Source organism: Aphelocoma coerulescens, chromosome 22 (assembly GCF_041296385.1).
Source record: "Aphelocoma coerulescens isolate FSJ_1873_10779 chromosome 22, UR_Acoe_1.0, whole genome shotgun sequence".
Classification (NCBI taxonomy): Eukaryota; Metazoa; Chordata; class Aves; order Passeriformes; family Corvidae; genus Aphelocoma; species Aphelocoma coerulescens.
The window spans coordinates 4,777,410-4,838,357 of NC_091035.1; the positions used below are offsets into that span (position 1 = coordinate 4,777,410).

The window sequence follows — 60,948 nt, forward strand, 5'->3', positions numbered from 1 at the left end:
TCCTTGAGCCTTTCCAAGCTACCCTTGCTCTTCCTGGGAGTACCTTGGGCTCTTGCAGCCAGGAGCGACCTGGGTGCTGCCTGGGGCAAGGGCAGCTCGGAGCGGTGCTTCCCAGCCCATCCGAGCGCTTTGCCTGCAGCGGGACAGGGATGCCTCAGCCTTTGGAGCAGAGCTGCAGATGTAAGCACAGGGCCTGGTGCTGGCCAGGTTTGCAGGTGGCTTTCTGGGTCAGATCTTGTGCCAGGCCTTCCAAAAACAGATCCTCTATTTTAATCCATTTGTTATTTCTTCATGGCTTTCACAAAGCACTTGTTGTTCCTATGTACCACATCTATTTATCTTCTCCTCCCAAACCCTCCTGCTCCAGACCAGCAACCCCAGCAGCTGGATGGTCCATCCCTGCTGCAGACAGTGCTGGGGGCTCTCAAGAACAGGGCTGGGACCTTGTGCTGGAACCTTACTGGTCTAGAGCCTGCCAGGGTAGTGGCACTGGCTGCTATTTAGATGCTTCTCTGCCCCAGCTGGGCATTTTGAGGAGGCTCCTGCCTCTTTTTCCTTCTTCTACAGTTGCAGGATGGTACCCAGACATGCTTTGGGAGATGGATGAGGTGAGAGTGGGATGAGAAGGAGCTCACTGCTGCCAGGAGTGTGGCCTGGGATGGTTATCCCCTTCTGCAGGGGGAAACGCAATTGCTGCTGCCTGCACTGGATGGAGGCAGGAGCAGAGGTGCCCTCGAATAATCCCCCTTCCTCCCCCGGCAGCTGCCAGCACGGGCTTGCAGCTCTTCTCAAGGTTTTATTAGTGCCTGATACAGACCCAGGCCTCCTGCCTTTGCCGAATTGTCAGGTTGCTCATAAACCAGAATGATTTTGGAATAACTAATGCTGAAACTATTCCATATCATAAAGGAACAAGGGCTCCTTCCCTGCCAGAAATGCTCTGCAGTGATGGTGCTCCTGAGCCCTGGTGAGCTACAGGAAACACAGGGCACTCAGTTAAATAGAAAAGCACCTCCTTCCCAGCACCAGGGGGTTGGCACAGAGGAAACCAGCACAGCGCGGGGTTCTCTGGGCTGGCAGGGTGTTTACAAACGTGTGCACAGCTGTGCTGGGCTCACAGAGCCTCCTGGGCACCATGGGGAGATCAATGAATCCTGAAATGGTTTGGGATGGACCTTAAAGACCATCCAGTGTCCCACCTGCCATGGGCAGGGACATCTCCCTCTTTCCCAGGTTGTTCCAAGCCCTGTCCAACCTGGCCCTGAACACTTCCAGAGATGGGGCAGCCACAGCTTCTCTGGGCATCTGTGGTACTGAAATGGGCTCTGAGATCTCCCTGCAACCTTCTCTTCTCCAGGCTGAAAAACCCCAACTCTCAGCCTGTCTCCAAAATAGAGAGCTGAGTCCCTCCGGAGCTTCCCCACCCAGTGTCCCTCCTGCTCCAGCACAGAGCTGGGGGTGTCTCCAGCCGGGGCTGGCAGCTCACCGTGGGGCTCAGCCCCATCCCTCTTCCCAGTGACACGCTGGTGCCGGGTGTTGCCCTTCCTGGGAGGGGTTCAGGATCAGGCAGGATCCAGCTCGTGGCGAGATGCTGGTTCTCTGCTCATCTGTTGGGCTGAGGGCGGGAGGAGCTGCTGGGGCGAGGGATCGGGTTCTCCTCTCTGCGGTGCAGTATCTCCTTGAAGCGTGACAGCCACGATTGCTTCCAGATGTTCGCCTCCTCGCCTCCAGCCGGCTGGGGGGGATGTGGTAAACTCCACGATGGAAACCAAAACCCAGAGCAGATGTACCGTGTCAGCCTCAGCGAGGCGCGCATCTGGCCCCAGTGCGCGGGCAGCGGTGCTCCCCCAGCGCAGCTGACCGGGCTCGCGGTGCTGCCCGCAGGATCCTCCGTGCTGTAGGTACCAGCGGGAGCGGCGGCTTGTGGGGCTGACAGGAAGCGTTTTGGGAGGCTGTGCAGCAGCTGCCCCAGGTCTGCCAATCCCTCCTAAGTGCCACGGAGACCGGGACCTTGAGGTGCGCTGTGGGGCAGGGTACGGCTGGTGCCGCGTGTCCTCCCCTGCCCAGCCCCGCTGCCACACCAGGGATGTGGGGAAGGACTCATGATGTCACTGCTGATGTCAGGATGGACTGGGATTGGTGACATCATAGGATAAATTGGGATGGAGGAGGGACCTCTGCCTGTAGAGGCTCTTGGCAGGCAGCAACGATTAGGGAGGAGCAGTGGGGAGCCTGAGGACATGCTCAGCTCTGGCCAGAGGGAAAATATTCAGAGGTGGGAGATGCCAGGACCTCGGGTCTCAGCTCTGCAGTGGCACCACACTGCCCACCTGGGCTTTGCCTTCCCCCGAGGAGCTGCAGGAATATCCATCTAAGGTGGAGCCCAGCCACAGTCCTGGGGGCCTCCCCTGCAGCCTGCACAGCCCATCCTCTCCAGCCAAGCTGTGACACCTTGGAACTCCGCTTTTACCTTGGACCTTGCTTCCCCTCTCACACCCAGCACTCATAACAACTATCCCCATGTTCCTCCTTCACAGAGGACTCGAGAGAAGCAATTAATCTCAGTAACAGGCTTTGAAGAGCAGAAGTGCTGCCTAAGCACTGTGCTGTCTCCTTTTGATGGGGTTAGCCGTGCTGGAATATGAGCGAAGACATTTGGAGTAAATTAATAAAGAGTTTAATGACATCCAAAAGTAAGGGGGATGGAGCATTTGAAAGAGGTTTATGGCTTTATGGGCAATGGAGAGCAATGCAAAGGGCATGTTTTCTACATCAAGTCTGTGCCTTGGGCTCCCTGAACATGATGAAGCCTTTGTGGTTTTTACCAGGGCACGTCTGTCACCCAGTCAGGCCACACTCCCACATCCCAATGCCTGGTGCTCCCCTGGCAGTGCTGCTGGTACAGCAGGATTTGTGTGACTTCACTGGCTGGCACTGCTGATCCTCATGCTGCCAATGCCGGCATGGCCGGCGCTGAGTTTGCCAGAGCTGTGGTGGGAAGGTCAGGGCACTGCAGGACAGTTATTTAAATCTCAGATTCCCTACAGGTGATGAAGAAGAATCATTAAAATTCAGCAGGTGCCATGGCCTGTTTTGCTCTGAGATCTCACTGCTCCAAGAGCACTGCAGAGATAATGCATTTTCCTGGCGGTGTATTTATGAGAGTCGAGATATGAGCACTTGGCCGAGCTCCCGGAGCGAGTGTCTGATGCCGCACACCCCGTAGATGGTGTTTTTCATGTTGTTTTTATATTTTTAGCCTGATTAATACCCTTGTGGTGGCTGGAGCATGGAGACTGCTTTATGTTTTGCCAGCAGGTTCTGAAGCCAACGTGATTTACACAGCAGCTGGTGGAGCGGGAGACACTGATGCAGCAAATGTTCTTCACCCACTTTCTCAGCACCTTCCTGATAGGTTGTCCCTGCCTGTCTGCTGGGATCAGCTGGCCATGGCATCTCCTGGGACATGAGGCTTTCCCTATACCAAATTTCATGGCACAGCCTTTCCAAAAAATGCCTTTTTACTGATAATCCCCAAGGGTCCCAAAGCAGGGCCCGGGGCTGCATGGGGAGATGGTTCTTCCCTGCAGATCTGCTTGGGAAAGCAAAGGAGGAGTGCAGGGTGCCCTCCCTCTGCTCAATGCCTACAGCTCTGCATGAGTACCCGGGGAGACTCTAACACCCAGGCTGGGGGGGAGAGAAGAGCCCCCAGGGTGCACCCCAGCTCTGGGGCTGCTCCAGAGGTGCTTCAGATGTCAGTCGGACCACTCCAACACTGGCAGTTCTTCTCTAGTCCTGACACTGGGCAAAATCTGTCTCATAGTTAGGAACACATATGTAGGGGGTGACCAGATTAGTTTTTGAATGCTGTTAATTAATTGGCTGGTTAATTAGCAGTCAGGTCCCTCCGGGCTGTAAAAGCTCTTAGTGACTATAACAGCCCAGCTCAAGGCTCTGAGGGCTGGACTGGGGCTTTGAGCATTTATTTCCACAGGCCTGTGACACCACCAGCCCCGAGCTGCTGGCACCACACTCTGCAGAGCTGCCAGTGGGACACAGATGGGGAGGAGGCCACTTGCAGGGACAGATGCACCTTGCAGGTGTCCGATAAAGCACATTGGTGCAGCAAAAACACATTAGCGAGATCCTTCAAGCCATGCAGGAACACACAAAAGGCACATGTACATCTGTATAAACTTACAGATGTGTGCTTGCACATGGACACAGGCATCTCTCAGAGTCCTGCCACTGTTTTCCCAGCAAACGCATCTGTCTTCGCTTGGGCTGGATCGTTCCACGTTCCACGTTCCATGTTACTGCTGCCCTGGCTTTGGCAGCACATCCTTCCCACCTCCCAGCCTGGCCCTGGCTCTTGAGCTGCTCTGAGAGGCTTCCTTGGGCTCAGGGACCCTGCGCTGTCACTTTGGTGCCTCTTCCTGGTCTGATGGGTTTTGCTGGCTTAATCCCAAGGGAGATCTGTGATGGGATACGTGCAGGGCCAGGGCAGACCCCACTGGAACCTCTTCTCAGGCTTCAACACGTGTAGGGCAGCGGTTGGAGAACAGGGACAGAACTGGGCAGCCAGAACACACCATCCTGCCCTTTGCATGGGGCTGATGCCCTGCCCTACAGATCTGCAGTTATTCCTTAATTCCAGGCTGTAACTATGCAATCAAGCTCTCCAGTGCAATAATTCCAAACCCTTTCTTGATTCCTGTATTAAATAAAGTACATTTACAGAGTATATGAATTCCAGATTCAGTCCAGGACTCCAGGGATGCATATTCCTCTCCTGGAACTCGTATATCCGGCCTGAGGATGAAAACCCCCCGAAGTCCTGAGCATAACAAGCATTTCTTGTATTTCTTCTGTCTCCGTCACATCGGGCATGTAGGGAATGCTCGGCTGATAAACAGCATCTGGTTGGAGTCAGGTAAGGACCTCTCTGGGGATTTGGTTCGTGGTCAGCTGCCAACCTTTCTCTCCCTCCTTAATGTGCTTTTGCAGATGGATGAGAACTGCAGCCAGTCAAGGCTGTGGTTTCAGATAACGCTGGGGAAGAGGAGGGGGGAGAAGGTCGGGCTCAGGCTCGGTCCTGTCCTGCTGCCAGGGCTCTTGCTTAATGCACGGCACATGCACCACGAGCCCCCCTCCCCTCCTTGCAGGGGGCTATAAGGGACCTCGGCTGGATGAGCTGAGCATGTGAAAAGACCCCGCAGCCCATGTCCCCTTCTGCAGCCCGTGGTCCAGGAGGAAGGTGCCGGGTGCCTCCCTGTGCTTGCCTTGCTGGCGCTTTCAAGGAAGAGAGGAGTGATGGTCCACTTGGTTTTTGCTGGAAACCTGGAAGTCCTGCAGGCACCTCCTGGGATGCCTTGGAGCCACTGCCAGGTTCTGGAGAACTGTCTGAATCCGTGTTTCTTACACAACTTTTTTCTGCAGGAGGCGGAGGAAATTCTTGTACAGAAATGGAAACGCACGCTTTCTGCCAAGCTATTAATTCTGCTTCCTATGGAAACCGAGGGGTCCCTGCCTTTGTGCTGTGATTCTGCACTGAACTTCCAAGTTTATTTTTATGCCCAGATTTGGCAAAGCACTGAGGGCTGAACGCAGTGTTACGTGTGAGCTGAGGTCTCTCCCGGTGTGAGGGGCTATCCAAAACACCTAACAGCGCCCACAGGCACGTGCTCCAGCAGACGCCCCCGCGCTGGGTTTGTTCCTTACTATGAGACTTTCTTTTTTTGTCCTTGCCAAGTTATCGTCTGCTTTAATTAATTTTGCACAGTGAGCCTGGGAGCTGCTGGTGGTTTCGAGCCTCTGAAATAGTCAGGGAAGCAATTTAATCAGCATGAGTGAGCCAAAGTTACTTAAGCGATTTGTAATAAGTTCCAGGCTCTTCCACACCAAAGGGGTTTCAGCTGAGGACAGAAACTTCCTGAGCCTGTTCTGCAGGACGGGCTCTTCATCTGCATCTGAGCGACACTTGTGCAGGGATGTGGAGCAGCCCTGAATGAGCATTCACAGAATCACAGGGTATTTTGGGCTGGAAATTACCTTTAAACTCATTTAGTCCAACCCCCTGCCATGGGCAGGGACATCTTCAACTCCAGCAGGGTGCTCAGAGCCCTGTATATGTACAAAAGGCCAGAGCACTGTCAAAAAGTTATGAGTGGAATTTCACCTCCAACCACAAACATAAAATACTGGTAAGTCTTAGTCTGAATTTGCCAGCCACACACTGACCAAGCCAATGGTGGTTCTGTTTTTTCAGAAAACATAAAATCCAAGAAATTCCCCAGTGACTAAGCAGGCACTGTAAATCGGTTGCTATTGTAAAGCTGTGGGTAACGTTTCCTCAGCCTTGAAGAGATCAAATATACAAGAGGAGAGTGAAAAAAAGACAACTAGTGAGGAATGAACACAAAAGGCTGTAACTTTAATTAATGCTGCTGTTTTCTTCACCATTTCCAAGGAAAGTCATTCCTTATATAAATATAAATTTAATTATAAATTAAATTTAGTATTGTGACTTGTATAACAAGATGGGGGATTTTAAGATGTCTGAATTCTTATCATGCACTTAGGATAAGAGAAAGAAAGGGTTCAGCAGGTGTTGCTGTGGGTTTTGCCTCCCCAGTGATGGGGCTGGGTTTGGGTGCAGGGGGTGCTGCTCCCCCTCTGCAGCCCGGGAGCGCAGAGCAAACACAGCAGGTTCTCATTTGGGCTTGGCTTGGCTTTCCTCTCCTCTGCCATCTGCCCTGCAGGGAGGGAGGGCCAGGAGGTTGTATGGCAGCGAGGGGACCCCTCGTGTCCTCCCACAGCCGCTTGGGGCCATCCCCCGCAGCAGCAGCCACTTTTGGCTTAACGTATTTATGTACTGGAAGTCTGTGATGAAAACACTGTTTCCCTCTTTCTCTGCTTGCTGGGAATTTCATGTGGGTGTGTATATCTCTGTGTGTTGCTCGCTTTTGCAGTCTGGCTGTGCCCTGGCTCTGCTGGTGTGGGGCTGAGGATGCTCCTGTGCCCCGATCCCCGCCGCGGAGGCAGGAGCTGCTGCGTTGCATCCGCGGCTGCTCCCGGGAGCCTTGGTGCCCCACCAGCGCAGCCCAGCTCCTCCGAGGCTGTGCCAGGTGGGCTGAGCGTGTCCCACACGTGCTGCGCTGCGATGTGGCTGCGACATCCGGCACAGGCAAAACCGCCCTGAGACCAGACGCTGTTCCTGGGCTCTGCTTCATCTCCCTGTCCTGCTCCCGGGGAAGCTGCTCCTCATGTGGGGCTGAAGGGATGAGATCCAGCTCATCCCCGGGGCTCTCTGCTGGGGCTGCAAGGCTTTGAATGCGTTTGCCCAGGAAAGCATCCGGCCTGGTGCAGGGAAGAGCCGGGACACGTTTCCCCAGCCCTGTTGGCTGGGCTGAGGCTGCAGCAGCAGTGCCAAAGGCAGCGGCACGGAGCAGGTGCCCGGGGGGCTGGCAGACCTCAGAGAAGTGGTGGGGAGAGCTCTCGTCCACGGAATTGGGATACTGGCATGAAGAGGATCCCCACCACTGGTGCTGAGCCCCCAGCTCCTGCACCTAGGGATGCCCTGACAAGCACCTGGTCCTGGTGCCTTGTCGTGCTGATATTCCCTGCCCACCCACAGCCACATTCCCGCTTTGCAGGGGAGGCTGGAAGGGAGTGTAAATTAAACCCACACAAAAATCAACTTAATTACTGGGAAATAAAGATCCCATTATTCTCTGTGCCCTGAAGCAAGAAAAAGAAATTTCCCTCATTTCCTTCCTAAATTCAAATGAGAGTTTATGGGGAAGGTGCGCCTGGCACGGGAGCAAGAGCAACAGGAGCTGGTGGTGCGTGGTCCCGGCGGGGATCTCGGTGGCTGGTGGCCACCTTGGCTCCTGTGCCTTGGCACCACGACGTGACTCCCCTGCACACCTTGGGAGAAGGAGGAGGAGGAGGGTGCTCCCAGGACAAAGCTCCTTTGGCTCTAAGGGCTTTCCATGATGGATCTCAATTGCACCAGAGCCTGTCTGATGATCTGCACCAGGTTTGCACCAGCCTGGAGCCCGGCCAGGGAGAGGTCCCGCTCCAGTTCCCGAAAATGCAGCCTTGTTCAGTGGGAGTAGATCTGTCCCCACCAGTCAGGCAGCTCCGGAGCTCCCTGTGACCTGACTTTGCGGTGATGCTGGGAACTAAGTGCTGTTTTTTCCATGGAAGTGGAAGCTCCCAGTCTAAGCCAGTCCAGCCTGCACCCCTCGATCACCAAGCCCTGGAACAGGCACACACCTGGGTTGACAATAACCATCAATTGGGCAAAACTGGTGCTTTGGGGAAGAAAGCAGCTGAAAACGCATTTTTCTGGCAGCTTGACAGTTGTGTCTTAAACAAGACATTTTAAGCTTACACTGCGAGCCAAAAGAAGTTGTAATTTGAATATACAGCATGGCACATTCCTCCAAAATTGATCATAAAGTTCTGCTAAAACACAGGCACGGCCTGAGTAAAATAAATATTTTTGCTTCCAGAGAAGTGAAAGGTCTGGCCAGCGACTCAATTTATAATATTTTTAGCAGGTGATTCATCGAAGAGGGAAAAAAATACCCAGGGCAGCTGAATTCAGCAATGGCTCTTTGTCTCAGCAGGGCCAACGAGTCCAGGCGCGTCAGTAGCTGCTGCGGTGAAGCTCCTTGGCCGGGGCCCTGCACAGACATGGGCTCTTTTCTGGGGTCTCTGAGCCCTCCAGGACCTGTTGCCTTCAGCAGAGCTGGAGGATCTGTGGCTTCAGCTCCTCCAGGCGCTCCTGGCTGCTTTGGGGACAGGGTTGTCACCGCAGTGAGTGCTGGGGCTGCGCATCAGTCCTGCTATGGCACGGCTGAGGGTCCCCAGTCCTGCAGCCCTGGCATGGGGTTACTTCTCCCTTCCAGAGCGGGAATGGGATGGGCAAGGACAGAGGGCCCTTTGAGGTGGTGTTTGCCCAGAGCAGCTTCGTGAGCTGTGGATTTGGATAGGGTTTCTTGACTGAGCTCCACTTGCTGCATTGCTGAGGTCTGAGGATGGAAAACAAACCCTTTGGCCTTTCCTATCTCTGGCTCCAACACTGGATGTTTTTTCTTTTCCTCCCCACAGGTACTGGCTCCTCCCAGAGCTCGCAGTCTCTGGACGTGTGGGCACATCCTTGTTTGAGCAGTGAAGGTGAGCACAGGAACTGGGAGAAAGTACAAGCAAAAAGGAATTTCTTCATTTTATGCACACGCAGGTCAGTCCATGAGGCCCTGGGGGGACTGCACAACCCCAGGACTGGTCACTGTGGCTCTGAAGCCCAGGAGTGAGGTGCAGGCATGGCCTTAGTCCTGTGACCCTGGCTGGGAGTGCCAACAGGCACCCAGAGCCCTCCCTGCTCTCATGGGTGAGACTGTGGTGGTGCAGCAGGACAGTGGCCCCACAGGGCGTTTCTGGGGCTGGAAGGCACCAAGTGGCCGATGCCTTCGCATCCCTCCAGTGCTTGTGGCCAAATAAAAAGAGTGGTCTTTAAGAGAGCTGCTCGTGATGCACGAGACACCTGCTCCCAGCTATAAAAATGGATTAGTTGCATTGCATCTGGAGCCCATCCAGGCAGCAGCGCCTTCCCCAGCATCCCATTTGGCACGCAGAGCCCACTGCCTGAAAGAGCAGTAAAGGGGAGTGAGGGGACAAGCTGCAGAGTTAAAAGGAGGGTCTGGAAGCTGTGATCCTCTCTTGGTGGAGAATCAGAGAGCTGGGAGCAGCCCCAGATGCAGTGCTGTCACCAAGGGGGGGTCTTGGCCCCAGAGACCCTTGCTGAGCCTTCCCATTGTTCTTTGTACTGGAGCCTGGTCCCAGCGTGCTCCCAGCTGGCTGGGCTCTCCGCCGGGACACAAACTCCAGAGCAGCAGATACTAACGCATTGTATTCCAAGTGTTGGAAGGACTCCATGGTCCAACACAAATTGAGTGGTGAGATATTCAATTGGAGGAAACCCTCCTCTTTAGTAGAGCATCCCAGGCGTGCAGCGTCCGAAGTGCTGCCCTAGCCCTACCCTGGGAACCTGCACCCAAACGCAGGGAACTCCACAGGGGCCTGCAGGGACATCTGCTGGGACCTGCTGCTGCTGGTGTGGCCCTGCTGTCCCCTGGAGCCCGGTGGGGTGAGGAGGGTCCCACCGGCTGCGTGCCAGAGCGGCAGCTGGGCACAGCCTTGGGGGCAGCGCTCTCCTGCTCTCACATGACAGAGGAGCAGTGAACAGCCTCTCCTCCTCAGCAGCACTCAGGAATATCCCAAAACAATGGTTATATGCATTTCCCCCATTCACCTGGAAAATCTTATTCCCCTGCTAGACATCTGCCATAATGCAGTCCTGCCTGGATTGTCAACCACAACGAGGAGTTTTATGACGCTCTGAATACCAATTATTTCAGGTTCTCCTGCAGCAATCTCTGCCCCAAAGGATGCAATAAGAGAATTGGAGCTGAGCTGAGACCACGTTTAGGTGACTGCTACAGGTCTGGTTTAATCATAAGCTTTTTGGTTAGTGTGCCACTTGGTCCTCACTGCTCTGGTTTGGACTGACACACTCTGCAATGCCTGGGACCAGCTTCTGGAAAACAACTGTCAAGGTCAGGGCTGCAACCAGCGGCTCAGGTTTCCTACTGATTTGCAATGCTTGGGGAAGCTCCCAGAGCTGCAGCATGGCCCTGCCACATGCCTCATCAAAGGTGGGATGTTGGGATGTGCAGGGTTTGGAGCAACCTGCTGACCAGCTGGGGAAGGCATGAGGATGAGGGAGGAAAGGAGGGTGGAGAACTGCAGAAAGCCAGATTTCCCTGGGTGGGGACCCACGAGGGCCTCCCGCAGCTCTCTGGGAAGCCTGGGCCACCCCTGCTCCTCTACGACCCTCACCTGGAGCCAAACACCAGCAGGAAATGGCAGGAAAACAAAGAGGGGACAGGAAATAAATGTGGCCCAAGGCTGAGCTCTCTGACTGAGCTGTGGCCAGGGTGATGCAACCAGGGTCAATTCAGCTGGTACCACACAGCCTCACAGGGCACGCTAAGTGCCAATTTTCTGCACTGCTGAAGAGGTAAAGAATGAAAATTAAGGCCAACAGGAAGTTTCAGCTGAAAAGAAAGAGCCACTTGGGAGATGGGAGCTGAGATGAGCAGGCGAGTGCCGCTGCCCCACTACTGCAGTGACCTCCGAGGCTCCAGCAGCTGGGAATGCTCTCCTGCCCCAAACATGGGGCCTGGGGCGTTGGCACAGGCTGTGTGCAGAGCCAAGCCTGGCCGAGTGTGGGTGCTGGCACAGGCAGGACACGACAGCCACCCCAGCAAGATGGATCCTCTACCGCCTGCTCGAGGCATCGGCCCTTGGCCCTTCTGGATAGAGAAAGCCACGGGTGGATGGGAAGGGTGAGCAGACAGGGAGCACCCCAGACAAGGCAGAAGTAACGGGGGGTCCTGGGCTGTCACTCTCCACCCTGCTTGTCCATGGAAGGTGCAGCAGTGTCCTTTCCAATCACTGTCCTCCTGCCTCTTGCGGGAGGTGGGAATGAAGAGAGCTGGTTTGATCCCCCTGCACAGAGGCCGTGGGTCCTGGGTGTCTGGGAAGGTAATTCCGGGCGGGGCACGGGGCAGGGACCAGGCTCTGGCTGGAGACTGCGGGAACAGACGGCACATTTGGTCTGCGAGGCCAAGTTCCCCGCCTAAGCAGAGTTTTCTCTTCTCTTTGGAAAGCAACACCCCTGCTGACGCTTCCCGAGGACGAAATGGCTGCGCGGAGCCCGTGGCTCATTCCCGCTCCTTGCGCTCCCTCTGCAGGAGCGGGCGGGTGCGGGGGGCACCGGGGGGACCGGGGGGGCCGGGGTCGCTGCCAGCCCCCGCTCGCAGCCCTCACCAGGCCGGCACTTCTGGCACGAACCCTTCGGGGCGAGGCCGGGGGAATTTAACTGGGTGGCTTGACCCTGATTTCCGTGTGCGTGTCGTGGGCTGAGTCCTGGCCGGAGGGACGTTCGGGGACCAGGCTGAAGTTTGGGCTCAGGCAGACTGCGGGGTGATGGCCTCAGGGCTCCGGGGAAAGCGGAATCCCCGGGCATCAGTCCGTGGCCACATCCACCGCTCCTGGACCTCCTTCCCCAGCCTCGCACAGCTCACGAACAGCTCCCCGTCACCTCTCCCTGCAGCCCCAGGGCCGCAGCTCCCACTGCCTCTGTAAGCGGAGAGGTTCCCTCCCCGTCAGGGACTAGGCTGCCAAATTCCAGCCAAGAGCACATTTTTACGGCATGACACCAGTGGGGCCCCGGCAGGAGCCGGCATGAGATCCCGGCGTTCACCCGAGAGGCGCCGGTACCGGCGCAGCAGCGGCGTGTGGACGGGACGGGTCACGCAGCGCCCGCTGCTTTCCTCTCTCTGCCCGTGGAAGCGCTCGCCAAATATTACAAAACATCCTCCTTCCTTCCCTCCCGGCTACGGGGTGCAGAGACACCCGCCGCCGCCTGGCCCTCCCCACCCCGTCCGTCCCCTTCCTTCCTCCCTGCTCCTTTCCAGGCAGCTCTTTACGCAAGTGCCTTTCGAAGGAGCCCCGGGACAGGTAGCAGAGAGTGACAGAGCTCGGGACAAGTCTGCGGCTGCAAAGGTAGGAAGGAGAAGGGAGCTGAGGGCTGGGACACTCACCCAGCACTTGGCTACATCAGGCTGGAGGGAGGAGGAGAGCAGAGACCGAGGTCTCCTCGACTGCCCAAGGTGCAGAGCTGTCCCCAGCTCCCCCAGCCCCCTGCGATGGCAGACCCTGGAAGACACCTTTGAACAGCACAACCTGCCGTGCCAGAGAGCTCGATCTCATGGCGCTTTCCCAGGCAGGGCAGGGAACCGGCACCTGCCGGGCGGGCAGACGGGCCGTGTGGTCACTCCGGGCTCTCCTCCAGAGCCTCGTGCTGGCCGGGATAGGATCTGCCGCCAGGCCCCTGTTGTGGCTCTGTTTGGGTTGCTAAGGAGGAGCTGCCAGAGGCAGACGGGATGATGTGTGCCGACACGCTGCTCCACGCCGCCTGCCCTCCCTGGGGACCCTCGGGAAGGGGAGATGCCACCAGAGCTCTGAGCAAGAGCAGGTGGAGAAGGGCTCGGGCACAGCGCTCTCCCTCCGAGGCGCTGCGCTGCTGCTCTGCCAGCACCCGTGGGCAGAGCTGAGGCGCTCCAGGTGCTCCCGGGCACACCGGGCAGCCCGGTGGTGCCGGCTCCGGGCAGCTTTGGAGCTGCTGGCATTTAGATGGGCGGCTCCAAGGACCATGTGATAGACTGGGCTCCCAGTCACGGTCCCTGGAAACAACAGCAAAGCTCTGCCCCGGGCAGCAGAAGGGCTTGGCTGCCTCTTTCCCAGGCACATGGAAATTTCCATGGAATTAGCACAAGGGTAATTATTACCATCTGCCCCCTTGCAGACCACAGTCGTCCCGCCGGCCAGCTCTGGTTCTGCTCGGGGTGCTGGACGAGCCGGGCATGCAGGAGCCCCACCTGAGCTGAGTTCTGCCGGCAAAGAGTAGGATCTCACAGCTGGGGCACATCTGGCTGCTTTGCAGCTTGGCTGCTGTGAGACTGGCACCCAGCCCTGTGGGCGCTGCCAGCCCTGCCTGCAGGGGACAGCTCCCCGGGCACGGTTCTGTGGCACTGGCTGCATGTGGCTGTTTCAGGTCTTGTGACACTTGGCACAGCCGGAAAGCAAAGCCTCTCATGAGGCTCTGCTCACCTCCAGACCCCGAAGTGGGACTGGGGGCTGCTCTAGGACTCCTGGGGGTATGAACAAGACCTGTCACTTCTCTAAGGTCGAGGCTGTGGCTCACAGATGACACTGACCCTTCCAGTTGCTCTGAGGGGCTGGGAAAAGCTTAATCAGTTTTTTTTGCCGGTTTGTCAGGTCGAGGGAGCTCTGGGGAGTGTGGTGAAGGACGTCACCGTGGACCCTCAGGGTTCCTGAGTTTGGAAACTGGTTTTCTCTCCTGGTGTGCTACATAATTGTAGTTTACTTTTGGTGCCCTCCCCCTCCTGACTTTCCCTCAGTGTCTGCCCAGAACGCCAGCAGTTTCCCAGCGATCTGTGGGTGTTTACTCCTCACAGGGTGGGGGCCCTGCCAAGGAGGGTGGGGGCTGTGGCCAAAATCGCCGAGCATGGAGCCACAGTGCTGGCACATCACCCGCTGCCTGCCCCTGGCTTGCTTGGCATCCGACACTGCATCCGTGGGCCCCGCCCAGATTTTAAATGCTGGTTTCTAATGTGTGTGTGTGCTGGAGCCTTGGCTCCTGGTCAGATTCACCCCTCCAGTTTAGATCCCTGCTCCGACCAGATGGACTTCGTAGGAAATGCTGAATTCCTGCCGCTTGGGAGCAGTCCTCAGCTCAGCAAAGCCTCACGGAAGCAGATTTCTGGGATAAGCCGCTGAAGCCTGGATACCGCATCCCAGCCTCGAGTGCGGGCAGGTCCTGGCAGCTCCTGTCCAACACAGGGAGATGTGTGTATCCCAGCTTTGCCCAGCAATTTCCAATGCACCACTCAGAAATGGCTGGAGGAAATTCCTTTGAAACCAAAGGCACAGGAATGAAAGGGCCAAGCCCTGGGAACTGTGCCCAGGCCAGAGCCTGGCCCCTGGGCATGCTGCTCCACAGAAGGATGCTACACAGGGCCTGCACGGCCGTCCCCACAGCTCACTCCTGCGCCATTCCACAAGCAGGGATGTGCAGAGGCAGAGCTTGTCCTCGGCTGCAAGGTGGAGGAGACAGACAGGGACACCTGGCACAGCACAAAACCTGCAGTGTTTGGCCTTTGTAACACGTGCAGGGAGTCAGAGCAGTCCCAAACCCACTCCAAGCTCTGCATCATGGGCCTGGGAGCCCAAAAGCCATCTCCTCACCTTCCTCACTTGCTGCCACAATCCATCAGGGCCTGGGGCTTCCTGCTCCAGCCTGAGATCCCCCCAGAACTCCCCTCTGGCATGGCCAGATTTTCCAGCAGTGCTCAGCAGGGCAAAGCAGAGGAGCTGGAGCAGGACCCAGCAGGAGCTGCCAGGCTGTGGCATGGATTTGGAGCAGACCTCTCCCTGGGCCATGCTCAGAGCCATTTCCTGATGGGTTTTCGTTCTCCCACGTGGCTGTGGTGCAGTGCCAGGAGGCTGCAGCACCCCAGGACAGGTGTCACCAGTGGTGCAGCACCTCCTGTGGGGCCAGCAGTGCCCGGGCTGCACAGTGGGGTGTAGGGTGCTGCCCAGCCCCTGCCTGCCTCACTGCCAGGGATTATCTGGCCTCATGCAGCAGGCAGGGCCCCACGCCACGTCCCACATGGCTGTCACCTGACTCAGCCCTGGTGACTGGCCACGGTGACCAACCGCAGCCTCCGACTTCTCCCCTGGCACGCCGGCAGCAGAGGTAACGCTCCCTCTACCAGGGGCATTTTGGGTTTCTGGGGTGGTCGGGGCCATTGTGGGAGCCCCCGTGCAGGCAGAGGGGGTCCCCATGGCTGTCCATGGCTGGGGGCATGCCGGGCACGGTCAGCAGTTGAGTCTGGCAGGACATTTCTTCATCCATGGAAAGTTTGGTTGGTTTTTCTGTGTGGGTTTTTTTTTTTTTTTTTTTAGGAAGGTGAAGAGCTTTCAAGGGCATTGACGCTTTTCTTGCCAAAAAATACTGCAACCCCAGCCAGAACACCCTGACTGACAGAAAAAAAAAAAAAAGAGATTAATATTCTGGTTTTCAGTTTCTCAAAAGTAAAAAGCCCCAAATGTTGTCAAAAATGGATACATTCTCAGGCACTTTAATTAAAAGAACTCCAACGAGGACGTTTCCTTTGCAGGGTCACCTCTGAGCCTTTTAAAGTGCAGCATTAAATCTTCCTCCCGTGAAGGGGTCTGGCTGCTGCCTGACATCGGGGCTGGCTGTTTGGCTTCCCCTGCAAGGCACGATTTGGGAAGAGGCTGTTCTCAGGGGAGAAATTACACCAGCACTTTATCAGGGCTCCTTGACAGAGATCAGGTGCCCTAGACGAGGGCTCAGCCCCCAGTTTCTCGTTGCATGTGCAGTATGAGAGGGGCTGGTGATTCCTGGTAGATGAGCAGGTTTAGCTCGGGTAACAGGGAAAATTTCTTCATGGAGAGACTTGTCCAGCCCTGGCAGGACAGGGGCAGCGGCTGTCCGGGGCAGTGGTGAAGTCACTGCGTTTGGAGGGATTTAACAGACGTGTGGCTGTGGCGCCTGGGGACATGGGCCAGTGGTAGCCTTGGCAGTGCTGGGTTAACGTTGGACCGGGTGGTTTCAGAGGACTTTTCCAACCTAAGCGATCCCGTGGATCTCTTATTCCCATTGTCACCAGAGCAGTCGCCTGTCCCATGCCAGCCCCCACCCCAGCGCCGCATCTGCCTGGGCTCTGCCTGGAGCCGCGGTTCTGCCCCGCCAAGAGGGGCCGGGGGGCTCCCCCGACGGGCGCACCCGGCACCCACCGCCCCCCGCCCCCCGAGCCCGGCCGAGCCCCCGCCCTCCCTCCCGCCCGCGGAGGAGGGACGCGCCGGGACCGGCGGAGCGGCGGCGGCGAGCCCGGCCATGGGGGCGGCCCAGAGCCGGGAGCCGCGGGACCTCCGGGACCCCCGGGCCCCGCCGCGCCGGTGAGTGCAGGGGGGGGCGGGTCGCGGTCCCGGGTGGGTCCGGTTCCCCCCGCAGCCCCCGCGTCGGCCCCTTCCCACGCGCGGGACTGGTCTGGGCTCGCTGCTGTGGAGGGGACAAACCAGAGAGTGAAATTTAATTTGCGGGAAGAAAGTTCCCTTCCCCTTTCCCTTTTCCCTTTTCCCCTTTCCCCTTTCCCCTTTCCCCTTTCCCCTTTCCCCTTTCCCCTTTCCCCTTCAGCCCCACTTAGCTCCCCACCCATGGGTGCCTGAACACCCCATCCCTGGTCTCAGCAGACCAGAGCTTCCAGCTGCAGCTCAGCCCAGGAGGAAAGCTGGGGTGCCTCTGTACCCCCAGTCTTGGGGTGTGGGGTGGGGGCTAGCACTGCCGTTCCTGGGCTGGGGTAAGGTGGGAGCTGGTGGGGGTCTGGAGGCTGGGGACAGCTGGGGCTGGGCTGGGGGAGCTGGTCCCCACCAGCTGCTCGGGCCCTGGGAACTGAAGGGATCAAAAGGAAAAGTGGAAACATCTTATCTGTAAATCAACCAAAACACTGTAGAGAATAGAAATATTTTCTTTAAGTGGGGACCCTGTAAGTCTGTTTGCAAAGGGTGGGCTCAGACAAGTGCGTTCTGCCCTTGTAACTGCTCGGTCCTGCCTTTATTTCCCTGCAGTCACCTCCTACATAGACATTAGAGGTGTTCTCAGGTGGTAAACACATCCTGCGTGTGCTGGAGCTGCTTCTTTCTGCCCCGTTGGACTCAGTTGTTTGTCCTTCCCGCCTGTTTGCTCCACCTTGAGCAAACTTTGTTTTGTTCCTCCCACCCTTTATCATCTTCCTGGTCCCTATCCCTGTGCTGGCTGTTGTCCTCATTTTGCTGCCCCCATTGCTGCTGGGCCCCCAGGTTATGGGTTAAGGTGCTGCCTGCATTTCCCAAAATGATTGAGTCTGGAGTAAACTCAGGGATCTAAGGCCTGACAAACACCTGATAAAAGCATTCCTGCCACATAGCACAGATATTTTTAGCAAACGGAGCAAAGGAATTGAAGGGGGAGTCAATAAGCTGCATGATGAAGGCAGCTGCTTGTGTTCATCCAGCATCAATGTGGAAATGGGGCTGGAGCCTGCTCCTATTGAAATGAGCTCGCACCCACACGAGTGCATCAGCAAGATTAAGCTGTGGTTGGCATTTTTAAAATGCAGGAATAGCAGAGCATTCATTATCCCATCGGTCCTTTTCAGTGCAACCACAAATGTCTGTATTTATCCATTTGCTGGCAGTCTGGTGGGGAAAGGCAGCTGGAGCCCGGGGCTGGCTGCTGGTGTCCAGGCTCGTGTGTGACAGTTGTGTCCTTTATTTCTATTTCTGTAGAGCTGTTTTGATGGAATGTGTAGCGATGGGAACTGTCACATCCCAGGCCGTGAAGGGTCCCGGGGGAGCTGAGCTGCTCGGCAGCACTGTCCCACGCTGGGCATTGCTCTGGAGCCCCGGAGCGCTGCCGCAGCGGGTGACACCCTGGTTCCTGCTGTGCTCTGGCGAGCAGATGGCAGAGCCGGAGATGGGAGGAGGTTGGTTTTGTCTGCCTTGAATTCCAGGGCGTTCGGTGTCGTTCTCCTCGGTCCGGGCTGTGCCCAGGAGTGTCCAGGCTGAGGCTCTGCCAAGGTCAGGAGAAGCAAAAGGAGCCCTGCGCTCCGGGGCGCTGCCAGCCCGCGGGCAGCCGCGGAGCCCCTGCCCTGCGCTGCCCAGGCCGGAGAGCTCGGCAGCCCTCGGAAACCCATCCTGGGGAGCCCTCTAGCGAGAGCAGCGTCCGCCCCAGCCCGCCGGGCTCCCGGGGCTGCCGCCGGGATGCTGCTGCGCCCGGGAGATGCTCCGTGGGGCTGTCACACCTAGGGATACTCCGGGGTGCTCCCGCACCTGGGGAATGCCCGGGATGGTCCAGATACTGCCGCACGGAGAGGGGATGCTGATCCCTGATCAATAGAATAGGTTGGAATAAAACGCAGCAACAGAAAAATGCTCCTGAAACACCTTGGACCTCCTTTCCTGGAGGAGATAAATGCTATGTGGATAAAGTGCTTATTACAAGCTGTGGGGGAAATTTACACAGCAGTGAAATATGGATTAATGTTTTATCCGTGTGCTGATCTCAGGGTTGTCCTCACCATCCCCTGCTGTCCTTGTGCCCCATCCTGGCATTGTGTACAGGGAGCTGGACCCTGCTCCTGGGTGGGGAGCGAAAGGCCCCGCTGCAGAGGAGCAGAGAGGCAGGAGTGGAGAAGAGAAATTAAACCCCACAAAAGATCTGTTTCTAAGCTAGAAATGTCAGCGCTGGGTCCTGTGCTGTGCCCAGAAAAGCTTCACAGCCAGAAATAGATATTCTCCTGCTTAATGAAAGGGCTGAGAAGGGAAATTCCAGGTGCACGCCTTCCTCTGGCCTGGGGCACTGCAGCTCCAAACGCCACAGGTGTGGCTGTGTGATTCCTGTTCCGCAGCATTATTCCCTGCACCCCTCCTGAGGACCAAGGTGTGGTGACACTGAGAAGAATCGGGCATGCTGTGTTTTTGGGGCCAGGCAGAAGCACTGCTGCCAGATGGCCAGAAGGAAATTCATCCCCAGTGTGAAGGGAAGGTCTCATCTGGATGAGAGCTGTTATCCCTGGATGCAGCTGGCTTCCTGCAAGGATGAACATGAAAACCTAAGCAAGGTTTTGCCTCTTTCTGAAGCTTCTGTGGTGCCAGGGCTCTTCTAGCTCCAAAATATTTGGGTCTGCACCTGTCCTCTGTGCAGCAGGGGCCGCTGCTCTCCCCTCCTGGAAAACCCAGGCAGTGTGTGAACCGTGGGTGGTTTCTAGGCAGTTCAGCGCAGCCGCTGCCAGAGACATCCATGGGCTGTACATCCCCTGTCCCTGAGCCACTGCGTGTGTGCAGGGCTTAGCACAGTGAGTCCTGTGACAGCAGCGAGGGAGGTGACAGCAGTGCCAAGGACAGCCCGTCCAGCTGCTGCCTGTGTGGGCTGCATCTCACTGTGTGGATGGAAACTGCTGGCAGGTGTTTTAAACAGGTCAGCATCCTCCCTGCTCTGCAGAGATGTGTTTGCTGACTGTGCCAAGCAGCGTTTGGCAGGCAGAGCCTCCGGTGTGACTGACAAAGTCAGGTTATCTCCTCGGTGGTGATTTGCAGCCGGTGGTGCTGCCAGGCTGGGTCAGGTGCCAAGCTGGAAAATGCCACTCGAGGCATTTTCTTAATTGCTCATCGGGAACAGCAAGTGGAAGCAGGCTCTGCCCCTGCACTGCTCTGGTATCTTCCTGCCCCAGGGCCCTGCAAGTCAGAAGCTCTGCAGCCAGCATGGTTCAGTCCTGCTGATCCTGTTCCTGTTGGCTCCTTCCCCGGGTGGTGGGTGGGAGTGGGGGGGTCCTCGCTGGGCGCAGTGTGTGTGTGCAGCCTGCACAAGGACAGATCCTGCTGATTTCCTGCACTCGAGTGCCCCAGTTCCCCCATCCAACAAGTGGGGGGCTGTAGGAGTCAGCCTGTCACACACAGCTCCTTCCCCTCTGCAGGGAGGTGGCTCATTCCTGCTGCTGTGCCAGTGCTGCTGCTGCTCCTGCTGCACTTGGGTCCTGCAAGGTCCCTGGCAGAACTCAGCTGCTCACAACGTCATCACTCCTGCTGGTCCTTGGGTTCAGTGGGAGGTGGGAAGGGGAAGCGGGAGCAGGAGGAGGATGAGGTCAGGCTGCAGCGCGTTGCTGCAGCGCGGCTCACACTGAAGATCTTATGTAAAATTCATCTGCAGAAATCAGTTCTGCCGCTTTGGAGCAGGGAAGTGGGCTGTGCTCTGCTCACGGCAGCCATGGGCAACAGGATGTTGAGCTTCTGCTTCTGCTTCAGCCTCATGGTTTTTGGCGAAACTGCAATAACTGTCATGTAGTCCCCTCTTCATGGCAGCAGGGGAGTGTGCAGGGCCCCTTGTCCCCCAGGCCCTGGGGATGTGGGGGGGCCACACGGTGCAGTAGCCGAGGTGTTCCCTGGGGCCCATGTGCTTCTCCTGCCACTGACCTATGGTGGGAACCAGCAGCACCTCAGCTTTGGTTCACCCAGAGAAATCTCTGGGGAAGTTTAGAAGTATTGTGGAAGGGGATTGGAGATTTTCTTTTATAGGGGATGGGCAGTAAAAGCACGCAGGAGTGACGCCTATATCTAATAAGGACACCAAGAGGTGGAAGCTTGGGAGAAAGGATCCCTGCAGGGAGGTTATTTGAGATGCTCAACGGTGAGGAATGAGCCCTTTGAAGCATCCGACAGAGGCTGGTGTCAGAGGCAGCCAGACCAGATGGACGGGTCTGCTCTGCCCCAGAGGGGCCTCTCTGTCCATGCAGAGGCATTTCCAGCTCTCAGAGCTGGCTGATGATTCACAGGGGAGCACCGGCTGTGGGCTCAGCCTGCCATGTGAGCTCTTGGTGTGGTCAGCAAGGGCCAGCAGCTCTTCTCTGCAACGGGCCAGGCTTGTTTCATGGCACTACAGTTGTCTGCCATTTCCAAGGTCATCCCTGGGACCAGTTGCTGGGACCAGGGTAAACCAGTCAGGGTTCCAGGGAGCTGCCAACTGTCCGGAGCCAGCAATGCTACTGCCCGTGACAGATCTGCTGCCAGAGCCCTGGACATTCCTCACAGTGCTGCGGCCGCTGCACGGTGTCAGTAATTTTATCCTCCTCTCTCTAGCAAGCGTGTGGGAGGTGATGAATTTGGGAGTGGGAGCCCTGTTAGGGGGAAAGTTCCTGAGGGAAAGTTCCCGAGGGAGGCCAGCAAGGTTGATTTCTGTGGGAACTGCTGGCTGTTATTTTTAAACAACAATAGTTTACTAAATAAATAAATAAACTTGCTGCCACGGAAGGATATAGCATCCGCCAGGGCTGCTGAGGCCGGTATTTCCTTGGAAAATGGAAAGGACAGGTGTTTCCCTCTCCTCTGCCCCTGCCCCCTGTGTTTGGCTCCTCAGCTCTGGGAAAGCCTCTTCCTTGGGCAAGGCTTCCCGGAGGGATGAGCCTTCCCGGTGGGACCGAGTCTTCCTGGGCGAAGTGAGGATTCCTGGGAGCTGCTTGCCCCCCAGGGCAGTTCCCCGCCAGCGTGGGGTCTTCTCTGGCACGTCCAGAGTGGAAAGAATCTGTGTCCTGCCGGCTCTGTGACAGCGCAGGTGCAACCAAATAAATGTGGGATAAACTGGCGGGGATCTGGTTTCACAGTCCCCTTCCCTCTCACGTGGGGGTTTCCCGTGGCGAGGGAGGGGAAAGGCAGGGCGTCGCGGAGGGTGACAGCGACGAGCCCCAGCCCCGCCTTTGGGCAGAAATAGGTGAATTTGGGAGTTCGCGTAGGAAAGAAGAGCGGCGGCTGCCACCTCCGGCCGGGAGGGACGGGGAACCGGGGACGCTGCCCCGCATCCCCCCGCATCCATCCCCGCGCCGGGGGCTCCAGCGGAGGCAGCGGGGGGCGCCGGGGCCGGCCCCTCCCGGCGGGCGGTGCCGGGGGCGGGCGCTCCCCTCGCCAGTGGCGCGGTGCGGGGGCGGGCGGCCCGAGCGGAGCGGAGCCGAGCGGAGCGGAGCCGAGCGGAGCGGAGCCGAGCGGAGCGGAGCCGAGCGGAGCGGAGCGGGCGCGATGGGGGCGGCGGCGCGGCCGCAGTGAGCCCGGCGGGGAGCGGAGCGGGGCCGGGCCGATGGCGTTCAGCGCCTGGCAGATCCTCTCGCCGGTGCAGTGGGCCCGCTGGACCTGGTCGGCGGTGCGGGGCGGGGGCAGCCCCGAGGAGGGCGACGGCGGGGCCGGTGCTGCCGAGGAGGAGGATGAGGAGGAGGACCAGGACCCGCCGGCGGGGGGCTCGGCCCTCGGCTTCAGGCAAGTCACCCGCGGCCCCTTCCCCTGCCCGCCCTCCCGCGGCGCCCGCACCCACGCGGGACGCCCACGCGGGGCTGCGGGCGCGTCCTCCCCGGCCCTCTCCCCATCCGCCCCTCGCTCCCCGCTCGCTGCCTGGCTGCCGGGGATCCCGCACCGCGCCGGGGGCTGGGGGTGCCGGGGCCGCAGCCGGAGCCGGGCGCTGCTTCCTGGAGGATGCTGGGGAGCACAGGGCCGGAGCAGCCGGGCTCGCTCCCCGCGGCAGCCTCCGGAGCGGCGTGGGAGCTGCTGCGGGGCTTCATGTCCTTGGAGGCCCGTGCTGTGTGCTCAGCTCGGGAATGACCTGGCAAAAGCCCTCCCGCAGGGCTGGCGATGCACAGGGGGCTGCTCACGATGATGTTTCACCTGCTGTCCCTTTTCCGTTTGCTAGCATGTCCCGCTGGACAGGAGCGAGTGGCCGCCCCGGATGCCCACGACCAGCCTCTGGCCTGGCTGGACGTGTAGGCGTTGTGGAGGATTTCAGAGGTAGCTTTGAAAGCAGTAATTCCTCACTCTTTTCCCCCCCTCGGCAGCTCGGACTCCACTGATAATTTTGAGACCCCTGAAGCAGAAACACCAACCTGCTCGCCACTCAAGGAGTTCTGCGAGCCACCAGGATCACCAGAGTCTGAGGCCGGGACCCAAGGTAAATTGTGCACCTTCTGCTCTTGGTGCTCTGCTCCATTGGCAGAAAGGCAGGGTGGGGTCAAGGAGTAAAATTCGCTGACTTTGAGTAATGCCTGGCACACTTTTGGTGGTTAATGGCCTGGACAGTTCAAATGCCAGGGCTGGGCTGGGCACTCCACAAAGAGCTGTGATGGGTTGATTGAGAGGAATCTGAGGATGCTGTTGAATTATTTGATCAGGTAAACGTCCCTTTGACACTTCCTCTGCAGCCCGGGGGCTGCCCTGACTGCTGCTGGCTGGTGGGACCTTTCTCATGTGTACCCCATTTGTCACTCACCCCTGGCTCTTGCACAGGAGCGGCAAGATGCCAGGTTTGTGCCCCTCAGGCTGGTCAGTGGTCAGGGGTTTCATTGCACAGGCTGTTTCCCCTGGAGTTAGGTGCCAGGCGTCCTCACTCTGCAGCTGCTGTTAAAGATGCAAAAGATCAGTGCTGCTAAATCCCATTTTTTGAGAAATTGTGGGGGATCTGCTCTAACTGCGTGAGGCTTCCTTTGCTGGTGAGTCCTGAGCTGTTTTGTAGGTTTATCCTTGCATCCCACACTGCTGCTGCTTCCCTGAGTGTGGCTCCCCATTAGCCCGTGGCCTTCTGAGAACCACCTCCCTGGTGTCTCCATATCCTCCTCTTCAGGGGTTTGGGCTGGTGTCCATGGCTGATCTTGTTGTTTATCGCTGTTTTTGTGCTGCTGGGAGGAAGCTTTGAAGCCCTGGCACTGCTGCTACAACCCACTGGAGGTTATTGGGGCAGGGCAGGGAGGAGACCTCCCCTTCCATCTGCTCCAGTGGCTGGGCAGTGTCAGGGTGTTTGTGAGCCCCCGGGGTGGTGGGCAGGAGAACAGCCTCTCCAAGGCACAGGGCGGTATGTGGTGAGCCAGGAAGTCCTGGCCAGGCCGCCCTGAGCATTTCCTGCCCTCTCTTGCCCCTCGCTGCTGCAGACCCTGGTACGTGATGTGCAGTGTTGTGCTTTCCTTGAATGCTCACAGCAGCGGCTGGGAACTTTTTTGCAGGGCTGGTTTCAGAGCACATGGGCCCGATCCAGACCATGGGTCCTTCTATGCAGGAGCCTGGGCACTGCTGACTGTGTCAGTAACAGGAAGCCATGGCCCTCCATCTCCTGTGGTGGTGTTGTGCTGTTGGGGTGGATCTGGGTGCTCATCCATCCCTGTGCAAAACTTGTGTTTGTTTGCTGTGATGGGGAGAGCGCTTGGTTCACGCTTTCAATAATCACAGCTCTTGGAATAATCCTTTTAAGAAGGGATGATAGAGACATCTTTACTTTGGGGATAATATCTGGGGAGGGGGAGAGAGAAATAAAGGCTTTCCTAGCAGGTAGGAGGATCATTTCCAGCAAAGCTTAGGGAAGCACATTGCTTCAGACTCCAGGGTGTCACTGTTCCCGTGTGTGCCTGTGCCCCTTGTCCTGGGATGAGCAGCTCCTGCTCAGCAGCGAGGGAGTAGCTGCTCCTGCACACAAAGCTCCCAGTGTTCTGGAGACGAGGGCATGATCTCCAGCAAAAGCTGTTTGTCTGTGCTGGCTGGCAGAGAGTGGGATGTTGGGGCCGGCAGAGCCAAACCGCGGTGCCACCACACTTTGCTCCAGCCCTTCTCTGCCCACGTCTCTGGCTGTGTCTTTTCAGTTTGTCTGGAATGGTGGAGGGGAAGGATTGTCCAGGTGCAGATGGGTTTGCAGTGTGCAGAGGCACCCTGGGGTGTTACCCCACTGCACCAATGTAATCCATGTGTTCCAGCCTCATCTTGGCGGTGCTGCTCGTGCCCGGGAGCAGCAGTGGGAGCAAATGCCGGCATGGAGACGATCCGGTGTAATGGCTGCTTGTCAGCACCGGGAGAGCTGCTGCCCTGCACGCCCTGGGGAATGGCTGCTGGCTGTGCTGGGGTGTGTGGGGGCAGCGCCAGAGCTGGACCTGAGGGCAGGCACGGCACCCCTGGCCTGGAGGGACAGCAAGGAGCAGGCGCTGTCTGCTCTATAGTTGCAGTCTCACCCTGCCTTGGGAAGAAATAGGGTGAGGAACGTGTAAGACAGAGGCTGTGACTCCAGGGCTGGCTACTCCATGCACTGCCAAGAGGTGACCTGGGTATGTTAAACCCTGTCCTTGGGGACAAAAATTCAGCCCTGGAGGGGGCTGCAGTGAGGGTTTCTGCCCACTCAGGATCACTCAGTTTCCTCTTGCTGTCTTGGATAGTGGGACTAATTCTGTCCCATTCTTGGTCAAGTTATCTCCAGTCATCTGCCAGTAGATATTTTGCACAAGGAAATGAGCAGAAGCAGCAAATCTAGAGCCATCAGTGCTGGGAGCAGGCTCTCGCTGCCGTTACCCTGATGCAGGGCACGTGTTTTCCGGTGCGTTAGCAGCATCGTTTGCCGGTATGCTAATTCTTAACAGAATAGATTTAAAAATAGATCAACGGCTGTTAAACACAAGCGGAAAGCCAAAAGAGGAAAAAAGCCGTTGGCGATGTAGGACTGAGCCTGGTGTACGGGGCAGATATCCTGTGCTGAGATGGGGAAGTGCATGACTCACACCCAGCCCTGCCCTGAGCTGAGTCCAAGGCCCAGAGAGTGGAGGGGTTGTTCTGGCCCGCGCTTGGCACAGGGGCCACGCAGGGATCGCCGCTGCTTCGCTTGGCGGCTGCCTGTGGGATGGAAAGGGCGCTGAGCCTTTGCCTTCCAGCGCTGCCGCTGCCAAGTGTTCCTGATTCATTTGAGGGATGGCACGCTGGAAAGCTGTTTAAGTCAGTGTTTGTGTTTAATTTCAGCCCGAGGAAGACAAGCGAAGCAATTATAATGCAGAGGCACAAAGTGTCTATTACTGCGGTGCCAGACTGTCCTGTCTGTTTTTCTTTAGAAAGTAAAAAATCTCTGTTTTCACTTTGTAGCGTCCCCTCCAGGTACTCATCTGGATCCGGAGCAGGTTTGCAGCCTGCACACAGCCGGGACAAGGGGTGTTCACGGGATTCAGCACGCCCTGTGCTGGGTCTGCGTTTAGGATGGATCCTGGAGTCACTGTGTGTGCCATGCTCCTGACAGGGTCCTTTTAGTCATGCTTGGTTTAATTTAGTCATGCTGGGACTAAACTGTCCTCCCTGCAGGGCACAGTGCCAGAGGTGGAATGGGAGACCTCAGGGTCACCTTTTCGGGATGCTGCTGTGAGGCATCTGCTGGGATGCCTGCAGGAAGGGCTGGTCTGAGGGGCAGAGCTGTGTGTGGTCAGTGGCTGCCAGCCTGCCTTCTTCTGGGGTCCCATGGGGTGTTCAGCACAGCTTTGGCCCAAAAGGAGAATCTGAGCAGTGAGAGGGCTGGGGGAAGCTGCAGGACTGGGGGACAAGCTGGTTTCCCTGGCAGGAGCCATGAGCGAAGGGAGTACGTGCAGAGCCAACACGGCTGCTCACAACGTGACTGCCTGGGGCTGGCGGGAGCTGGGGATGTTGGAGCATTCACAGGAGGAGCAGGGAGAGCTGCAGGCTGCGTGCCGGGGTTGGGGAGGGCTCTGTGGGGGACAGCCAGTGCTGCACTGAGGTATCGCCGTGCTCATACCCAGCAGTGCTGGGCAGCTGTGGGGGTTGGAGCAGAGAGCTTGGCTCTTTCTGTGCACCCCAGGGCCCTTCAGGCCACTGCTTTCTGCATCCTGTGTAATTGTTCTCCCAGGAACACGCTCTCCCACCATGCTGCATTGAAGGCAGAAGAAATGCAGAGGGGGAGGAACTAGGGGAAACCCCCCCTGAGCTTGCAGGAGGGACATTTCCACTGCAAAAGATTTCCAAAACCACAGGCGAGCACCTGAGCTGCCCTTTGCCTCTGCCTCTGCCTCCCAATGTATCCCAGTTCCTTAGCTCTCAGACTGGCTGAGCGGGTGGGCTGTGATGTGGGAGGGGCTGAGTAGCTGAACTCTCTTGGGTGCAGAAAATGAGGGAATCACAAAACTGGAGGACCTGGGTGGATGGTTCTTCTGATTTTTGTGGGAAAATGATTCTGAGCTATGGCCACATGCGCCACTGCTCCTTTCCTCCCCACCCTGTAGACACCACAGCATGGGGAGGTGGTTTTAGTGCCGGCTGCTTGTTATTCAAGAAGTAATTACTCACTGCTTGGGTTAGAAACCAGGATGGGCTCATGTCTGTGAGAACGGTGGCTGCCAAACCTTCTGCTGGGAACGCAAAATGCACTTAAATAGTCCTTTTGCCCTGACTTTGAAGTCTGTTCTTCTATTTAACGCTGTCTCAGGAAGGCTTCAACCAGCTGAGCAACACAGCAAGTGTAATAAAGTTTTCTTTGGGGTCTGTTAAGGAGGTTTTCCTGGTTCCTAATGATGGGAAGGCCTGGCAGGCGCTGCCTCAGACTGTTTCCTGGCTGCACTCCAAGTACTCATCCACTGGATTTGTGTTTACTGATGCATTTTCTGGGGCATCAAGGCAACGTCTACTTGGAGGGAGCTTTTTTTTGCAGTCAGAGGAAGCGTTTTTGCAGTCTCAGGGAGGACACAGACCCTCATGATTAATTTTCATGGCTTTTAGCATCCTTGGGATCAATTACGCAAACCACAAGCCATCAACTGAGTCAGGATTGTTGGCTCCACATCCTGGATTAGTCCTGGGACCAGCTATTTGCCTGATTCACTTTTCCTCTGCCAGCCTGTGACTCGCTCTGTTACCAGCAAACATGAGCCGGTTGCAAATGCCTGGTGATAAGAAAAACCTTTCCTGGATGGGCTCAGGGATGGGGGTCTGTAGGAGCCAGTGGTTGGTATCCCCTCACCAAACAGGGGGGATGCTCGAGGTGACTCCCCTCTCCAGCTGTCACCTCTGTTCCAGGGCAGGGCTGGGGCAGGGACAGGCGGATTTCCCTGGCACAAGCTCTTCATCACCCAGGCTGCTCTTCCCAGCCAGGTTTTCAAACCAGTTTGGTCCTTGGGAGAGCACTGGTTCTGTTCTGCTCTTGGAGGACCTGGCTGGACTGTGTCTCCCCAGAAAGCTGCTGGTGAGGGCTGCAGGTACCACATGCTCCCTGATGGCTGCTGGGCATCCCAGCATCCTGCTTTGCCTTATCCCAGGAGTCTGTGCAGTTGTCCCTGGTTGAGGTGCAGGAGAAACACCAGATGTTTTCCTCTTTTGCCTTGGCACACCTGCACCACAATCCTGGCTCTGGGTGCTCGGTGGGTGCAGCTTTTAGGATGCCCCAGTAGATGAAGGATCTTCTCTATCCCTTGATAGCAAGGAAAAGATTAAACGGTAAAAGGATTGAGGGGAAAGGACTGGAGTAATGGTGATTAAGTCATGGATCAGGATTTGTCATCAGAAGATGCTGACAGCAGTGTGGAAAGCCTAGTGCAGGATTTCTGCAGGTGGAGAGTCAGCTTGTGTCAGGCAGCTTCTCCTGCCTGGTGCACATCTGGCTCCACGGCCCCAGCACTGGGACTGACCCCCAGATCCCTCCTGCAGCCTGTGTCTGCTCCTTCACTGAGCACACCTTCCCATTCCCCTTCTCCCTGGGGCCTGCTTATTCACATTTTGTGGTGTTGTCTCATGTCATGCATCCCCGAACTCTTGTCACTAATTTTTGACCCTCTGCTCAGGTGAGCAGTGACTCCCTGTCATCTGGCACAGGGAAGCTGAGTTTTGGGTCAGTGGATCCCCCATAAAATCTGACCCTGGAGCAGCTGTGAGGAGGGAACAGGAAGCCCTCTGGAAGGGAGTGTTGAAGGGCAGGGTTTAACCATCTCCTTTTATCTTTTCAGAGCCAGGTGGCCATGGTGACCTGCTGGTAGGGGAAGCCCACTGGGACAGCTCGCCTGGGAAGCACCCCAAAGATGAGGCTCAACCAGAGATTGGAGCTCCTAAAGCCAGTTCGGATGCTAAAGGGGAAACCGACCCTGACCACTCGCCCCTGATGCAACCCCTGGCTGGGCTGGGCTGTAAGGCTGACCCTGGCCACGCCGCTGTGCCCACTGTGGAGCCAGCCCCCGTGCCCCATGTGGGCACAGCCACCTGCAAGCGGGTCACATCAGGAGGGGACTCGGTGGACACGGGGCTGGTGGAGCTGAGGGCTGATGCCCTGGCCCAGGACCAGCTCGGGAAAGGGAAAACACCTTTGCTGGGGAGGAAAACAGATGAAGCCACAGAGGAGACCCAAGCATCCTACCAGCTTGAGCCTGAGCAGCATGACAGGAGTGTGAGCCCCTTTGTGGCAGGGTGCTGCCAGCTACAGAGCTCTCCCCTGGCAGTCTCACAACGCCTTCCCCATCCTGGTGAGCTGGGGGGGGACCCAGCTCTGGAGACCACAGGGCAGGTCCTGAAACCTGGGGCTGATTTTACAGAGGTGAGAGAGAGTGTGGAGGCCAAGCCAGCTTCACCCAGGAGGGGCAGCAGGATCCCAGCCAGCAAGCTGACACCGAAGAGACACAGAGAGTCCCCTAAGAAACCAGCTGAGGATGCAGAGAGGGGTCCCACAGAGCCGCCACTGCCTCGGGGCTCCTCCCAGCTGGGTCCCACGTGCTGGGACAGCCCCAGTCTCAACTCTCTCAGTGGCAGCTCAGCACTGCAAAATATGCCGGTTCTTCCCAAGGGCTCTTATCAGTTTGACCCCAATAACTTTGACTCCATGGATCCATTCAAGCCCACCAAGACGCTTGCCAGCACCGACGCTGACTCTTGCTCCACTGCAGATAACAGCCTCAATGAAATCCTCGAATCTCAGACACTGGAGATGCAGGACGATGCCCTGAAAGGCAAAGACTCCCCCAAGAAGCCCAAGTCACGCCTGATAACGTGAGTGCCAGTGTGTGCAGAGCCGGGGCTGCAGCCCCCTCTGTTTTCCCCGCGGGCAGGCAGAGCCGCGCTGGCGGTGGTGGTGGAGGTGGTGATGGAGGTGATGGTGGTGGCAATGGTGCTCCTGCTCTGGTGCCTCCTGAGTGAGCCCAAAATCCCGCCGTGCACCTCAGGTTCTGCTGCTGCCTCAGTTTTACCCGCCTGTTGTCCCAGCGGAGGGGCAGCTCCCCTCTGCCTGTCAGTACCACTGATGGGAGGAGAAGGATGGGTGTTCTGGAGCGGTGCCGGTGTCCTGAGTCCCAGGCAGAGCAGGGAAGGCTGGATTGGGACCCGCTTGCAGATCACCTCTTCGGAAACCCCTTGGGGGTGCAGCTGGTGGGTCGAGGTGGAGATTTGTGGTGTCAGAGGAAACCCGTAGTGGAGGCTGGAGCCGATGTGTTTGCTGGACTCGTGCAGGGATGTGCAGGAGCTGGTGGATGCAGGTGTGGTTGGTCAAATGTAGCTGAGACGTTTTGCAAGCTGACACTGAATTTCTGTTTTATATCAGAGAAGGAGAGCAGGTTGGACAGGTAGACTCTCACTCTGCCATTTAATTCTCCAGTGAGAAAATTAGTGGGTTTTTACAGAGAGAAGGATAAAAACTCACAGGCAAAAATCAGGCTATGCTGGATGTTTTTGTCCAGGAAATACTTTACAGAGAGTAGATACAAATTTTTTAAGAGCTGGTGTTGCCATGTGTGGCTGTGGGTGAACAGAACCAATGGGGAGGGGAAGCAGCAGGGAATTCTCTGCTCGCTCTGTCACCTTGGAGCAGCACAGGCAGGCAGCAGGATGTTGCCCTGGCAGTGAGGTTGGTGTTTGGATCTCACCCCGCTGCTGTGGATAGCAAATGCAGGATCCGACATCCCGTGTGTGTGTGCCTTCCCAAAGACCGAGCTAGGCAGCTCACTATGCTTCTCCAGAGCGGAGTTAACATCCAGGTCTTTTCACATGCTCTTCTTCTCTCCATCTGTCTGTCTCTCTCCCTGTCCATGCTTTGGTGCATCAGGACTACTGAGCAAGTGAAATTTCTCTGTTTTCTGTTGTAAGTACTCTCTCCTGTATTCCTTTTCTTTTCCTTTGCTGTTTTTGTCCTCTCTCTGGGTGTGTGCTGCCCCACTCGTCTCCATGGCATGCCAGCTCCTTCTGCCCTTTGACTTGTGCTCTCTGCTGTCTGGTTTGTGCCCCCGCACCCCTCAGCGGGGTCCCCAGGGTGGCCTGGCCTGGTGAACGCCTGGGAGTGAGGGAGGAGAGGAGAGCTGAGCTGAGCTGAGCTGCACCAGAGGCACACGCCCGTGCTTGTCCTCGCAGCATGCCGCCTTGCAGCGTCTTCTGATGGTGGACAAGTGCTCAAAACCTTCAGCTAATGGAGGGGAGCAGGTTTTTGTTGCCTCGGTGCTGGGGGGGAGCTCAAACCAGCTGCCAGGTGATGTGATAACCCTGGTACAGGAGAGGGTGCAGAAAAGAGGAGGGAGAGGACGTGGTGAGTTTGACTGCTCGTGGCAGGGCATGAGGGAGAAAACCAGTCCAGAGCGATTCTTCAGTGTGACCGAGGTGTGCATGGCAGCGTGCAAAGAAGCCTCCGTGTGCCGTGCCACGTCGCTCGTTGTGCTCTGCCGCGCATGTGTGCAATGGGATGGGGAGGCTGGAGAGTGCCAGCGGGTGGGGGCACTTCCATAAACCTGGGAGCAGCTCGCTGCAGTCCTGCTCGAGCCTTCACTGTGTCCCTGCGGCGGGGAGTGCCGTGTCTGACGGCTGGGATCCCTCCCAAGGTCCCCACAGCGGCTGTCACACGAGCTGTTCCAGCTCAGCAGGTGTCTCCTGGGGGTCAGACATGGCCCCGAGCCTGGGAGATCCCTGAGTGTGGAGTGTGAGGGGTTGAGATGCAGGAGAAAAGCTCATGCTCTCCCACCCACATTCCCACTGGGACGGTGCCTCCGCTGCCTTGCGCTGTGCTGGTGCCCGGTGTGTCGGGATGCAGCCGTGCCTGCAGCCCTGCACAGATGGCCTCTGGATGGGTGTCTTCAGGAATGTGGGATGAAGTTCCAGGGACAGCTTCCTCACTGGAGGGCAAGGGGACCACCTGCAAGACCTACTTGGGCTAAACTTCCCACCCGAGGGGCCCTTCTCCGTGGGGCAGCATTTGCGTCAGGCGGAGCGTTTGTTCGAGGCACAGCACTCGCCCCGGTGCTCTCCCACTCTGCCCTGGCCGCGCGGGTCTGACTCACGTGGGAGATGTGGATGCTGTGGAGAAGTCCCAGACAAATCTGCAGCTGCAGGGACAGGGCATGAGACAGCCTGGACGTGGTTCTTCCTGCAGAAAGTCGACATGCACTGAAGCCTCGGGTGCCTGGACACGCAGGGCGAGGGCGCAGCAAGGGAGATCCTTCTTTGCCAGCTCCTTGGCAGTTGCCTCTCTCGCCATCAGCCTCTTGGGGTCCTTGCTCCATTCCTTACCTTCCTCAGGAATAAACACCTCGCAGACAAACCCAACTGATGTGTAGTTGTGTCTTTTGTTTGCCTGTTCCTTCTGTTCCTTCCAGAACTTGCTCTGCCTCGGTGTTCACTGGTGAGTGGGGTGCTGGCCTGCGGCGGGTGCAACGCTAGAGCTGGGACTGCCTCCCCCTGCTTGGGCTGTCTCGCACGCGCCCCTGCATCCCCCACAGCACCCCTGAACCCCCCTCAGCTGCTGCTTCTCTCTCCTGCAGGAGCGGCTGCAAGGTGAAGCAGCACGAGGCGCAGCCCCTGGTCCTGGGCATCAGCACTCAGGTACGTGGGATCTCATCCCCAGAGGTGTGGGCTGGGCATAGGGATGCTGGGATGGTGATGGGGAGAGCTGGGCTGGCTGAGCTTCACGCTGGCATCTTCCCTGCAGGCAGTTCCTGCTGGGAAGGGAGGGAGGAGGGCTGGTGGGGAGCAGCTTGCCAATGGATTTTAAGCCTTCCATACTTTCCATGAAGTATCCAGCAGCTCACCTGGTGGCCTGATCCCCGCAGATTAACCCAGTCTTGCTTAACTGCATACTTTGGTCCTGCAGGATGAAGGTGTGTTGATCTCAGAAATCCCAGATATTACAAATCGGGATGGACGTGCCACTGATGAGGAGAAGCTGGCCTCCACCACCTCCACGCAGAAAGCAGCCGGGCTGGAGAAGAAGGCTGAGCCAGAAGATGACTTGGAGTACTTTGAGTGCTCGAATGTCCCTGTGTCCACGGTGAAGCACAGACCAGAGGCAGGTAAGGAACATCCTGGTTGCCTTCAGCTCTGGGAATGTGCCCTGGCTGCACCCAGGGAGCCTCTGTAGCCTCTAGCAAGGAAATGGTGCTGTTGAGGCAACGCAGGCTTATCAGAATTTATTTACACTGACAGGGCTAAAGGCTGCTGCAGGTTCCAATGGAACCTCCCATTGCTTTCCTGCAATGTTTCCAGTATGGAAAATGATGGTCCAGGCTGTGTTTATTTAGACTTTGAGTACAGAGCACTCTCCCCACAATGCTGCGGTGGGATGTGGGTCAGGCACGAGGTTCCCTCCCTGTGGTGCTCCCTGCAAGTGCCCCTGACACCAGTGCTCCCTGCTGAGCTGAGAGCTGAGCAGGACAATTGTCCATCACTCAGAGCATCCTGCTCTGGCTCCTGAGCTGCATGGTCCCTGCTTAGAGCCTGTGCCAGGAGCAGAGCTGCCAGGACTTGGTGTCCCAGCACAGGGGCTGTGGTTGATGGAGATCTCAGTAACGCCACAGAGACCCCCATTATTGCTCCTGGTGGAATTCTGCTGTCAGTCTCCCATGTAATTAGCCTCTCTGACCAAGCCATTACAAAATAATTAAAAGCCAGGCAACGTGACATTTAATCAATAGCCAAGTCCTAGGTGCAAGCAGGAGAGATCACCACGGGGGGGTTGCAGCCCTCCCTCTGCAGGGACCTATTAATCATTTCTCCCGATGGCTGTGCTGGGCTGCCAGCTCCAGGGAGAGGAGAATGGTCCTTTGTCCTCAGGGGAGGAAAATCTGACAGTCAGGGGAGAGGCTGGGAGGGTTTGTTTATTGCTGCTGGTCTCAGAGGGCCAGGCAGGTGCACGGGCTCGGTGCTGTCTGCGGCGACAGCGTGGGAGCTGTGGGTGCTGTGGGTGCAGCTGCTGGCACCGGGATAAAGGCAGGGAAACAGTGGGAAGTCTGTGGTCACCAGCGTTACATTGCCTGCTTCCTTTCCAAGCTGAGCTCTCTAAATACACAGTTCTCTGCCTGGTTAACACATGAATCATGTCTGCAGTTGTGTGAGTGTGGTCCATAAATTACCCCTCATGCTGTGTGAGGCACCGTGCCCACAGGTCGGGGTGTCCCTCCTGCAAGGCAGGGTGTCCTGTGAGGCAGAGTGCCCCGCAGGTCAGGGTGTCCCACACCTTGCAGATGTGGGGAGATGTTTTTTATCTCCTCTCTGCTGTTAAGAACAGCAGGGGCCATGTGGCAGCTCCTTTGGAGGATGTTGGGACTGGCTGGCATGGGCTGGTGCTTGTGCTGCTCGGAGTGGTCTGAGCAGCTGATTTACTCCAGCATCCTGTTGAAGTGCAGAACGTCCTGTGCATCTTCCTCCTCCTCAGCTGCTGTGGTCTCAGGCATGGGTGGCAGCCCTGAGGACATGGATGGGCACAGGCTGAACTGCCACCAGAGGGAAGTGTTGGCTTCCTCTCCAAGGAGTGCAGGAAGGCTGGCAGGGTGCATGTTGTGGCACCTGGGGACAGGGTTTAATGGTGACCTTAGCAGTGCTGGGGACCCGATGGTCTTAGAGGGCTTTTCCAACCAAAATGGTTCCATGCAAGGGCAAGAGCTGGGGGCAAAGATGCCTTTGGGAGGGGAAGCTCAGGGGATGGAGAGGCTCAGAGGTACCCTCCTACATCTCAGAAAATCTGTGTGTGCTCAGAGTGCTGTTTCCAAGTCAATAAAAGGTTGTGTTTCATTGTCTTTAGGTTTTGAAAAGGAGATCTGCAAGCAGATGGAAAAGGATGGGCCTGGCATCTTCCCTGTGAGTGCCTCTCGCTTTTTCCTTTCTGAAATGAGTTTCTTTAGGAGGTAAAATTCTTGACAAGCCCACACAGGGACTTGATAAAAATAGCAGAGATTTCCCAGCAGGCCTGGAGGAGCCTGGCAGAGACAGATCCCTCCTGGGTGGGCACTGTGGTGTGGGAGGGAGGGAGGAAGGGAGGGATGCTGGAGACAGAATAGGAACAGTGCTGATCCAGGGCTGCACTGGAAAGTGGCTGAAGGACAGGGAGAGGGCAGAGGAGACCATGGGGAGGGGATAAGCTGCTGGACACTGGTTGTGTCTCACATGGGGTGTCCAGGGCTGGCTCTGATGGCCTGTGGGTGCTGGTGCCTTCTGCAAGGGATCCTCAGCCGCTGCCCTCAGGAAGGGAGCTGATAGCAGAGATGGGGGGAGAGTAAAAAAGCCCTGGCTCTGCAGCCACACTGACCCTGACACCCCAGCAGCAGCACCACTGTGCTGGGACACCCCTGACACACCCCAAGACCTCTCTGCTGTGGGGAGCATCCTGTGCCAGCTTAGCAGCCCCTGGCCAAAGCTGCTTGAGTTGACAAGCAGATGACAGTGAGATTAGCAACATCAGCAACACCAACTTCTGTGAGACAGATTTAACTGTGCTGAGCCCCACAAGGACATGAGGCAAAGTGAACCTTTTGTTTGGTGCCCAGGGAGCCTGGGTAGGCTCTGGTCCTGCAGGCAGGCTGGTGTCACCCCAAAGGTACCTGCAGGTGCTCAGGTGTGCACCTTCTTTTGGGAGATACTGTGGGAGGCTGCTGCCAAACCACACTGGGCTGAACCTCCGCAGTGTTGAGGTGTCCGGCCCCAAACCTGCCCCAGGGGCGGCTCCCACCACCGGCCACGGCTGCAGTGGAGCTGAGAGAGCCGTGCAGGGCTCGGGGAGCTTGAACTGAGCAGCAGCTGAAGCGCTGGGGAGGAGGGGAGGAGAGAAGTGCTCCAGTGCTCTGGTTTCCAAAACGTGAGGAGCAGGCTGCCTCCTTCCTCCGAGCACTTCTCTATTTATGGCCTGGCAGCCCGTTCCCAAGGAGATGCTGCATGGCTGTCACTCGGCTGGATGATGAAAGGAGGAACAGGCGGTGGTGTCAGCCTGGCTTGGGGGAATGTTTCTGGAGGCCTATCAGGCTGCAGGACCCCCCAGAGGAAGGGATAGGGTCAAAATCCAGTCAGGAATCAGCACCTGGGCCGCGGGGCTGAGCCTTCCCCACAGTTTGGTCTCTGTGATAAAATAGGGGAGAACACTCCAAACAGGGGAGGTGGGTGAAAAGAAACCCCCCACAACATCCCAGCTGGGTAATTCCCCCAGGACAATCCTGGGCTGTGCTCCATGGACAAGTGCCCCAGCGTGAGCAGGAGCGAGAGTCCCCTGGCTGGCATCTGCCTCAGCGAGTCCGAGAAGGCGGCCGTGCTCACGCTCATCAGAGAGGAGGTAATGACTGGTCCCTGACCCTGGGGCTGCCCCTCGATGGACCTCACCACGGGGGGAGCAGGGGCCGCTCTGCTCTGCCTGGGAGGGGGGATCTGATCCCCTGCGTGGGTCAGAGAGGGGAAGCCCCTCAGAGCACATCCCAAGGGTTCCCTGTCTGCTGCAACCCAGATAATCACCAAGGAGATCGAGGCCAATGAGTGGAAGAAGAAATACGAGGAGAGCCGGCAGGAAGTGCTGGAGATGAGGTACGAGCTGTCCCTGGCACGGCTCTGCACACCCCTGGCAGGAGGAGGCTGAGCGGGGTGCAAGGGGCTGACACGGGTCAGCCTCACCAGGGTGGGGTGTCTTGGGAGAGATGTTCTCTTAGTGCTGGTGCTGTGTCAAGCCTGCTCGTTCCTTTGCTGCAGAAATAAAGCCCCGTTAGCTGTGCCAGCCCCAGCGGCAGAGGGGGATCTTGGCCTGAAGCAGCACTGATGGGTGTTGCAGCCCCAACATCTGCGTTGCAGCCCCAACATCTGGGCCCTGTGACTGTGCTGCTGCAGGGGTTTGATGGTGGGGCATGGGCCAGCAGGGCCTCCTGTGGGGCAGATTGTTGTCAGCACAGCTGGAGGTGCATGTCCCCAAAATCAGGGGCCTCTCACCTGTTTTTTTTCCCTCTTCCTTCTAGGAAAATTGTGGCTGAGTATGAAAAGACCATTGCCCAGATGATAGGTAAGGTGCTGTCACCTGGCCAGGTGTGCGGGGCAGGGAGCTGGCTGCCACAGCTGTCCCCATTTGGTCACTGTGTCCTTGTTGTTTGTTCTCCATCCCAGAGGATGAGCAGAGGACAAACATGACATCTCAGAAGAACCTGCAGCAGCTTACAATGGAAAAGGACCAGGCTCTGGCAGACCTGAACTCGGTTGAGAGGTCCCTGTCGGATCTGTTCAGGAGATACGAAAACCTGAAGGGTGTCCTGGAAGGATTTAAGAAGGTCCTTACCTTGGTTTGCCCTTTCTCCCTGCAGCTCTGGTCCCCGGACACAGGGTTCCTGTGCAGCCACACTCCATGTTACTGTGCTGCTGAGCTGGATAAGGGGCTTCAGCATAAAGCAGAAGTTGGTTTTATTTAAAGCATTTGTTTTTACACTCAGAACTGTATCTATCATCCCATCAGAGCAATGACTTTGTGCCCAGTCCCAATGCAGATGGATGTACTTTCTTTTGCAGAATGAAGAAGCTCTGAAGAAATGTGCTCAAGATTATCTAACCCGTGTCAAGCAGGAAGAGCAGCGGTATCAGGCCCTGAAAGTCCACGCAGAAGAAAAATTGGACAAGTAAGGTCATGCATGAGATTGCTGGGTGCTTCAAGACCTTGTAGGGAAGCAGCTCCATTTGCTTTCCAGAGGCTGGAAGGCAGGAGCTGAATGATGTGAAAAGCTGCATTTTACAACCTCGGGCTCAAGTGTCCCTAAGTGAGGCAGAGCAAATCCCTGAATGCATTCTCTGATCTCTACTTATTTATTTTTTAATGGAGAATCTGAGGTTCACAGTCTATTTATGGTCACTTACCAAGTTCCCATCTTTCAGAGGGCTCGTGTTTGTGGTATGTGAAGGGGCTGTGCAGCCCTGGGGCTCAGCTGATGAGCAGGAGCTCACCAGCACATGTAACCCCGAGTGAAGTGGGTGGTGAAGTGGTTTAGCTTGGTTCTGAAAGAGCAGAGTTTCGTACAGGGGCTTGGAGGAGCTGAATTAACCCAGTTTCATCCAGTTCCCATATGGGCAAACCACCTCTGTTGGCTCCAGGCAAGCAGAGCTGGGCTCTGCAGTTGCTGCGTGGCCTCAGGCCGTGCCATGGTGCTGCTGCCTGCACGCAGACCTGGCCACGGGCCCCCTCTGTCCATCCCCCACAGAGCCAACGAGGAGATCGCCCAGGTGCGCACGAAGGCCAAGGCGGAGAGCGCGGCGCTGCACGCTGGGCTGCGCAAGGAGCAGATGAAGGTGGAGTCCCTGGAGAGAACCCTGCAGCAGAAGGTAACACAGCTGCCCCACGCCTCTCTGCCAGCCCTGCCAGCAGCTCCTGTTGCTGCCCTGAGCATCCTGCTGATGCCAGAGGTGTCCTCCGGATTTTTGGTCAGAAGGTGTTTTGTGGGTTTGGTTTTTTGGGGTATTTTTTAGTTTGCTTGGGTTTTTTTGTGTTTTATGGGGTTGGTTTGGATTTTTTTGGCAGAATGGGCATTGCAGGCTCTGCCTGCTTGCAGAGATGTGGGCTGGGGCTGGGTTGCTGCAAATCTCTGCAGCTCTGGGGTCTGACTGGAATGAGGAGGGGTGAGCCCGGGGGCCTGCACAGTGCCTGGATGCACAGAGGAGCTGTTGCAAGGGCAGGTGTAGGAGCGGGCTGCCCCTTCCCACGCAGGCTTGATGGCAGATGGCCCCAGGTTTTATCCCCCACCTGTGCCACCATGGGGGTCCCCAAGGTCTGCTTTTCTTCCAGAACCAGGAGATTGAGGAGCTGACCAAGATCTGCGACGAGCTGATAGCGAAACTGGGAAAGTCAGACTGAGTCTCACCACCCCTCGCCAGCACTCTGCACTTGGCTGCTTTTCTCGTGACGTTGAGCACCTTGCCTTACCCCCGGGCTCCCCGCAGAAAAGCTGCGTGTCCAGCTGCCCCGCTTGGCTGCCGGACCTGTGGCTCCTGAGCAGAGCCGCTCTCCTCACTCTCCCTGTCTGCTTCCCACAGCTCCGGGGCTGGGATCCCTGCAGTCAGGCTGGGAATCCTGTGGTCAGCCTGGGCCTGTGTGTCCCTCCCAGGACCTGCTACACTGTCCGTCTGCACCAATGCCACCTCTCAGGTGGGAGGTGACAGCCTGGGCTCTGTCCCCCTTGGTTGGGCTGGGTCTGTTTGTGTCCCCACTGTCACTTACTGTCCTCACGTGCTCAGCGGAACAGTTCCAGACACGTGGTAGGTCCTGCCCTGGGATGTGGGTGATGCCAGGGGTGCTGCTGGCTGGCTCTTGTGCTGGGGAAGGGGACCTGGCACCTGGATGGCTGGTCTCTGGTTCATGGGTGAAGTCCAGCGCAGCATCTCCCTGTCCCTGGCTGTGCCAGCCTCAGAGGAAGGGAGCTGACATCTCTGCATTCGTGCACTTTATGAGCATTTATGGGCACTTGGGCTCTCTGCTCACTCCTTCCAGTCAGGCATGGTGCTGACACAAGGCACGACTTGTTTCCCCCAGAGCACTGAAACAGTCACATAACCTGTAGTAACTTCAGTCCTCTCAAGGGAGAGTCCGGGTGAGGGGAGGCAGGAGGTTGCGGCACCAAGAGGTGCTTGAGAAACAGGGGGGATGTTGGTTCTGGAGAGCTGGGACTGCCCTTCCATCCTCCCCTTGGCCACCCTGCCTGCAGCCCTGGCCCCTCCAGTGCCTGGGGGACCTGGTGTTGAACACGTGCAAAGCCAAGGCCATTGCTGGTGACTCCCCGTGCCATGGCCAGATCAGGGCCCCATTTCAGAGGCTGCAGGAGAAAGGAAGTGAACCCTGAGCTGCCTCGTGGCTGCTGAAGTAGCTGCAGTGGTGGAGGATTCTCTGCCTTGAACAGATAGTCCTAAAGTGTGAATTAAGGGAAATATTTGCAGTTTGGACTGTTTCCTGCCCAGCCTGTCAAACACTTTCACAAACCTTTTTGCTGCTACTTTTTTGTAACAGAATTGAGCTCTTCTCCTTCTATTTTCTAATTCCCTGTGTTGAGCATGCAGAGCAAACACCTGTTTAAGGCAGAGCCATACACTTGATTATATTTTATTAGTTATATAATGTATAGAGAGAGTTTATTCTACACTTAAGCAAAGGTGTCAGCAGCCTGCCCCAGCACACAGCTTCCCAGCCCAAGCCCCCAGTTATCCCAGTGACGGACTGGTCAGGGAAGCCAATGGCTGACACCACTCAAAGCAGTGCACCTGTTGCTTGTGCTGGATATTCACCCTTTGCACAGTTGACAGAAAGGAAAAACGTTTTTTCCCCCTCTCTTTTCAACCTCTTTCATCTCCCCACCTGTCCCCCTCCTGGGCTGGTGAAAAAGCTTCAATCATATGATCAACAAGGACTGTTTCTGTTCCCCTTTGGGAGTCTGTGCAGGTAAAGCAAACCCCTGAGACCCAGAGATTTCTTGGGCAGTTGGCTTTTTCTCTTGAGGAACCAGAGTGCAGCATTGCACAACCTCTCAGAGCTGGTGAAAGGCTGGTTCAGGGCTGGATTTTGGTTTGGTTGCTGGTGCACTGCACAAGGTGCCCGTGTGAGGCTGGTGGAGCCCCGGTGTGGGAGGCAGGTCCCACGTGGGGACTGTGGCAGCCCTCAGCCTTCTGCCTTGCTCAGGGCCGTGATGCTCGTGTGCTGTCTTGGCTCAAGGTGTCACAGTCTGAGGTCAGTCTCTCCCCGGGGCGTTGCTCTGGCCCTTGGAGCTGATGGGTAATTGCAGAAGTTTAGGTTTCACCACTCAGCACTTCCCCAGACCCCTGACCTGCGCACAGCACAGTCACTGCTGCAACTTTCCCCTCTGGGCTGTCTGCAAAGCATGGCTCCACTGTGATAATGCACGGGGCAGAGTCCTCCATCCCTCCTGTCCCTGCTCCCCAGTGTCACCCGGTCCTGCCGTGCTGCCTCCTCCAGCCGGTGCTGTCGCATTCCCGTGCCTGTCCGCATGCACCCCAGTCTGGGCAAAGAAGATTCCTACGGAATGATTTATTAACTATAATATGGTTATAGTTATATATATATAAATACATATGTAATGGGTATAGTTATATAAAGTAGAAGGTGTGTGTTTGCAAACAGGCAGGATGGTTGCACCTCGTGTGCCCCACTCTTACATGCCGAGGTGATGGTGTCCCTGTGACCAGCACAGGGAATGGCAGGTCCCTGTGCACGGTGTCACAGCCTGGGTGTGTTTGTTGTCTGTTCCTTGCAGTAGACTTTAAATGCCCCTTTCTGGCAGCGTTGGGCGCTGCCCGTGCTGCTGTTGCTGTTTGCAGTGTGTGTTTGCCAGCAGATCTGTCTGTAACCAAGTGCCAACCAGTAACCCCCAACTACTGATCTCTTCCCCCATCCCTCTAGTGTGACCTCCCCCAGGCAGGAACTTCCTCTGCATTGACTCCCACCCCTCCGCTTCCAGCCATGTGTGTAACTGCCATCGCCATCGGTTTTATATGTATGATAATTTCCCTTTTATATGTCAGGTAAATATTTGTAAGAGTTATACTCACACAAATGAGATTATTATAATGATTACTAATATATTTTTTCCATGTTTCATTGCCTGAGTAAAAACTGTGTTTATCACTCTTGAAAGCTTTCTTGGTGTTTGTGAGGTTGGTGTAGAGTTTTTGGAGGAGTTGGCTTTACCTTCCAGAATGGGCTGTGGTCTGCCTTGTCTTTATTAATGTGGTTTATATGGCAGTTCGTTTCAAATAAGCACAGTTATCATCTGTTCCTGAAATCTGCATTCCTGCACTCTGAAATTCAGACCTGGGATGACTTTTCTGGCCCCCTGACTCCCACCATTCCCACCACACTGTGATGGTGCTGAGCTGTGGTGGTGAGCTCAGACAGCAGGAAGAGCTGAGGCAGCAGCAGGATGTCAGGCAGGAGAATCCTTGGCCTAATCCCTGCACTGACAACCCTCCGTGGCCTTGGGTAAATCCTTCTGGAAGGATGGAGCCCTGGGGGCTGGGGAGTGCAGGAATTGTTCCATTGGGCTCCCAGCCCTGTAGGGGTTTTCAGTTCTCTTGCACTTCTCTTTTGGCGGGTTGGAAACTCTCGAGGGGTTTTCCCCAACTTGGCTGCTACTCATAACAAGAAAGGGGTTGTTCTCTGGATGGAGCAGGTGGGCTTGATCAAGATCTTTGAAAGCCACCACAGGGTTCTGTGTCCAGGGATGGTTTCCAAAGCAGGCACCGGCAGGATATGGAGCAGAGCCCAGCCCTGTCCAGTGACACCAGTGTGGCTCTGCCCCACTCCCAGTCCCCAGCCTGGCCCATGTCCTTGGGGAGCTGTGTCCTGCCCCCCCGGCTAAGATGGCATTATCCAGGGGCTGCAGTGAGGTGTTATCCCAGCCCCCGATGCAATCACTCAAGCAGATTAGCTGTAAGACCTTAAGACAAAACAGCAGCTACGCACCCCACACTGCACACTGCTGAGAATGCCTGCCCTGAAGACCCTACTGGCCCTGGCCATCGTCACGTCCCTGGCTGGAGAAAGTAAGTGTCCCTTGGCTCCAGGCAGCACAAGGTCGGGTAAATCGCTGTAGCTGCTCCTGCGCTTGCTGCTGCCCCATCCCTGTCACCTGCCTGTGGGCTGGCACAAGCCCACCGTGCCCCTGTCCCTTGCTGCTCCCACCCCTGCAGGAAAATGATGTTTTGGGGGGGAGGGTGGCTTTCCCCTCTGAATACCACCCAGAGAAGCCTCCTGTCCCTTGCCTCTCTGCCACTGGCACAAAGCCCAGGCATGTGGTGCCCAGCAGGGACCACAGAGCCTCTGGTCTCCAGCTCTGATGGAGGCTCCTGAGCCAAAACCCTGCAGCCTCTCTTGGCTAGAGCTGTGTTTCCCTGCTAAAACTTGGTTCCTCCAAGGCATAATCACAAAAAGCCATTGTAAAAGGCAGGAGAGTTGGTGCACTGCTCAGAGCAATGCCATGGAGTAGGGGCAGCTCCAGACAGTTCCAGGATCTTTGGACCAAGGCAAGACGAATGTGACTGTGTTTTTAGCTCAGGGCAGATGAAAGGCTGTCCCATGCTGTGAAGAACAGCAAAGGAGACACAACACAATCCAGCAGCGGAAGCCGGGTCATTGTGGGTTACTGGCAGGAACTTACTGGCATCTGACCCCATGAAATCCCAACTTTCCCCGTTGATGGGTTTTCTCTCCCTGAGATGAAGCTGGGAGCTCTGGCCGGGAGCCGGCCCCGCTGCCACGAGAGGGCTCTGCTCCGTCAGCAAAGCAGAGACGAGTTCCATCTCCAATACTGGCGGTAGTTTACCCATCCTCATCAAAATCAAGGATTCATCATTTCAGGCAGGAGCAGCATCTTCAGGTCTGGGTTTTTCTGGGGTGTGTGTATGCTTTGAGGGGTCACACAGCTCTTGCACCACTGTCGGCTCTGACGCACAGGAGAGAGGGGCTGGCTGCTATCTAACCTACCTGTGGCCTCCTTTAAGGACGATCTGGAGACGGGTCGTCCCTCCCGACTCACACATCTGCCTGGCACTTTACTGCCTGTCACCGTGCTTGTTCCCAGGCAGCACCCTTGGGCTGAGCTTCCTGAGTACAGTGTAGTTCGTGGGAGCTGCTCCCAGAGGTTGGAAGAATTCTTCCTTCTCCCCCCAAAAATACTTACTAAAGTGAAATCTGGCACAAGAAGACAAAGGTCTAGGATGGTTTTTTAAATATCGTGTCTACCTGTTTTTACTGTAAAAGGAATTTCAGGACTCTCAGGAAGTCTTTGCAGGGCAAGGACTCAGCAGAGCTCACCTGCCCAGTTTAGCTCTCATCGTTTTGAGTCACACTTGGAAGAGTTTTGCATTAATTTTGTGGACAGGTGAGGCCCCATCCTGCATCCTGCTGCATGCCATGGGAGTGCCTGCTCATGGCTCGACTGCGAACCCTCACCTGTGACTCCCTGTCCCTGGGCTGGGGGTCACCAGTGTCCGTGGAGACCCACAGACTCTGGCAGAGAACTGGGGGCTCTGGGATGGTGCTTCGCTGCCACTCTCATTCCTCCTCATCTTCACCCAGGTAAAGCACTGAAATGCCACAAATGTGTCGCATCCAACGAGAACGACTGCAACCAGCAGGGATCCCACAGCTGCCCTCAGTACGCTGATGCCTGCTCCACCATCACCGCACCCAGTAAGTCCCTTGGCTGGAGGGCCGGGGCGCTGGGCGGGACTGGGGGGTTCCAGGGGGAAGGAGGGTGGGACCGTAGGGTCTTAGAGGGGTACAGAGGGGCTGGGGACCGGAGGGCGAGGAGAAGCAGGGGACCTGCCGAGGCGGAGCAGGAGGTGGCTTCCTCTTGCGGACAGGAGAGGGATCCTTTTATTCCGCATCCGTACCGCCGGGACTCAGGTGTTCTTTCTCCTCTCCCAGTGAAACCCCCGGTTCCCGGGAGTGCCTGACCCCCGTGTCGCGTTGCCTTTCCTTGCAGACAGCGTCATTAAGTCCTGCTCCTACAAGTCCTTCTGTGACCAGGCGCGCCGCGGCGGCTCCGGCGGGGCCACCGTGCGATGCTGCTTCAGCGACGACTGCAACGGGCCGGCGCGGGGCTCCCGGAACGGCGTGGGGGTCACCCCGCCGCCCCTGCCCAGCCTGCTGGCCACCGCACTGGCCGGGACGCTGATGCTGGGCTGGTTCTGAGGGGTCCGGCGGGGCGGCCGGCCCCGCGTCGCTGCTCGCTGCCGTAGCCTAGGGACGCGGGCGGGGGGTGCTCGCTGTGGGAGGCGTCCCATCGCCGCCAGTCCAATAAACGCTGCCGTTGGGAACCGTGTTCGCAGCCTCTCATTGACAGGGAAACCACAGCAGCGAGAGGACGCACCGAATCGAACCGGTTTGGCTTCTGGTGCCACGCCGGAGGGCTCTGCCAGGCAGAGCCCGGGATCCCAGAGCAGATTCCCCTCATCCCCGTTGGTCCAACGGAGATGCTTTTGGGCTGCTTTCTGCAACTCGAGTCGCGGCTGTGGAGAGAGGTTTCTGTGGCTGCGAAGACATGGGGGGAGATGTGAGCCTGCTCTGTGGTGTGAGGCTGCTCTGTGGTCTGGGGCTGCAGGTGGTCCCCCAGCTCAAAGCTCTGCTGGAAAGACCCCCAGGAGTGCTCGGTGAGGTTTGGTTTTGTGAGGGAGAATGGTAAAAGTGAGTGAAGAGAGTGAGGAGAACAGAAAGGGGAATGATGAAGAGAGTGAAGGATGGCTGGGACCATGAGAATCTGACCACAAGAACTGTAAATGCAGGGCGAGCAGCAAACAGCAGCCGTCTGCTGGAGTCTGCCCCCGTCAGCACACGAGGAAAAGGGGAACAGGCACTGAAACTGGAAAGAGCAAGTTTGAACAGAAGAAAAGAAGTAATTCAGCACGTGTGGATCCAGCCGTGGAACTCACAGCTGGAGGATGCTGCTGGAACAGAGACCTCGGTGAGTGCTGGAGGGCGAGAGGGTGGAAAGTCCTGCAGAACATGGACACAGTCTTGTGAAGGTTAACATATGCCAAGAGGGTCGCTGGGCTGCTGCCACTGGAGGGGAGCATCTGGAAAGCAGGTTATTCCCTGTCTGCTGTGGATCCGGCTCCTTCCCCAGGGCACACGGAGGGTGTTCTCCTGCGGGGCGCTCTGTCTGCTGGTGGAACCTCCAAAGGCCCTGGGGCAGAGACGTGCCCTGCCCCGGGACTTCCCTCATAACCCTTCATCTGCTGGTGGGGTGTCTTAGTGACTTCCAGGGGCTGCTTGTACCCCAGGCAGGTTACATTGGAAAGTCTAGGAGAAATGCCAGGCTCTCCGAACGAAGGGCGAGCAGCGGGGTGACTCGCTGCCGTGTGACCGTGCGCAGAACTCGGCGCTGGCCCAGGCTCCGGCGGGTCACAAGGGCTGCAGGAGATGCCTCGGTATAAAAATACTCCGTGGAAGAGTTTAGTCTTTGCAAAGGGAGGGAAGGGAGAGAGGGGGAGGCAGCGGTGGCGGGGCAGGGCTCGAGACCTCCAGGATGCCGGGAGCAGGCAGCCAGCAGTTGGAAGGAGCAGACTCGCGTGGGACGGACAGGCGTTGCGGGTTTCCGTGAGCCAGACTCCTGCGCACCCTCGGCGGCGGCAGCGGCAGCACCAGGATCGGTTTCACCCGCGCCAGGAGAAAGTGCTTCGGGGCCAGATGGAGTTTCTGAGAGAAAGTGGGGGCTTCCCCTGGGCGGCACGGGGCGGGCAGCGGGTGTTTCCTGCTCCCCAAATCCACCCCGAGCTCACTCCAGCAGCAGCTTTCCCAAGAGATGCTCCTGCAGGAACCGCGACCCGAACTGGGCGGCTCATCTCCATCAGTGCCAGCCTCAAGCACATCCTGAGCGGTCTTGTGTTGGGTCTGGGGGGATTCACCGGGAAGGCCCCGAGCCTGGGACTGGGCGGCCCTCGGGGACGCAGAGGACCCGCAACAGGCTGACACCGGCACCGGCACCGGCACCGGCACCGGCTGGCCCCCAGTCCCCCCAGCAGCTTAGCCCTGCGGCGGCGGCCCGGAGCCGCGGCAGGTGCGGAGGGACACGGACGGACGGCGATGGACGGAGGGATGGACACCAACCCCCCGCCCCGCGGAGCCGCCCCGCACCCTGCACTCACATCCGGGGCCGGGTTTGCTAATGACAGACGTAATTATCCCGGAAAGAAGCGACGGCGGAGTCAGGGGCACACCCCCTCCGCCGCCCGCCCGCCCGCCCGTCCGTCCGTCCTCCTCCCACCGCCGCCCGGCGTGCGCAGCGCCCGCAGCCCCGGCTCGGCCCCCGCCGCCCCCCGCCCGCTCCGCCGGCCATGCGCGGGGCGCGCAGCCCAGGGACGCCGCGGGGTAAGTGCAGTGCCCGGGGGGCACGCGTGTCCTGTAGGCAGCGCTCGCTCTTGGGCGCTTCTCCAGGGACCCGGCGGGGCGGGCTGGGAGCCCTCGCTGTCCCGTCCCCATCCTCCCTCCGGCCCCTTCCCCCGACTCCCCGGGCTTCCCGGCGTCGGAGCGGCTGGAGGCGTCCGTGCCCCCGCGGCTCCGGGAGCCGGTGGGGAGGCGGCCCCAAAGCTGGTCCCCCTGTCCCTGGCGGAGACTCGGGTCCTTGCAGCTGGATCGTCGGTGCTCGGGCTGGGGTCGAGCCCTCACGGTGCGAGCGGCTTCTGCTCGACGGTTCCTGCAGCGAAGGGTCGGGACAGGGGAGCGGGAGGCAGCGAGGGGGGCTCCGCCGGGAGCGGAGGGGTCCCCGTGGGAGCTCCGGAAGTGCTGCAGGCACCATCCTCGCCCAAAGTCTGTGGGGTTGGGGGCAAGCGTATTGCGGACGTGGGATTTGCAGCTATTCTGTGTGTTCTCCGACTCTTTGCGGCCAGATGAAGAGCTGTATCCAGCCTTCTACCAACAGGTTGATAGTTTCGTTAAGGCAAATATCTGGAATTAGGAGGAGCGAGTTGCTGGGCGCTGCCAACCCCGTCTGTCTCGTGGGTCGGGACAGACGTCGCAGCGTGAGCTCTGGGAGCTCCTCTGCAAGAGCAGGTAAGAGGAAGTGGTGCTGCAGCCGCTGCGGCTCAGCTGCGCGGGGCACTGGGCATCGCAGGTCGCAGCCCTCCTGGAACGGGGAGTCGTCCTGCACCCCGGCCGCCACCAGGGCAGGCCGGTGTGAGAGAGGAGGAGGATGCTGTGGCTGCCCGCAGGTGCGGTGGGTGCTGTGGAGGGAGGTGCCGAGGAGATGCCTCCCGGCAGCACGGCTGCGATGCTCCAAATGTCGGGTCTCCGGTGCCTCGGGTTTTTCTGCTGCAGAGTGTTCCTGGGTTGCTCCTGTGGCTGTAGCTCTGCCGGGACAGAGCAGGGCACGGGCAGCTGTGACGGTGCGGTGGCATCCTGAGGTGCTTCCTGGAAAGTCTGGCTGTGTGGCTGCACACGAGGCCTCTGAGCCACCCGTGGCCACAGAGGGGACTTGGGTGCTGCATGGACGGTGCCCTGCACCTCCTGCCTCTCCCTGGGAAGCACTTCCCTTTATCTCAGGAGGCAGGCAAGGGGGTGGTTTTGCTGTTAATCTTCTGTAGCCCAATTGCTTGCCATGCCATTCACTGAGTCAGGAAAGGGGTGTCTTTTTTTGGTGGGATATTGTGACTGAAAAAGCTGACAAGTCAGTTGCTTCAGAGGTAGGAAAGAGTCCTGGAAGTCTCTGATGTGCTTCACTAGAAAATTGAGCATTTTCTGGCCCTCCTGATTTCCTGAGCAGGGTGGCCCACATGTTGGCACAGCTGGAGATGCTACTTTTATCCTTTTCTTATGGAAAAGTGCAGTTCTTGGTGACTCTAAAGAGACAGACCATTTGTGTCCTGTGGGCAGTGGGATGTGAGGGGATAGGAACCCAGCTGACTTTGGTGCAGAGTGTGGGGCAATCCCAATCTCTTCTGCCCAGAGATTTGTGCATATCCAAGTGCAGCCTGAGGTCAGTGTGCACAGAAGGGCTGAGCTGCTTTGTGGTCTCCCAGATGAGCCCATGGTAATGAAGGGTAGTGGTGGTGGGACATAGGGAGTCCCATGAGGTGTCCCGTGGAACTGGGGCTCATCTCTGTGCTGCCTGTGGCACACTCTGCTTCTTCCTCATCCATCTCCTAAGCAGAAATCTCTAAACTTTTGTTATCAGCAGAAGGAAGAGTTTATGAGGTTTGGTCTGAACGTGTTGGTATGGTTGAAAGTACCTAGGGATTGGATTTCCATGTGCTTCCCCACCACAAAAATAACCCCACAAAAAAGCAGTGAGACTTGAAGTGGCCACAGAAACCCTTGTGCCAGGGCACCATTGTTGGTCTAAAACAACCTCTTGCCCTGCAGCAGCATGGTTCCCCATGAGCCAAGCCCCGATACCCATCTCTGAAATGTTGGTGATAAGATACTGAGATCCTGACAGCAGGTTGACTTGTTTTCTGCCTCCCCTACCTTTGCAGCTGCACCCCAGCTCTTGCACAACCCTCGCCTCCCCGGGCCCCACTCCACTGCAGCTCAAAAATAGTATTTCCTCCTTTTCTGCATGAGATCTTTTATTTGTGTAGCTCTGCTTCTGGCACCTGCGTGATCACCACTCTCCTGCCAGACAAACCACACTGGGTTCACTCACATCCTTTGGGTAACGGCTGCTCTCATCCCTGCCCTCCATCCTGTGCCGTGGGGAGAGGGCTCTGCCCAGGCAGTGGGACGTGTCCTGCCCACCCGTGCCTCTTGGTGCTGTTTCTGCTCCCCACACAGGGCTGGAAGTGACGACAGCATTCCCACTGCAGCTGAGGGGCCTTGAAGGAGACTCCTGGGTGGGGGGCAGCACTGGGGGGGTCCGTGCCCGTGGCAGACCTGGGGACATGGCATGGCCCTGCTGTGATGGGTCATCGTTTTCCCTGCTGACTCGACATCCTGGCTGCACAGATTTTCTGCTGGAGTTGCAGATTGTTCCCTGTTTCCTGGGAGTGTGCTCAGGCTCTCTAGCGTGCTGCTTTGGGATTACTTTTCGCCACGGTTCTCAGGGAACTGGTGTCTCATGTTAGACCCTTTGTGTCTGCTTTGTCCTCTCTCGTGGGGTTTGGTGGCTCTTGGGACTGGGAGTGATGGGTTGGTAAGTTGTCCCTTCCGTCTGCCTCTAGAGAGCTCGGATGTGGCTGAGTGACTGCGCTGCCATCCCCGCACACCTGGCTGGGCTGGGCTGGGGTGGCCGTGGATGCAGGAGCAGCTCCCTGGGGAGCTGGGGCTGTGTTAGCAGACCACCCACCTCCCCCTGCCTGCCCCCACTCTGCAGGGTGATGCCAGAAGGAGCTCGGCATGCCGTACGTGGATCGACAGAACCGTATCTGCGGGTTCCTGGACATTGAAGAAAATGAGACCTGTGGCAAGTTTCTGCGGAGATATTTCATCCTGGACACCCAGGCCAACCACCTCCTGTGGTACATGGACAATCCTCAGGTAGGCACATGCTGGGCATGTCCGTGAAGTTGTCACTGAGTCTGTAGGCACATCCTGGCCTCCCTGGTGGAGGCTTCTCCTCCGGGTCCCCACAGGTGTGTGCTGTGTCAGAGTGTCCCGTGGCTGAGCATGGCCATGACCAGGCTCCAGCCCTTCTGTGACCTCTGTGGTTTCCAGGACTGTCCCGAGGAGCACAGCAGGGCTGGTCCCACTGCTGAGCTGAACCAGGTGCAGGAAAGGGAAGTGGCTGAGGATGGCAGCTGCTGCCTGACCCCAAGGGCACAAAAGACAGGCTGGATTGCCCCTGCCACCTTCTCCCTGTCATTTACCTCCCATTGCTCATTCTGTGTGTTGCAGAACCTGGCCATTGGAGCAGGTGCTGTCGGATCTCTGCAGCTGACCTATATCTCCAAGGTAGTGTTGGGGTGGGGCGGAGGGAAGGTGAATGCTCCCTGTTTTCCCTTTATCCTTGCGGCATTCCCAGGAGAGGCGATGGCTTGCCCTGGAAGCACCCGAGGCCAGGTCCTGGTTCTGCCTGAGCTCGTGACCATCTCCCTGGGATGAAGCCAGAGTGGGCTGTGGGGAGCAGGGAGGGACCCTATAGCACAGGGATCCTGCTGCTGAGACCGTGTTCACCTTCACTCGTGGACTGGCATGGGATGGGGTGCAAGGTCGGGTTGCAGGAGGAAGAGGAGCTGCTCTGCTGTGAGGAAGGACATGGGGTGGCCAGGACTGAGTGGGAACAGGAGCGTGGTATCGGCGTGAGCTGGGCACAGAGCTGGCAGTCGGCTGAGCAGTGCTTCAGGAGCTCTCCCCTGTGCCCAGAGGGCAGTGCCCTGAAGGATGAGACCTTCTGGAAACTTGCTTTTGTGTGCCTTAAGGGTGTTATCCAGTCTCCATGGGAAGGCAGGAATAGTGCAATAAGCAACAACTGTTGCAGGGCCGGTGACTGAGACAGTGGAGCTGTGGCTGCATGTGGAGAGTGGAGCTGCCACCATCCTGCTCCTGCAAGTGGCCCCTCAGCTGCTGTGGGGGAGTGGGGGGCTTGTGGCTGCCACGCCACGCTCAGCTCAGCTTTATCCTGGAGCTGGATATAGAATTGGACAGATCTTTCTGTTCCTGCTGAATCATGATTTATAAATTAAGCGCAGATGAAGCAATGCTGGGAGGCTGAGCCTTCCCCATTTTGGAAAGAGCCTCACAAATTATATAGGTTTTAGTTTAAATGAAAATTGCTGCAGGACAGCATTTGGTCACAAACTGCAGGGTTGGGTTCTGTCAGTGGCTGGAACTACCAACAGTAAACATACCAGAAAAACGGAGGTTTGCTTGAGAAAACATATTTAAAGCATTATGGACTGGCTTTGAAGGAGGAGGGCTGTCAGAATAAATACTCCATGGATGCTGTTTGTGGAGCCCCAAGGAATATTATTCTTATATAAATAATTCCTACTTTTCAGGGAAAAACCACCACTATTTTCCCTCAAATTTTTTAATTGCTGGTGAGAGTGACTGTGTTAATCCAGAAGAACCGATGTTTTCAGGTCCTTCGAAAGCTTTCTGTCCTCTGCTGCGCAGCTCAGCCAGTTCCTGAGGGGATGCAGGGGATGAAAGTCCTGGCTCCATGCTGACCTTCCCCAGGGAGCCGGCACCCTCTGCTGCATGTGGTCAGCGTTGCTCTGACACGGGCCAGTTCCCATCGGCTGGCACAGCTGTGCTGTAGCTCAAGTTGTCCTCACAGGCGTGGGGTCCTGCTCAGGGGTCCTGCCCGGGGTGGAAGAGCCCAGGCAGGGAGCAGGGTGGGTGGGTGGAAACTTCCAGCTCTTGTGCCCACCATTAGCATGTGCTGTTATCTCTAATTTTTCCCCTGACTTGCTCTGTCACAGGTTAGCATTGCCACCCCGAAACAGAAGCCTAAAACTCCATTCTGCTTTGGTGAGTGAGTGGGATCTTGGTGGGCTCTGTGGGGGGACACCCTGCCACAGGAGGCTGCAGTGTGGGCACCTGTCCCATTAATCCTTCCGGCTGCTGCCAGCTCTCCTTGTCCTTCCCTTCTCTGGCAGTTATCAACGCTCTGTCCCAGCGCTATTTCTTGCAAGCCAGTGACCAAAAGGATCTGCAGGACTGGGTGGAGGCGCTGAACAGGGCCAGTAAGATTACGGTAGGTTACTTAATGCTCTTCTCAATTGTTCCCTCCACCATCCCCAGGGACCCTTGTGGTTGGGGTTTACTTGTGTATCTTCCTTTGCCCTCCCAGCCCAGCTGTGAGGGAACAGCAGCTGTGCCCCAGGGAGGTCCTGTTGGAGCTGTCCACATCCCCTCCTGCTCCAGGCCCTCCACCTCCTGTTGCTTCTGCTGGCTAGGATCTGGCCCAGCCAGCTCCTCACTGTGGCTGTCAAAGGGTGGCTTTCTTGTGCTTCAATAACTTATTTATTCAATTTTTATTCTTCCTGGAATGCCGGATCTTGTGATGAGGCGCAGCGAATGCCCTGCACTGTGGGGCATGGCAAGGCAGGCTGTGCCTGCATCCAGAGGGGTTCATCTGCCATCTCCTCTCATTTACTGGTGTGTTCACAGAGCCGTGAGCTGATGGTCACTGACCCAGTAGCTCTCAGAGTCTGTGCTGCGCAGCTGCCTGGAGCTCCGGGCAACGGGGATGTGCCGCGCTCCCTCCCTGTGCAGCACGACCGGGAGCGCTGTCCCCGGGCTGGGGGTGATGCTGAGCTGGCAGTGCCTGCACTGGGGGCTCAGGATGGCTTCTGCCTGGATGGGGGGGGTGGTCCCTGTGAAAGGGTTGGGGGCTTCTGCTGAACTGCAGTGAGGAGTTTAATGTGAGCAGAATTTTACTAGATCATGCATTGATGCGTGTTGTTCATGGTATGTAAACTAAATGTAAGGAAAAATCATGTAAACAGTTTAGGATTGAGGGCTATCAATGAGATTTTTCTTTAAAATCCCTGGAGTGCCATGTTGTAGTCTCTGTGGGAAACTCATCTGCAAGACCAGACCTAGCTTGTATTTTCTTTTTTTTCTCTGCAAATACATTAAGTGTGACAACGTTTGTGCCTGCAGCCACCAGACTGCTCTGGCTCGTGCCTGCTCTTTCTGGGTCCAGCTAATATTGGCCACAAACTCCACCTCCAGAGCTGGGCAGAGCTGTAGCCGCAGCCTGCCTGGGCTCTGTGTCTGGGTGAACTGTCAGCAGTTTCCTCCAGGGCAGCCTGCGGGGCAGGGGGAGTCTGGTGAGCTGGTGGAGGTGGGAGCTGGGGTGACAGGAGAAAGATGAATCTTCTGCTTCTGCAAGAAACCGTGGTGATTTCCATACCCTGATTTTGGCCAGCCCTTCCCCACTCTGGCTGCGTCCCAGCTGGCCGACCGGCTCATCCAGCCCTTCAGGGAAGAGCTGTCACAGGCTGGCTGGGAAACCCGGGGCTAACCGGGGTGTGGGTGATGCTGCCACTCTGCCCTGCTCTGTGGGGAAGGCAGGAGCAGGCGTTGGCATTAGGGGAGTTGAAGTGCAGGCTTGGGAAGGGACGCTTGGAAACTCACCTCTCTGTCCAGAGCCAGGTGCCAGAGGGAGGGAGCTGGGAAGGGAATGGTGAGGATGACAGTGCTGGTGGCCGTGTTGCTGCAGCACAGCCTCTGCCCAGGGGTGTGGGGCCGCTCACATCGGGGCCACAGCCAGCGCTGGGGTCACAGCAGTGCCCGGCTGTCACTGCAGCCACGCTGCTCGGCCTGGTTAGCCAGACCCAGCTCCTCATTAAGCCTGGCTGTAAGTGGAGCGGGGACAATTAAAGGAGCAAGTGTCCCACAAACTCACTGAGCTGCAGAGGCAAATCACAGGCGCCTGTGAAGGGACGCTTAATCACTGAGCACCTCTCATCTCTCCTCTGGGTGTCTCCTGCCCCCCAGGGGGTTCCACACCCTCCCTAACTGGGGTGCTTGTTAAGGAGTTGTTTTTTAAAGGGATGTTGCTGCATTAGACAGAGATGGGGTGCCCAGTGCAGGTGTGGGGCTGCCCAGCATGGTCACCCTGTGCCCCTCATCCTTTCCTTTCTCCCGCAGGTGCCCAAGGGCGGCAGCGTCCCACCGGCCACAGAAATCACAAAGCCTCCAGTGGTGGCCCAGGACAGGAAGCCCCAGGTGGCCTACAAAACTGAGATCGTTGGGGGGGTCGTGGTCCACACACCCATCTCCATCAACCAGGTGAGCTGGTTTGCACTTTCATTTCTGGAAACAGCGTGCCTGCAAACCCTTCCCCTGCAGGTATAAATGGCTGCTCTGAGTACCCTGAACACCTCTGCTTTGTCTCGCTCTGAAGTGTGATGAGATGAGGGGGTGTGAGGAGGAGGAGGTCATGAATCTGCTCAGCTTCCTGGCCATCACCATCCACCCACATGTCCTGGGTCCAAATCTCCTCTTGAGGTACCCAGGGCAGAGGAACCCTGTGTCTGGTGCCCCCACCACAGCAGCCACAGGGACTGTCCTGGGGGTGGTGGCTGGCACCACTTGCCGTGGTTCTGCATCCCCTGCTGTGGCACGCAGCTGGGTGTGCACGTGGCCATCAGCGTCTCCCACCTTCGGGCACTTGTCCAGCTCTGGGTCTCACTTCAGCTCTTATCAGTGGCAGCACTAAAAATAGAGCAGAGAATTAGATCATTGCAGCAGTTTCTGCTGGCAGATGCTTTTAATGCTTCCCTGGCTGCAGGGCTTGGCAGGATGCAGTGGTGTACGGGGGTTTGTGGGGTGCAGAGGGGTTTTTTGGAGGTGGTGCATCAGCTGCCAGAATATTTCCGTGCTCTTGCTGCTTCCCCCGTGTGAAATGGCCATTCTCCTGCTGCAGCTTCCTGGGCGTGTCTGTGGTTTCCTGGCTGTGCCCCAGCCGGTGCTCCGGGACTGAGTGGGGAGTCCCACGCTCTGGCTGCACCCCCAGACGGGCCAGCAGCCTCACCCCAGCTCCTGGGCATGTGACACTCCCTGCTGCAGGAGTGTCCTCACCTCTGGCTTTGGACACCACCACATCTGTAATGCCTGGCACAGCTGGCGCAGCCCTGGGCAGGGGGCGTGGGTGGCATCCCCATCCTGGCCGTGCTGCAGCTGTGCTTCACTGCTCTCCGGAGGGGCTGGGCAGCACTTTGAGGCCAGACAAAAAGCTGTTTGTCTGTCCTGGGGACACTGAAGCAGCTCTGGAAGGTGCAGGGTGGGCAGGTTTGACAGTGGCACTGCACGGGGCCATATAAGGCTGGCAGTGGCCAGGGCCACCCTGCTGCCATGGCAATGCTCAAACCTCAGCTGAGTGGGAGGAAGGGGTTGGAGGGATGGGGAAGAAGCTGAGTGCAGAAGATGTTTCGTCTCAACCATCGTCTGCACTGCTGGGGGGAAGGGAGGGCCCTGCTGGGATGATGCTGGAGGCGGGGCAGGGTCTGGCCCTTGGGGTGCACTGGGATGTGCTCGGGGGAGCCAGGGGTGGGTGCTGGGCACACAGTCATGACCACAGCCCCTCTGCTCACAGCACTGAGCACTGCACTTGGGCAGGGAGAGCTTGAGGCCAGAGGAGGCACAGCTTCTCTTCCTGAACTCCAAATACTCAAGTATCTTTGGGAGAACTTTGCTCTGAAGATGCGAACCAGAGACTTTATTGCCTTCTCCCACTGGAAAGCATTCCTTTCTAACTTGTGTTTGTCTGGTGGTTCTTGTTCTCCTCATACCTTCAGTGGTGCAGTCGAGTCACCTCTTGGTGCATGACCATGGCAGATGAGTTCTACTAACTCCCCTGCTGCAGGGGATTATCTTCAGCCCTCAAATTGCTTTTCTGCAGCCTTTCTGATTTCTTGTTTTTAACACATGGTTGCCAAAAGGGTGAATAGTACCAAGACAGCAGCCTGGAAAGCTACACATGATGAGAGAACATCAGCTCTGGACACTGGCTCGTTCCCCTGCCCATGTCCAGCACTGCAGTTAGCCCTTGGCTCACGCTTCACGCGGGGCTTGTGTCAGGTGGCTTTTCCCTGCGACTGGGTGTCCTGCTTTCCATCAGGGAATTTCCCTCCTGCTCACGGTGACTCTGTTCTCTCTGGTGGCAGGACGGCGGCGAGGGCAGCGAGGTGGCCGCCCACCCTCTGCTGCGGCGCTCGCAGAGCTACATCCCCCCCTCGGCCGCCAAGCCGCCCGCCGGGCCGCCCCCGCTCAAGAGCGGCTTCTGCGTCAAACAGGGGAACGTGGTGAGTGCTGGGGAGGGGCCCGGGGCTGGCGCTCCCCGTGGGCTGGGGGTGCTCCAAGGATGCTCTGGGTGCAGGACCTCGACAGAGAGTGGCAGAGCTGAGCACCGAGCAATTTCCTTCTCTTCCAGAGGAAGAGCTGGAAGCGGCGGTACTTCGTTCTGGATGAGTTTTCCATCAGCTACTACAAGTGTGAGCAGGTGAGCAGCTCCCCGGGGACCCCGGGCTCTGGCACCGCTGCTGTGCTGGTGCAGGGACCTCTGGGGGAGGCACATCCCAGCCCCGGGGCCAGCCAAGCCCATCGCCATCTCCTCTCGCCTCTGCAGGACAAGGAGCCTTTGCGTTCGATTCTCTTGAAAGATGTTTGCAAGACCCACGAGTGCCTGGTCAAGTCTGGGTAATGCTCCCACCCGTGTTTCCCTGCCATGGCCCCAGGCTGTGTCAGGCCAGAGCAGCCAGTGGGAGCTTGGGCTGCTCCAGCTGCTCATGGGAAGCGGCTCTCGAGGTGTTTGCTTTAAACTAGCCCAGGCGGCTGCAGTGTCTCAGGAACAAGATATTGCAGCAAACACTGATAAAATCAAAGTAACCTAAAGACTTGCAATGAGAAATAACCTGAGAAAACAAACCTCTTCAGCTGAAGTAAAGATACCTAATGCATTATATCTCTCAACTGTTTATTCCTAATAAATAATAGCAAACTGATATTTAAAACGAGCTGGGAATGCAGTGGATTATGGCGGGGGAGGGCAGGGGTTTGCCAGCTGATGGTAGAGCTGGGGGGTTTCTGGCTGAATCTCTCTGGGGATCTCGACTCTTCTCAAAATCCCAATGAGATCCAAGGTTTGCCTTCAATATGTTCCTCCCTAGCACACTCCAGAGACGAAAATAAATACAGGGCTTTTTCTGTCCACGATGGCAGCTGGGGTGTGACTGTCTCTTTCTCACTGTTTCTAGTGACCTCCTGATGCGGGACAACCTCTTTGAAATCATAACGAGCTCCAGGACCTTCTACATCCAGGTGAGCAGCTGAGGCCAGGATAATTTTTGGGGCGGAAAGTTCATCTCTCAAGAAATGGGCTGTTCCCTACAGTCCTTCACCAGCGAACACGAGCTGATGGGGCTGTAACACATGGGTGTGAGGGAGAACTTCAGGGGGATTCACTTCTCCCTTGGGATTATTTATAGTAGGGGCTGTTTGTGAAAGCAGGAAAAGGCAGAGCAGAGCCTTGGGAATGCCAGGACAGCCGGTGCCTCTGTGTGTCCGTCACAGGGCAGGAGGCAGAGCCTCACTGGGGCTGGTGTGTTTGCAGGCAGACAGCCCCGAGGACATGCACAGCTGGATCCGGGCAATCACAGGGGCAGTCCAGGCCCTGAAAACCCGCCCCAGGGTAGGTCATATACTTTCTGGTTCATATTTAGTGTCAAATGGAGATTGTGCCAATGTACAAGCTATTTGTTTAGTGGATTGTCTAACCGGCCTGACTCTGCTCTGTCCTTGCAGGAGATGTCCTTTGTGAGATGCACCTCCATGGCCAGGCCCGGGGGCTCCTCGGCCCCCTCCCAGCCACGGCCGGCAGCGGAGGAGCGGAGAACTTTGTGCAAGGCCCCCTCCACCTCCTCCTGGCAGCCCTGGACGCCGGTGCCGCAGGCGGAGGGGCAGCGGCCGGCGCCGCTCAGAGACTCGGTGTCGGTGTCGGTGCCGGCCCTGGCGGAGCGCGATGGCAGAGCCGTGCCCGGCACGCGGCTGCGGCACCGCTCAGAGCCGCAGCATCCCAAGGAGAAGCCGTTCGCCTTTGACCTGGATGATGAAAGTATCCGGACCTCGGATGTCTGACCAGGCACCGAGCCAGCCCCGGCTCCACGTGCCGCCTCCTTGGCTGCCGGGGATCCCTGTGGGGCGGTTTGGGGTATGCGAGGTGGTCCCTTCCCTCCACCACAGCCCTTCCCTGCGATGCAGGATCCGTCTGGACCCACGTCCTGGTGCCCTGCTCTGCAGGGAGCGGGATCCCTGGCTGCCCCTGCCCAGGCTTGGCCCCAGTGGTTCCATGTCTCGGAAGGTGCTTCCAGGCACTGCCAGCGTTCACTGTGCAGGGCAGGAGATGCTGGGGACCTGTATGAGGGGACATCTTCTGCAACTGCATAATTTCCCCCCCAAACCAGGTCTGGAGGAAGTAGCAGGAGGTCTTAGGAGGTGTGAGGGGGAGCGTGGCCTTTCTTGTGTTTGAAAAATGTTTCTCTCCCCTTAGATGCTGCTCAGACTCCCCAGGGCAGAGAGGGAGACACCAGCCTGCAGCTGCCCACACAGGGGACTCACTGCAGCTCCCCCTTACAGTGACTTATTCCCTCAGAGACTGGCTCTTCCCGCTGCCCACACAAGGGTTTTCAGCAATCTGCTGGCTTTTAATTATGTCTTTTTATACCTGTGGCTCCTGTTGAACCCCAGCCTGAGCAGGTGCTCAGCCCCTCCAAAGGCTTTTTGGTGCTTCCTGAGCCATGGCAGGCAGCCAGAGTGACGGTGGCTCCCAGGTGGGAGCATCCTCAGGTATGGTGTCAGTTTTGCACTGCGTACACCTGGGCACAGGGAGCCGTGCCAGACGGTGAAGGGCTTTTAGCAAAAAGCACCCAGTACCGAGCACCTGATGGAACTGGGCAGACTTGTCTGGCCAACTCACCCACTGCCTGCCCGAGATGGAAACCAGCAGGAGTTTCTAGAGCAATGTGAATCGTCATTTCCATAACCAAATGAGCTCCTGTAGGTGTGATAAATAGTGTGTAGAAAATCCAGGTGTTCCCTTGGCAGAGAGATTGTGTGATACCTTCACCCCACAAGTGTGTGCAATCCCCGGGTGCTGAGTGAGAACTCGTCTTCCCTTTCACTTCCCTGGCCATGACACATCCCCTGCTCTGCAAACTCAGCCCAGTGTGTTCCCCAGGAGCAGAACATCTGGTTTGTCCCAGCCCTTTTGGGGCCTCCAGCTGTTTGACAGCTGTGTCTCAGCCTCAGCCTGAGGTCCAGCTCTGAGCCTTGATTAGCCCGACTGACCTTAACGTGATTCAAGTTGTACCTTCCTGCCTCAGTCCCCTGTGGGACCAGTGGGGCTGCTTCGGGGTGGGCACAGTAGAGGTGCCTTCGTGCAGCTGGGGGAGGCAGGAATGAGGTCCCCCCAAGTTTAGGGGCAAGAGGATCTCAAAGGGGATTGTGTGGAGGTGCTGGAGAACACAGAGACCATGAAAATGAGTGGGAATCAATGCAAACAGTACAGGGCGAGTGTTAATATTATTTAATTTTAGCAACCTAGATCCTGCTGTTTGTTTTTCTGCTTTTGCTTTATTTGCACTAGAGTTTGAAACGTTTCATTTTTTTAGGCTGACTTGCTGTTTGGCTCCTAACACTGTTTCAAGAATGTTTTAGTAGTTTGGTAAGCCCATCCGTCAGAGAGTCACAGCATTCGGTAACAGCTCTGACCTCAGTTCTGGAGAGCAGGGAATGCAGAGGGATGATGGTTCCTTTGTGCAAGGCCTTGGAACCACAGAGTCCTGAGTATTCCTGGTGCTTTATAATTGCACAGTTTCCTCAGGCCTGGGATGGTAAAGCAGAGGCTTGTTGCACAATTAAGGTTAATTATCCAGGAGCAGAAACTACCAGTGGCTCCAGCACTCTTGCAACATTCCTCTTGCTCATTCCCACCCTCCTGCATCCCCAGGACAGCATAAAGGCCGAAGGTGAGGTTCAAACAAGTGTGGAGCTCAGCTGGACTCCAGAGCCATCCATAATGCCGGTAGTGTTTGGAGGGAGGGATTTCCCTCCCATTCCAGAGGACGGGGTGGATGCAGCCAGACCTTGATGGAGCTTTGTCTTATTTTAAAGCAGACTGGTTTCCCCTCAGCGCTGCGTTCGTTCCTGGCTCGGGTGTGGGATGGACACATCCCCCCGGAGCTGCTCCCTGCTGAAGCGTGTGCTGCTGTGGGGCTTTGCTGGGGGTGCTGCAGATCTGGGGTGCCTTGCAGGGGCAGAGTGGTGGGAGAGAGGGGTTTGCTCTGTTCTCATGGACATTCCCATCTGGTTCCAGATGTTTCTGAAAGTGCTGGCTGGGGATTTCAAGTGCTCTTAGGGCTGGGGCCCCGGCATGGGCAATGCTCTGTGACTCCCAGGGTGGGGGCTACCTGCTTCCCACCCCTCACTTGTAAATGCTGGAATGCCCTTTCTCCCCTGTGTTTTTAAATAAAGAAGGAAATCCCAATTACTTTCCCAGGCTGTCCATTTGCACTGTGTATTTTGGGTAGGGATTGCCGGGGGGGTTGAATGCTGTCCCCATCAGGGAGTGTGTGTTTGCTGTTTTATCTCAAGTGTAACTAGACATTTGCATACACAGATTTTGTGTCTGGCACTGGCTGGGACTTGCTGCAGCTTCCTTTTCCTGTTTTATTCAGCTTGGTAAGTTTTTAACCTGCAGCTGGTGGGGCTTCCTCTTTTGGGTGTGAAGTTCTTGCACCCTTTGGGTGCTGCAGGTGCCCTGTGCTGGGGCT

At 57.2% G+C, this 60,948-nt stretch overlaps 2 protein-coding genes across 8 annotated transcripts; both read left to right on the forward strand.

Annotated features, from left to right (window-relative positions):
- The first annotated feature begins 12,553 nt into the window (after positions 1-12,553).
- TACC1 (transforming acidic coiled-coil containing protein 1) lies at positions 12,554-41,866 on the forward strand. 6 transcript variants are annotated; one of them, XM_069035639.1, is made up of 14 exons: positions 16,550-16,644; positions 23,091-23,203; positions 28,992-30,021; positions 31,070-31,105; positions 32,769-32,829; positions 33,098-33,296; positions 35,024-35,079; positions 36,419-36,541; positions 36,710-36,786; positions 37,209-37,252; positions 37,354-37,514; positions 37,750-37,856; positions 38,433-38,553; positions 39,014-41,866. In XM_069035639.1, the coding sequence occupies exons 1-14, from the start codon at positions 16,583-16,585 to the stop codon at positions 39,080-39,082; spliced, it is 2,259 nt and encodes a 752-aa protein (XP_068891740.1). In that variant the 5' UTR covers positions 16,550-16,582; the 3' UTR covers positions 39,083-41,866. The 6 variants fall into 6 exon arrangements, with proteins under 6 accessions (XP_068891742.1, XP_068891743.1, XP_068891740.1 ...); XM_069035637.1 differs by lacking the exon at positions 16,550-16,644 and adding an exon at positions 20,061-22,521; XM_069035641.1 differs by lacking the exons at positions 16,550-16,644; positions 23,091-23,203 and adding an exon at positions 12,554-12,639.
- Positions 41,867-47,020: 5,154 nt separating this feature from the next.
- PLEKHA2 (pleckstrin homology domain containing A2) lies at positions 47,021-60,654 on the forward strand. 2 transcript variants are annotated; one of them, XM_069035599.1, is made up of 12 exons: positions 47,021-47,101; positions 50,040-50,203; positions 50,561-50,617; positions 52,090-52,138; positions 52,267-52,364; positions 54,269-54,409; positions 56,287-56,424; positions 56,553-56,621; positions 56,748-56,818; positions 57,376-57,439; positions 57,732-57,809; positions 57,923-60,654. In XM_069035599.1, the coding sequence occupies exons 2-12, from the start codon at positions 50,063-50,065 to the stop codon at positions 58,253-58,255; spliced, it is 1,239 nt and encodes a 412-aa protein (XP_068891700.1). In that variant the 5' UTR covers positions 47,021-47,101; positions 50,040-50,062; the 3' UTR covers positions 58,256-60,654. The 2 variants fall into 2 exon arrangements, with proteins under 2 accessions (XP_068891700.1, XP_068891701.1); XM_069035600.1 differs by lacking the exon at positions 57,732-57,809.
- Positions 60,655-60,948: the final 294 nt, after the last annotated feature.

Coding starts and splice junctions, on each gene's coding strand:
- TACC1 (XM_069035637.1), top strand. CDS start 22,346: ATGGCGTTCAGCGCCTGGCAGATCCTCTCGCCGGTGCAGTGGGCCCGC. Junction 37,515..37,749: donor TCCTGGAAGGATTTAAGAAG/GTCCTTACCTTG, acceptor TTTCTTTTGCAG/AATGAAGAAGCTCTGAAGAA. Junction 37,857..38,432: donor GCAGAAGAAAAATTGGACAA/GTAAGGTCATGC, acceptor CATCCCCCACAG/AGCCAACGAGGAGATCGCCC.
- PLEKHA2 (XM_069035599.1), top strand. CDS start 50,063: ATGCCGTACGTGGATCGACAGAACCGTATCTGCGGGTTCCTGGACATT. Junction 56,819..57,375: donor GAGTGCCTGGTCAAGTCTGG/GTAATGCTCCCA, acceptor CACTGTTTCTAG/TGACCTCCTGATGCGGGACA. Junction 57,440..57,731: donor CCAGGACCTTCTACATCCAG/GTGAGCAGCTGA, acceptor GTGTGTTTGCAG/GCAGACAGCCCCGAGGACAT.